We start from the raw sequence: 60,957 nt of genomic DNA, 5'->3' as shown, positions 1-60,957 counted from the left end.
CTCATGAGAGCTATGGGTAGGGGAGAAGGGGCAGACAGCCTTGGCTAAGGCTCACTTTCCTCCTGTGAAATAAAGGGAGCCTAGAGGAGTCCCTTGCAAAGTTGTTTGAAGAGTGAGAAGATGTGGTAGTTCACATGGCGGATACATAGCGAGGACTCCATGAATGGTGGCCACTGTGCCTCCTTTCCTAGCTCATTGGCAGGTGCTGCTGTATTTGCTTCAGAATTATCACTGTATAGAATGCAAACAAAACCTCCAATTAAATATATGGCCAATATACAATGGAATATTACTCAGCCATAAATAGTAATGAAATTGAGTTATTTGTAGTGAGGTGGATGGACCTAGAGACTGTCATACAGAGGGAAGTAAGCCAGAAAGAGAAAAACAAATACCATATGCTAACTCATATATATGGACTCTAAAAAAATGGTACTGATGACCCAGTGACAGAGCAAGAATAAAGATGCAGATGTAGAGAACAGATTTGAGGACATGGGGTGGGGGTGGGGGGTGAAGGGGAAGCTGGGACCAAGTGAGAGAGTAGCATTGACATATATACTCTACCAAATGTAAAATAGATGGCTAGTGGGAAGCTGCTGCATAACATGTTGACTTAAAAAAATGCACAACATGAGAGTTGTGAGTTGAGTTTATTTGGGACAAAATGAGGACTGCAGCCTGGGAGACAGCATCCCAGATAGCTCTGAGAAATTGTTCTGAAGAGGTAGTGGGGGAGATCAGTATATATCTAATCTTGGTAAAGGAGGAGTATATGCAATCGAATACATTTTTTTTTTTGTAGGGGGTTTCTGCTAGTCACAAGGAGCAGATGTCACCATGTAGGGATTTAGTGCTTTTGTAGATATGAGGAGATGCAAGAGTTGGGCTCATAAAATCAGCTCCTGAAAACATCTAACTATCTGAAGACCCTGTTCCACCCATTTTCCAAAGCACAGAGTGCTTCCTTCCTAGTCTCCACCCTGAATTCCTTTCAGGGGATGTGGGAGGTCAGCAGCTGCAGCAGCACGTGTGATTTAACCTTATAGTAGAGGTAGAAGGCAAGTGCCAATTTATAATTGACACATGAGATCATCTCAATGATGGGTGATGACTTAGAGGGCTGAGGTAGAAAGGATGGGAGTTGTGGGAGGGAGGGGATTTGAGGATATATGTATAAATACAGCTGATTCACTTTGGTGTACAGCAAAAACTGGCACAACAGTGTAAAGCAATTATATTCCAATAAAGAGCTTAAAAAAAATGTTTTGCTGAAACCCATCCCGGAGTTCGGACTATTTCAACACTTGCTGTCCCAGACTCCTTGTCTAGTGCCTTACAGTAAATTCTGCACTTTCCTTCACCACAACCTGGTGTCAGTAGATTGGTTAACTGCGCACAGGCTAGCAGACACAAGTTTGATTCCATAACATAACCACCATCAAGCTATATAACCACGTTTGGGGCAAATGAAATCTGTATCACATAAATATATGGCCAGACACTGTAAAACTCTTAGAGGAAAACATAGGCAGAACACTCTTGGACACAAATCGCAGCAATATCCTTTCAGATCCACCTCCTACAGTAATGAAAATGGAAACAAAAATAAACAAATGGGACCTTTTTAAACTTAAAAGTTTTTGCATAGCAAAGGCAACTATAAACAAAACAAAAAGACAACCCACACAACAGGAGAAAATATTTGTAAATGATGCAACCAACAAGGGGTTAATCTCCAAAATATATAAACAGCTCATGCAGCTCAATGTGAAAAAAACAAACAACCCAATGAAAAAACTGCACAGAAGATCTAAGTAAACATTTCTCCAAAGACATACAGATGGCCAAAAAGCACATGAAAGGATGCTCAACATTGCTAATTATTAGAGAAATGCAAATAAAAACTACAATGAGGTATCACCTTACACTGGTCAGAATGGCCAGTATCAAAACATATACAAACAATAAATGCTGGATAGGGTGTGGAGAAAGGGCAACCCTCCTACACTGTTGGTGGGAATGTAAATTAGTATAACCATTATGGAGAACAGTATGGCGGATCATTAAAAGACTAAATACAGAACTACCATATGATCCAGTAATCCCACTCATGGGCATATGTCTGAAGAAAACCATAATTCAAAAAGACACATGCACCCCAATGTTCATTGCAGCACTATTTACAATAGCCAAGACATGGAAACAACTTAAATATCCATCGACAGAGGAGTGGATAATTAAGATGTGGTACATATAGACAATGGAATATTACTCAGCCATAAAAAGGAATTGAAATGATGCCATTTGCAGCAACATAGATGCACCTAGAGATTATCATACTGAGTGAAGTAAGTCAGAGAGAGAAAGACAAATATATGGTATCACTTATGTGTGGAGTCTTAAAAAATGGTGCAAATGAACTTATTTATAAAACAGAAATAGAGTCACAGATGTAGAAAACAAACTTATGGTTACCAAGGGGGAAAGGGGGACAGAGGGATAAACTGGGAGATTGGGATTGACATACACACACTACTATATACAAAATAGATAACTAATAAGGACCTACTGTATAGCTGAGGGAACTCTTCTCAATACTCTGTAATGACCCATATGGGAAAAGAATCTTAAAAAGAGTGGATATATGTATCTGTATAACTGATTTACTTTGCTGTACACCTGAAACTAATACATCATTGTAAACCAACTATATTCCAATTTTTAAAAAAGCAGCATAACTGACTAAACAAAGCAACATTAGAGAACATTAATCACTCTAATAAGCTTATATTCAAAAACCTTCAACACAATGTTAGTACTGAAATGATTATATAGCATAACCAAGTGAAGTATATTCCTGAAATGCAAGGGTGGCCCATCAGGTGAAAATCAATGTAATTCACCACATGGACATGAAAAAGGGGAGAAAAGATATATGAGCATCTCTATATGTTCAGAAAAATCATCTAGTAAAATTCAACACCCATTCATGATGAATTTTCTAAAAATCCCTCTTAGCAAACTAAGAATAGAACTTCTTTAATTTGATTAGGCATATCTGTTAAATACTACAGCAAAATACCATACCTAATGTGAGTTGCTGAAAGTTTTTCCCCTAAGATCAGGAATGAAACATATATGCCCACTTACACTACAACATATTGCATAGCAAAGCATCCTTATGGGTTTGTGATAGGCAAAGCTTTCTTAAACAGGACATTAATCACGCTTTCCATAAAGGAATGTACTGATAAAGTAAACTTCGTTAAAAACTTTACCAAAAGTTTACTGAAAGACACACTTTTAAGAAAATGAAAGGCAGGCAGTTAAAAGGGAGAAGATATTTGCAATACTTAATTGTCTACAAAGACTTGAATTCATGAAATACAAAGGAGTGCTAGAAATCAATAAAAAACAGAGAAGCCAATAGAAAAATGAGTATGAAACATGAATACACAAAAAGGATACCAAAATGGAAAAAAGTAGGATATTCAAATGGCCAACAAACATAGGAAGAGATGCTCAACTTGATTAGACACAAGGAAATCATAAAATAAAACCACAATGAGGTACCAATACACACCTACCAGATCCATTAACATAATGGAGAGGCAACACCTTGTTTGCAGTGTTGAGGGAAATACAAATTGGTACAATCACAGTATAAAATTGTTTGGCAGTATTTATTAAATATTAAAGCTGACATATGTCTACTCTGCTACTCAGAAATTTTACTGCTATTTCCAGCAGATATGGATACATACACTCTCCAAAACACATGCAGAAAAGTATTTTGTAGATCTAGTCTTTTAATTTTCTAGGAGGATAGTAATTAATCCTTCGTTAACATCAGTTAATATTGGGCTTTGATAAATACTAATGCATGTGGTGCATTTCTAGACTAACCACTAGAATAAAAATAATAGAGTGAGTAACTTCTGCTTGAAAGAGAGAAAAGAGATAGAATGATAAAAATTATTAATCCAAAAGAATTCAAGGATGGAGAAAAGAGAGGGGACCCAGGACAGATGGAACAAATGGGAAGCACAAAGTAATATGGCCTATTTAATCATAAACATATCAGTACTTAGGTTCAGTGTAAGTGGACTAAATCTTCCAGTTAAATGACTTATTAGAGTGGAAAAAGTAAACAATATTTAATTACATGCATTTTTATAAGCAAAACATCTAAAACTTAAGAAATAGTGAAAGGTTGAAGTTGAAAAGATATTCGACCAAAACACTAAGAGCAACACAGAAAGCTTGTGTGTCTAAATGAATAGACTTGGAATACCAGCTCTGGAACCAGCTGCCTTTGCTGGATTCCCCAAAGCCAGCAGGAAGAGGGCAGGAACACTGGGTGTGTGCCCTGTGGCTGCAGGGGCTGCTGTGGCAGAGACCACTCTGGCCCTGACTCTGAACTTTGGACTGTGGACTTTGAAGATTTCTGCCATATGCTTTTCTTGCATTTGCCACCAGCTCTCCTAGCAGCAGCTCTTCTCTACAGAGTGGGGACCTGTGATCAGGTTGGAGCACAGGCTCTGTAGGTGATGGCTTTGATGCTGGTCGGCTGCAATTATTTGTGATTATAAAAAATAAAACATGATCAACAACAAAAATTTCCACTAAGAGAACATTGCCTGTCCTCTGGGCTATAGTATAGACCTTGAAGATGCAGAGAAGAGAAATACAGACTGTTCTCCAGGATCTCAGTGTTAAGTGCAGCAGAAATCTCAGCAATAAAGGAGGTAAAAGTGAGCAATCTACTTACTGTGTTAGGTGTCTTTCAGTTATTTCATATGTATTTATACAGCCCCGAAATATCTTCTATGTTTATGACATATTAAGTCACTTGTCCTCAGAGCAACTTAGAAGGAAGGTATTATTACTACCTTCATTTTCCAAAATAGAAAACTAAGGGCCAGTGTGTTTCCCTGACTGGAGCAGGACTCCACAGTTATAGTTTGCAGAGGAGGGACTAGATCTTGCCACTTGGCCCTGGAGTGCATGACCTTAACCACTGTGCTATGCTACCTCATTCTAATGTTAATGAGAATGTGAAGGTGCTTTGATTTTTCAGCTCAGTTTATGTCTTTTGCATCTTAGTTGTTTATATCATAGTTATTTTCAAGTCCTTATCTACTAATTCCTTTGTAAGTGTCACTTACAGGTTTGTTTCTATTGATTGATGTCCTTGTCATGAATTGGATTTCTTGCATGCCTTGTAATTTTGGCCTGGAGGCTAGATATCATTAATTTTATGTTGGTGGTTGGCAGACTGTGTGTGTGTGTGTGTGTGTGTGTGTGTGTGTGTGTGTGTGTGTGTGTGTGTGTGTGTGTGTGTGTGTTAGTCAGGGTTCTCCAGATAACATATTATATATGATATACATATATCCCATTGCTTCTGTACCAATGTTATATATAAGAGCAGACTTGTTATAGGAATTGGCTCACACAGTTATGGAAGCCAAGAAGTCTCATGATCTGCTGTCTGCAATCTGGAGAGAGAGGAAGGCTGTGGTACAGTGCAGTTCAAGGTCAAAGGCCTGGGAACCAGGAGCTCAGATGTTCAAGGGCAGGAGAAGATGGATGTCCCAGCTCAAGGAGGGAGAAAGAGAATTCACCCTTCCTCAACATTTTTGTCCTGTTTCAGCCTTGCCCACATTGATGAGGGTGGATCATTTTTGCTCAGTCTACAATATCAATGCTAATCTCTTCTGGAAGCATCCTCACAGAGACACCCGGCAATAATGTTTTACCAGCTATCTGGGCATCACTTCACCCAATCAAGCTGACACACAACATTAACCATCACAGAATTATTTTAAATATTTTTAGACTTTTTTTTATGATGCAGTTGCTTTAAAAAGTTTGGTCTTTTGAGGATACTATAAAAGCTTTGTTAGGCAGGACCAGGACAGGCTAATATGGTTTTGCTCGTGGGGTGATACATTTTAAGGACTCTATAGCATGACCCATCAGATAGGTTTTTCCATTCTGACTTCTGTGGACACAAAATGACCCACTTGAGTGACCTTTGGGATTGTTCAGCTTGCTCCCCTTTCCATGGTCCTTATCCAGACTGAGAAGTTTCCTCATGTGCTATACTCGTCAGTGCCTGGGCCAAAAGTTCAGCAAACACCCATGCAGATCTTCAGAGTTCTCTCTGTGTGCAGCAACCTTCTCTTTGATACTTTGGCCCCAGATTTCTAGCTGCCTTTCACTTCTGAAAAATTTATCCCTGTTTCCTTAACTTAATCACTCTCTGCCTGGATATCCTCCTCACTGTATCCTGGAAGCTCTTCAGGCTCTGAGCTGGGGCAGCTGTGGGTCTCCCCTCACTTGCTTCCTGCCTCTAGACCACTGTCCTCTGCTCCTCTCACCCAATGTCTGAAATATTTGCTTCACATAGTTCATCTTGCTTTTTACTCATTTGAAGTTGGAAAGAAGCCTGGATCTTGTTATTCCATCATGGGCAGAAGGGAAGGCTCTGAAAGGATTTTGAAATAAATTCTTGATTACTAACTTGGGACTAAGAATCTATACTACCTTTCTACAACATAATTCTAGCTTATTTCTTAGTGTTAAGAATGTTAGATTTTTATTTTCAATACTGTGATTCTCCATATTTTAACAGATTCACAAGCAAGGATTGTGAATTAATAAAGTGATTGCCTCATGTTAAAATATCTTCATTTTTAAAAATTAGGTGACAACTGAAATATTAAAATTTTAAGCTTGTAAAGAAAGAAAAAGAAACTCAGGGACAAGAGAAGCTTTCTGGTCACAACATTTTTCCAGCCACTTTTCTTTTTCTCTAAAGTTTCTGCTAGCCCTAAATTCTCTTCCCAGGCCCACAGGGGCATCTCTGAGTCTGACAGGCCTGTGGCTCCCTGTACCAGGAGCTCTGTCTTTGTCCACAGAATCCTGGTGAGCAGAGGGTGACCAAGGCCTCTTCTAAGGTTAGACTACATTCCTGAAACAAAGGAAGAGCCCTTTCAGGCCATGAAATTCTTAGTCAAAGCCCTTGTGTTCTGTCAGTTTTCAGATTTCATCACTCATTAGTGAACTTGAACAATATCCAGGCATACAATGCTTCCCGACAAGCCCGTGAGTACAGGGATTGGATATTACTTCTCCCAGTGATGCCTGTTCCTAACCTTCCTGTTAATGTTTTATCCTCTTCCACTGTCAGACAGAAAGGCATGTGTGAAGCTTGTTAGTGTAAAGGGAGGGTCTCTGAAAATCACTCAAATATACAGAGTGAGTCATGCCAAGGTGCAACCACATCCCTCGTCCCTTCCTGGCCAGTTCGTGGAGAGACCATGAAATTCAGAGTTTGCTACAAGAATGGGGAATCCTTTGGAAGTTTCATCAAGGAAGAAGAATCGTGTATAGTAAAGACAACTGCCCAGAGTCTCAAGTCTATGGCCATAAAGAAGAACTGGAAACAATGTCCCTAGTTTAGTTTGTAAGACTTGAATATTCATGAGGCCAACAAGTGAACACTGGCCTGTCATTATGGAGAAGCCCTACAGCAGAACCTGGACCAGACTGACAGGAACATGTCCCCTCAGGCATGTCTCTTCTGTATTCTACTTCATGGTCCTTAAGTGACGAACATGGGCTGGCCCCACCCATCACACTGTGCCCTGAGCAGACTAGAGAATTATGAGACCAGCCCATGGTCCTGTCTTCACAAGACTGGAAAGGACTTTGCACTCTGAGCTTGCCCTGCCTTTCTCTCTAGTTGCTCCTCAACAACTGCCGCCCAAAGCAATGATGCTGAGAGGATCATCTGTGGATATTGTGCAGAGTGTTCATGGCCCCTGAGGAAGTCAGGTTCAGAAACAGAGAGCCAGGGAGTAGGTCTGGGCTGCCTGACCCAGCCCTGAAGGTATTTGCTCCAGTTGGTTTTTCCCTGTGCACATGGCCACCTCCCACCTCCCTGCACCAGCTCCAGGCTTGGCCCATCCACGTTCCTGAGGGTCAGAACTCTGGATCTCCCTCACTCAAAAGTCAACTATATTGAGACATTCGAGTACTCTTTCAGATTCCGTGAACTTTGGGTCCTGTCTGGTTATCTCAACATCCATTTCCTGGTCTTCTGTTGACAGACCTCAGCCCCAGCGGCAGTGGTGGACACCATCTGATTCTGAACCAGATTCTGGTCTTAAAGACAGGACTTAAAGTCATTTAAACCTGGATCCCAATTCTGTTTGAGACACAAGGGTTGCATCTATTGAATTGTATAATATCAGAAGGTTAACACTGTGTGTGTGTGCGTGTGTATGTGTGTGCGCGCGTGTTAGAGTTCTCTAAAACAATCCAGCCAGTCATTAACAATATAAACATGCAAATAAAAGTAATGATCTACAGGGGTTGGAAATACTCCAACAAAATATATGAAACATACAAAAGAAAAAAAAAATAGGAAGGATAGTCCATACACTGGAAAACAAGCAGGCACCAGAAGCTGCTTGTGAATAGATATCAGACAAAACAGAAAAAGACTTCAAAACAGCTGAAAAGTACAACTGAAATGAAACTTTACTAGAGTGTTTCAATGGATTTGAACTAGTAGAAGAAAGAATTAGCAAACTTGAATGTACATTAATAATAAAAATTATATAATCTGAAAAAGAAAGAGAAAGAATGAAGAAAAATGAAAGGAGACTCATAAATGTGGGACATGGTTAAGTACACCTACAAATGCATAATGGAAGTATTAGAAGGATAGGAGAGAAGGGAGCAAAAAAATTATTTTGAGGAAATAATAACTGAAAATATCTGAAATTTATTTAAAAAACACACACACATTTAGGAAACTCAACAAACTCCAAGTAAAGTACATGCAAAAAAAGACACAATTAGATAATCACATTAAAAATACTGAAAGCTGAAACAAAAACATAATCTTGAAAACAGCAAGAGAGTAACCACTTGTCACTTATAAGGGAAACCTAGTAAGAATAACCACTAACTTCTTATCAGAAACAACGGAGGCTAGGAAGCAGTGGGATATTCAAAGAGCTAAAGGAAAGAAAAAAGAACATGTCAACCAAGAATCATATATTCAGCAAAGGTCTTTTAAAAAATGAGGACAAAATAAAGGCATCCCCAGATAAACAAAAACAAAAATTTATTTCTACCAGACCAACCTAGCAAGAAACATTAAAGAAAATTCTTTAGATAGTAGTTCAAATCCACATGAAAAAAACAGAGCACTGGAAAAAGTAATTATGTAATTATAAAAGAATACATACATATTTCTTATTTGTCTCAACTGATTTAAAAAGTAGTTGTATTGGGACTTCCTAGGTGGCGCAGTGGTTAAGAATCTGCCTGCCAATGCAGGGAACATGGGTTTGATCCCTGCTCCAGGTACATGCCACGGAGCAACTAAGCCCATGCACCACAACTACTGAGACTGTGCTCTAGAGCCTGTGAGCCACAACTATTGAGCCTGTGTGCCACAACTACTGAAGCCTGCATGCCTAGAGCCCATGCTCCTCAACAAGAGAAGCCATGGCAATGAGGAGCCCACGCACCACAATGAAGAGTAGCCCCCATTTGCCTCAACTAGAGAAAGCCCTTGTGCAGCAATGAAGACCTAACACAGCCAATAAATAAATAAATTTTTTTTAAAAAAGTAGTTGTATAAAACAGTAATCATGTAATGTATTGTCAAGCCTAACATTTAGAAAGGTATTACATTTGTCAATTACAGTACAGAGAAAGTGGGTGGAAGCAAAGCTGTATTGGGCTAAGAAAATAATTCCAGACGGTAATTAATCCACAGGAACAAATGATGAGAACTAGAAATGATAAATAATGAGGTTAATATAACAAAAGCTACAAACACTTACTTGTTCTCCTTTTCTCAGCTTTTTAAAAGTCATAACATTACATAAGATAATCATTATAACAATGTACTGTTGGGTTTTTTATATTTATAGATGCAATATGCATAACACTAATGCCACAAAAAGGGGAAAAAGGGAATAGAATTATATAGAAGTAATGTTTCTATATATCATTGGAATTAAGTTAAAATGAATCTGAAGCTGATTTTGATAAGTTAAGATGTGTAAGGTAAGCCCTAGAGGAAGCATGAAGGAAACAGCTTTAAAAATTATAATGAAAAAAATTACAGAAATTAAAATGCTATTTTGGAAAATATTCACTTTAATGTAAAAGAAAGCAGTGTAAGAGGAATAGAGGAACAAAAAGTACCTGAGACATATAGAAATCCAAAAGTAAAATGCAGTTGTAAATAAAATACTTTAAATATGAGTAGATTACACAAAACACAATAAAAAGGCAGAGATCATCAGTCTAGATAAAAAAAACAAGATTCAATTATATACTATCCATAGGAGACAAAGATACAAATAGATTAAAAGTAAAAGGATGAAAACATACATTTCATGCAAAGAGGAATGAAAATTGCTGGAATGGCTATACTAAAACCAGACAAGGTAGGATTGGCTGGTCTGAATAATTTCAGCAGGCATTGGGCTTTAAGGGGTTGTCCCTAGTTGCTTGTATCTGGCCCTGGGATGATTAAGTCAGAGAAATATTGCCTCCTGTGGTACACAGGCCAGAGAGAGGAGATATGACTCTGGAAACCAAAAGCACTCTCCCAGCTGCATCACTTGCTTGCCATCTCTAAGAACTGGCAAGTCATAGGAGGGGTAGTCACCCCCTCAGCCAGAAAGTTGTTTGTTTTGTTTTAGGTTATCAAAACATTATAATATACAGCTTTTATTTATCTGCAAAAGTCTTACTTTCTCCTTCATTTTTGAAGTATAATTTTGCTGAATATAACATTTGGGTTGACAGCTTTTTTCTTTTAGCACTTTGAATATATCACATCACTCCCTTCTGGCTTGCCAAGGTTTTGCTGAGAAATTTGCTGATAATCTCTCAGTCCTCCCTTATACCAAGAAGTCATGTTTCTCTTGCTTCATTCAAGATTCTTTGTCTGAGGCTTTTGAATGTTTGATTATAATGTGTCTCAACGTAGGTCTATTTGGGTTAATCCTAGTTGGAATTTGATGAGCCTTCTGAATTTGTATGTCCATTTCTTTACTCAAATTTAGAGTTTTTGACCATTATTTCATCACATAGACTCTCTGACTCTTTCCCTCTCTCCTCTTATGGGACTCATATAACACATTGGCACTCTTGATGATGACACAAGCTCCTTAGGTTCTTTTCACTTCCCGTTATTCTTTTTAATTTTTGTTCCTTAAACTTGTTGATTTTAATTGACCTGTTGTCATTTGCTGGTTCTTTCTCTACTTGATCAAGTATGCTGTTGACTTCCTCTACTAAAAAATCTCAATTCAGGGACTTCCTTGGTGGTCCAGTGGTTAAGAATCCACCTTCCAATGAAGGGGACATAGGTTCGACCCCTGGTTGGGGAACTAAGATGTCACATGCTGTGGAGCAATTAAGCCTAAGCATTCTAGAGCCTGTGTGCCACAACTAGAGAGAAGACCTCACACCGCAACAAAAAGCCCACGTGCTGCAACAAAAATCTCAAGTGCTGCAACTAAGACCTGACACAAAAACAAACAAACAAAACCCTCAATTCAGTTATTGTATTATTTATCTCCAGAATTGGGCTCTTTTTAAAATACGTATATCATTTCTCTCTCTGTTCATTTTGTTAATGTATCATTTTCCCAATATTCTTTTTTCTTTTTTTTCTCATTTTCACAGCATGTGGGATCCCAGTCTGCCAACCAAGGATCAAACCCACATCCCCTGCATTGGAAGTGCAGAGTCTCAATCACTGGACATCCAGGGAAGTCCTCGTTTTCCTAGTATTGTTTACTTGACTGTCTGTGTTCTCTTTTAGCTCATTGAGCATCTTTAAGGTTATTTTGAATTACTTTTCAGGCAATTCATGGATCTCTGTTTCTTTAGGGTTGATTTCTGGAGATTTAGTTTTTTCCTTTGACTGGGACATGTTTCCTTGTTCCTTTGTAGCCTGTAACTTTTTATCAGATTTGGTTATTTGAAAAAATAGTCCCCTCTCCCAGTCTTTAAAGAACTGACTGCATATCTTCAAGTCTTTATGAACTGGACAGGGGAACATGGTCATCAATCAGTTTAGCTAGAGATTCTGAGGAGGTCTCAGATCTTTTCTGGGGACTCATCTTCTCTGAACTAGTGGGTGTAATTTCCAAGTTAAAGGGGTTTGCTGCTTCTTCTCGGAAGACTGTAATGTCTTGCTTCACCTAGTCTCTGTCTGGTATTACAGCCTCTCTGGTGCTGTAACAAGCCATAGTGTCCCCTTTGTCCTCAGCAGTCCCAATCTCATGTCCAAACTGCCATTCCAGTCAGTGCTCTGAGCCAGGTGAGACAGAAATCAGCTCCCCAGGCAAGACCCTGAAAAGCCAGACCATAGGATGTATAGTCCATTTTTTTTTTCTCTTTCCCTCCTGAGGGAGAAACCAAGAGTTGGGAATTTTTGACTTAATATGGCTTGCTGTGCTGGGGGGAAGAGCAGTAGCTAAAGTGAGTAAAATGGCACCAATATTACTATCCAACCCAATGCATTTCTTACTGGCTTTGCACTCACCTGGCCTGCTGCAGCCTCTTAACTGCATTCTGTAATTCTCACAAAAGCAATTTGATCTATATCTTGTTTAGTCAAGTCTCTGTAGGAAAATGAAGGTCTGGAGCTTCCTAGTCCATCATCTTGCTGATGTGATTACCCTGGGTTCACAGTTCTTTTATTTCAACCCTTTGTGGTTTCCTTTCTTCCTTTCTCTTTCCTTTCTTTTCTTCCTTTCTTTCATAAATTTATTTATTTATTTACTTATTTATTTATCTATTTATTGGCTGCATTGGGTCTTTGTTGCTGCACATGGGCTTTCTCTAGTTGCGGCAATTGGGAGCTACTCTTCATTGTGGTGCATGGGCTCCTCACTGCAGTGGCTTCGCTTGTTGCAGAGCATGGGCCCTAAGTGCACGGGCCCAATAGTTGTGGCTGATGGGCTCTAGAGCACAGGCTCAATAGTTGTGGCGCCTGGGCTTAGCTGTTCCACAGCATATGGGATCTTCCTGGCAGGCAGACTCTTAACCACTGGGCCACCTAGGAATACCCCATCTGTGGTTTCTGATGAGATATTTGCTTTCATTTGTTGTTGTTGTTTTCTTTCCTTCATAATTAAGGAGTCATTTTCTCTATAACCTCTTTCAAGATTTTTTCTTTGATTTCAGTTTTCAGAAGTTTAACTATGAAGTATTTTGGTGTGGACTTCTCTGGTTTAATGCTTTTGAAGGGTTTATTCAGCTTTTTAAGTCTGTAGCTTTATGTCTCTTACTAAACTTGGGAATTTTCAGCTATTACTACTTCAGATTTTGCAGGCCTATACTCTTTATCTTCTCCCATCTGAACTGTAATGACATGAATGTTAGCTGTTTTGTTACAGTCCCACAAGTACCTGAGGCTCCGTTCTTTTTTGTTCTTTTTTCTCTTTCCTTTCCTTTCTTTTCCTTCCTTCCTCTTTCTTTCTTTCTTTCTTTCTTTCTTTCTTTCTTTCTTTCTTTCTTTCTTTCTTTCTTTCTTTCTTTCTTTCTTTTTCTTTCTTTCTTTTCTTTCTTTCCTTTCTTTCTCTCTCTCTCTCTTTCTTTTTCTTTCTTTTCTTTCTTTCCTTCTTTCTCTCTTTCTCTTTCTTTCTTCTCTCTGTTGTAAAGATTAAGTTCTGTTGTTCTATCTTTAAGTTCATAGATATTCTCTGTCCACCAGCTCTGCTCTTGAGTCCATACAGTGAATTTTTAAAGTTTAGGTTACTGCATGTTTTCAGTTCTAAAATTTCCATTTGTTTCTTCTTTATCTTTTCTACTTCCTTGCTGAGACTTAAATTTCTTTGATAAGACTCTATTTTTTGTTTCAAACATTTTTGAAATTGCTCATCAAAGTATTTTTATGATGGCTGCTATAAAAATCTTTGTTAGATTATTCTAACATCTCTGTCACCTAATTGTTGATGTTTACTAACTTCTTCATTCAAGTGATCTTCCTGGTTCTTGGTATGATGAAAGTCTTTTGTTGAATTCTGGAAAATTTGGGTATTGTGTTATGAAACTCTGGATCTTATTTGAATCTTTTGCTGCAGCTGACTTGCTTTGATGCTGCTATGGCAAGGGTAGAGGAAGTGCCACCTCATAATGGCCATGTGGGGTAGAAGTTCAGCTTTCCCATTTGGCCTCCCTAGACACCCAAGGAGTTAAGGGTCTCCTTTTTACTGCCTGATGGAGGTGGGATTTCTAGTTCCTCACTAAGCTTTCACTGATATCACTCTGGCTGAGACAAATAAGAGTGCCTTGTTTGCCCCCATTTGGCCTCCAATGGCGTTGTGGGGTGGGAATGTGGCCTCATCACTGTTGGGCAGTGGTAAAAGTTCTGACCCTGCACTAGGCCTTCTCTGACACCACCCCAGCAGGGAGAGGATGTGATGCTTTCTTACTACTGAGTGGAAGGGGGGGCTGTCCAAGTTTCCCATGTAGTGTTTGCTATTTTTGCTGAGAAGAGAGGTTGTTTATTACCACCCAATACGGATGGATGTCCTAGCTCTTCGCCTTCTCTGACACCACCAACAGAGTTTTATGGCCCTTCTTTACAGTTCTGTAACAGTGGAAGTCTAGGCTTTCCACTCAGTCTTTACTGGTGTGTGAAGTGATGGGGCCAGTTTTTTTCCACGTTGTTTGGCTGGAGTAGAGTGGCTATTATCTAAGAGTTTTCTGGTCCTTTGGCTAATGAAAGTAGGCTTTGTTGGGGTTTTGTGAATTTTTTTGTGTCTATGTCTCTTCTGTTTCTGGGTTCCTGCTTATTCAGCTCTACATTTGGGATATATTACGCAAAAAGAATTACCATATCATTTCTCTCGTCCTGAGGTTCCTAGGTGGCCTATCCTCTTCTCTCCATTTTTCAAAATCTTCTTATGATTGTTTTATACATAAGGTACATCGGTTTTAGATGTACTTAGTGGGAAAATAGCAAAAAGTATATATCTGCCTACTCCATTGTCCCAGAACAATTTGATTTTTAGATTGAAAATTTTAGTTCATAATATATAACTTGATTTTTTTATCCAACAATATATGCTAATATTGTTACTAACTAATGCTATTTCTACCCCCAAAATACATAAGATGAACATTTAAAATTTTGAGTTAATCTACATCATTAGGAACCATAAAGCAGTATATGAAAAAACATAATGGAATTTCTAGGGTTGAAAAGGACAGAGACTATGTAACTTGAAACAGAATGGGGGCAGGAAAACATACAGGTCTCTTGACTCATTGTCCAATGCTCTTATAGAAAGTTATCTCTCAAAACAAAACAAAACAAACAAAAACAAAACAACAAACAAACTTCAAAAATAGCTCTTGGAAGTTGTATAGCTTAAACAACTGTTTTTATAACCTGAAACATACTGACCTACAATAGTAACTGAAATTATATGTTCTCCTTTCAAAAGCATTACTGCACCTTAATTAAAAAAAATACAACATTGTTAGCTTTAAGAGTTTTAGCATCTGTGGTATTTGGCAAAATACCAGGACAATTGTCAGGCACCAAAAGTAGAGATTGCCTCTATTGTTGTTGGGTTTTATTTTTTTTTAACTTCTCACTACACATTTTTCACAGACTCTCCCAAACTCCTCTTCCCAAGAATCCATCCTTCAGCCAGTTTCTCAAGCCAGAAACTGTCAAATCATCTTTGAACCTTCTGCCCCATCAGACATTCTTCCTAAAACAGGTTTCAAATTCACCATTTGCTGCTCAGAAATACACATTGATTTAATATCTAAAGATCCTATCCAAACTCTTATACTCTCAGATAGCATTTAAGATTTCAGATAATGTAACTCTAGCTCTCATTTCCAATATTATTATTATTATTTTGTCCTATCAGGAATCCTCTACATCAGCAAGATTAGTTTTCCTACTGGTCTCTACAGTTGCTGTATACACTTTCCTTCTGGGCCTTTTGGTCCAGAGGTAAGCTTGTCCTTGCCATCCCCTTCCTCTCTCTAGGTATTATGATTCCATGCATCCTTCAGATTTGGATGATAACAAATTCTGCTCTGAGTTCTTAGAACACAGACTTGGTCACTTCATCAGACTTCTACTTATTAAGGAAGAAACCTGATCTTATAAACACATAAACATAAATGATGATATATCATGACCAAGTAGAATTTATTTCAGGAATGCAACATTAGTTAGCATAAAAATTCAGTCAATATAATTATCTATTAAAAGTGTGAAGAGGAAAACAATATGATTATTTCACTTAATGCAGAAAATAAATACAACAAAATACTACTCCCATTTATGATAAACACTCACAGCACACTGGGAATACAGGGGTATGTTTCTATTCTGATAACAGATATCCACAAATTAAAGGTAACATTATTAAATGGTGATAAATGAATGCTATCATTCATATTCAGTATTGTACTGGTCTGTGCTATACAGTACTATAAGAAAATTTTAAATGTATTACAACTAGAAGAGAAAAATAAAATGGCCATTATTTACAAATGATCATTGTGTTTGCAGAAAATTCCAAAGAATCTATAAACACACTATTAGAAAAAGTCCAATTTAGCAAGGTTACTGGATATAAGGTCAATATATAAAAATCAATTGTATTTCTGTGTACTAGTAACAAATACTTGGAAAAGGAAGTTTAAAAAATACTACTTGCAATAGTACAGTGAGGATATCACGCCCTCTTATGCTTCCTTGCCATTGCACAAACTTTTCCCCTATGTGAATGTTTCCACCTACCTTCACACACTTGTTGAACTCCAACAATTCTTTCCAGTCTCTGTTCAGGCTTATCACTCTTTTAAAGCATTCTTTGTTATCCTTTCTAAGTACTTTTTAAACTTTAATTTACCAGCAAATTCTTTTCTTAAAAAAAAGTAATATATATCAAACATATAGAACTAATAAAAGCGGAGCTTTCTTACTGAAACAAGAGTAGAGTGAACTCAGAGACACGACTTCCTAAAATATCTCCAAAGCAGAATGAAACTCATTAACATTTTAAAACAACCAAAGATCCAAATATTGCTACTACAGTCAACATCTTAAAAAGTGAAATCTTTCTCCAGCTTTACAGAAAATAAGGTCAGCAGATACACATTTCTTCACCTCCAAATCAAACAGAAATTTATCTGCATTCCTTTCTGTAGGCTTTTCCCTCCAGCCTAAGGTAAATTCTTCCACCCGTGCGCTAATTCTTTCACAGTATTTCAGAAAATATGTTTCACCCAATGATCTCATTAGTTCACCCTCAACATGTGTATACATCATTGCCTCAATTATGAACACAGAAATGCTAAGTCATTTTCTGCCTTCTGAATACAACCCTCTTTTCTTCCCTTCTTTTAAACTTTTTGAAGCATAGTGTAAAACAGCTCACTAGTTCTCATCTTCCATCTAACCTAGAATAATGTGGCTGTTGTTCACCCTAATTAACATAAATTGCTCTTGCCAAGGTCTCCAATGTTCTAGCTACCAATCCCAATTTACTCTCCATTATTTGATCTGTGCCACCTGACACTGCATTCAGTTCTCCTTTGGGCTCAGTAACATCACTCTTCTGGCTTGGCTTTTCTCCTACCTCTAGGGCCATTCCTTTTCATCTTTGTTAAATTCCTTTTCCTCCAACTCCTTATCTATTTATTGAGGTTTTTGTAGGGTTTATCCATGATCCCTGATTCTCATTCTAATCTGTACACTCTGCTGGCCAAATTCACATACCATGGATTTCACTACCAACTGCGTATTTTAATTACTCTGAATTCTAGTCTTCTGGCTCTGGTCTTCTAGGCTTGTTTGTTCAGCTGTCTTCAACCTCCTAAATTCAGTCTCTACATCTTATTGTCAGAACAATTTCCCTTATACAAAATCTGCCATTGGTTCTATAAATTTCAGAATCAAATTCAAGTTCTTTAGGATGGTAAGACCTTTGGCTCTGCCTTTTTTCCCAAGGTTCAACGTTTTTTCAAGGTTCATTCTCCCCACTTAACAGATATTCCACAAACGTGTCATGCTGTCACCCACCTCTACCTTTGCTTATGTGGCTCCCTCTCCTCAAAGCATGCATCTCACTCTCTGGAGAATTCCTATTATTCTTCCAAATATGGACTCAGGCATCACTGTCCCTGGTCCTTTCAGGCTCCCTTGATTAGGTCCATTCCTTCTTTCTGCATCCTGCACAAATATCTACAGCATTTGTGTTCTGTAACATAGTATCATTGTAACATCTACTTCTCTGTAAAAACTACTCTAACACATGGTAATTTGCATACTCATTTGTTATTCCCTTCAACCCCATCCTTTTGCCCCTCAACTCACAAATTCTTGAAGGGCTGTTTGCATGGGATAATACCTGGCTCATGCGTGGGGTTAAACAAACATTTACTGAGTAAACTGGTTTTTTAAAGAGTTAGAATTCTTTCCCTTTGTTTATTTCACTTTGGAGTTTGAGATTTTTAAAAACTAGAAAAACTCAAGTGGGGAAAACATGCATTTCTAAAACAGATTCCTTTTTAAGACTTTGCCACAGGTGATAGGTTTTTAGGATTTCTTCTGCAGCAAACTAAAAAAATAAATAAGTAATAGCTTTAGCTTTAAAATGATTGCCTAATCAAACTATATTTTTCTACTTAAATTAGCATGCTGTACAGAACACAGTGAGTACAGTTATATAATAAATATGATTTCAATACAACAAAGAAAAATAATTCTGAAAACAAAATTAGAAATTGTGTAAAAAACTTGGAAAATTATTAGGTATAGCTTGGAAGTAACTAGAAAAATAAAGGAAGAGGAGAACAGAGGTTTTGTGGGTTTTTTTGGCTCTTTTTTGATGAAAACCACACACAACGTTTGACAACAGCTTAGAAAAAGGCAAGTTCCAGAGACTGAGGTAGTTTGCAGTTTATTTTCATCTGTCATTTGGTCCTTTGCTCTAAAAAATGCATACATTTTAAGATTTTGTTTGCTATTAAAATGTTAGTTGTAATAAATATGCTATTAACTTATACAATTGGTATCTTTCTAATGAGAAATCCAGCACCCCTGCACCCAGATTTTTCTGTTTACATGTTGCATATAGTGTACAATGCTGTATAAAGGGACATAAAAATCTAATCTCTTATCTTACAAATGGCCAAAATCAATATCTGCAACTGTCATTTATTTGTCTCAGGATATTTTAAAGTGACTGACAGGTATGAGTGTTCCATGTATTTATTACACAGTCAAGGTTTATCCTTAGAATTTAATAACTAATGAGGACTAAATTAAAATAGAAGTTTTATTAAATTCAGCACATTTACTAAGTCATTCTCAAGTATGCATATAGTTGTCCCTCAGTATCCATGGGGGACTGATTCCAGTACTCTCCAGATACCGAAATCTGAGGATGATCAAGTCCCTTATATAAAATGGTGTAGAATTTGCATATAAGCTATGCACATCCTCTCATACACTTTAAATCACCTGTAAATTACTTGTAATACCTAATACAATGTAAATGCTATGAAAATAGTTGCTGGCATTTGGGAAATTCAAATTTTGCCTTTTGGAAATTTCTGGAATTTTTTCCTGAATATTTAAAATTTGCAGTTATTTCAATCAGTGGATGTAGAGCCCACAGATATGCAGGGCCAACTATATTCTAATGAACTTTGGTTTAAGGACTTCACACATGCAAATCTACTTTGAAGGGGTCCTCTTCAATGTGAATTTTATGATGGTTAGTAAGGGACGACCTCTGGCTGAAGAGTTTCCCACATGCATTACATTCATAGGGTTTCTCTCCAGTATGAATTCTTTGATGTGCAATAAGTGATGAGCTCTGCCTAAAAGTTTTCCCACATGTATTACACGAAAAGGGTTTTTCTCCTGTATGAATCCTTTGATGTTGAATAAGAGCTGCACTTTGGCCAAAGGATATCCCACACTCCAGACACCGATATGGTTTCTCTCCTGTGTGAATTCTCTGATGATTACTAAGGGATGAGTTACATCTGAATGTTTTCCCACACTCACTACATTTATAGGGTCTTTCTCCAGTGTGCATTCTCTGATGTTGAATCAGAGCTGAACTTTGTCTGAAGGCTTTCCCACATACTTTACATTTACATGGTTTCTCTCCAGTATGAATTCGCTCATGAATAATGAGTGTTGAGTGGGAACTTAAGGCTTTACCACATTCATTACAATTATACAATTTCTCTCCAGTATGAATTATTCGGTGTCTATTAAGTCGTGAAATAGAAGTGAAACCTTTTCCACATTCATTACATCTATAAGGCTTCTCTCCAGTGTGAATTCTTTCATGTTGAATAAGAGATGCACTCTGACTGAAGGCTCTCCCACATTCACTACATTTAAAAGGTTTCTCTCCAGTGTGAATTCTCTGGTGGTAACGAAGGGATGAACTAGACTTAAAGGTGTTGCCACATTCATTACATAAATAGGACTTCTTTCTGAGATGAATTCTCTGACATCCAGAAAGGGATGTGCTACAACTGGATGCCTTCCTCCCTGGGTTATATTTGTGGGGATTTTCTTGAGCGTGAGTTTTTTGATGTATAAAAAGGGCAGACCTTCTGCTGAAGGATTTACCGCATTCTTTACATCTATAGCATTTTTCCACAGTATGTGTTCTTAGGTGTTTACAAAGGGATGCACTATGACTGAAGGCTTTCCCACATTCTTTACATATATAGGGTTTCTCTCCAGTATGAGTTCTTTGATGTTGAATAAGAGCTGAACTTTGGCTGAACGCTTTCAAACATTCTTTACATTTAAATAGTTTCTCTCCAGTATGGTTTTTCAGATGTTTACGAAGGGATGAATTGTGAATGAAGGCTTTTTCACATGTGTTACATTTATAGCGTTTTTCTGCTGTCTTCATTTTTGGTTGGTTAAGTAAATTTGAATCCTGCCTGAAGCCATTTCTTTGTACTTCATATTTTGAGGGTGTTTTTTCTCTAGGAATCCTCTGTTGCTTAACAAACACTGATTTCAGGCTGATATTATGGCTGAAGTCATTTTCATGGCTTTTTTCTACAGTGAGGATTTTTTTATGGGTGACTGAAATTATTTGTAAACTTTCATTTTTATCCTTCTGTTTCTTTATTTTGTCTTCATATATGCAGGATTTTTCTGACATGAAGTTCCAGGGTTCATTCTTTTTGAGTCTCTTTCTTATTAGCCCCCAAAATGATGAGTCTTGAGTTTGAGTTGACTTTGTGGTTTTAGGACTGCTCTTACATCCTGAAAAAAAACAAAAAAAGGAAAGAAATTGCCAATGACTCACATGATTATCTGAGATTAAATGTGTAGAAGAAATAAATATTAATGATATCTAAATAAGGCCTTGCTTTCTGGCTAAAAGAAACTAGAAAGAGGAAAAAACAGGAAAGTAACAGTGGTACTGTATAAAACAATAATGGATGAAAGCTGATGTACTAGGATAAATGAAATAAATTATGCTCATTTAAATAAGGTGGTGTGACCAGGAGAATGGAGAGAAGGGATCAGAAGAGGAGTATGAATTGGGAAATGCAGTCTAATATCCAAAGCCTATGACAAGCTCATAAATTATCTCCATGACATCATTCCCATTTCTGTAATTATTTCTAATCTTGAATGTCTTCTCTACTTTTCCTACATGTCAAACTTCTCTGTAGCCTTCAGATTCAGTTCCAGTGTCAGCCTCTCTGTGCACCATTTCCTGACTCTGAGCTCAAACAATCTATTTCCCTTATTATACCATTAAACTATAGTATGTTATAATATGTACCTAAGAGAAAAAATTATGAGTATATCTAGAGACAATGAGAAAGCCTTTAAAAAAATTAAGCACCATTGATAATAAAAACATTCAAGAAAACAGGAATTGAGGGATACTTCCTCAACAAGATACATACGTATACTTTAGTCCTAACGCCAGTATATTATTTAATGAAGAAACTCTAGAGACATTTCCACTATGATCAAGAACAAGGCAAGGATGCCCATTACTTTCACTTCCATTCAACACTATACTAGATGTACAAATCAATACAAGTACACAAACAAAATCAATTAGAGGCATAAGGATGAGTAAAGAGTAAATAAAACTACCTCTATTTGCTGATGATATAATACTATATCTAAAATTAAACTTCAGAGAATCAATAAAACTTGATCAGTGACATAGCAGGATATAAAATTAATACATTAAAATCAATAATCTTCATTTATACAAAGATTTAGGGAAATGAATTCACAGGAAATATGAAAAACCGATATGAGGAAAAATTTTAAACTAAGTCTAGAATGACATTAAAGTACACCTGAACAAATGGAAAATTCCTATTCTTGAATAAAAAAATATTTAAAGGACTTCCTAGGTGGCGCAGTGGTAAAGAATCTGCCTGCCAATGCAGGGGACACGGGTTCGAGCCCTGCCCTGGGAAGATTCCACATGCCATGGAGCAACTAAGCCCGTGCGCCTAAAAAAAAAAAAAAAAAAAAAAAAAAAAAAAAAAAAAAAATATTTAAATTTTATAAAATATAGAGATATTAACATATATATAAAAATATTTTAAATCCTGCATGATTTCTCAACCTCAACTGACATTTTGTGCTGGATAATTCTTTGTTGTTTGGGGCTGCCCTGTGCATTAGCACCTACTCTTTCTACCACTCCTACCCTCCCTCAAGTTGTGACAATCAAAAATGTTTCAAGAGGGGCTTCCCTGGTGGAACAGTGGTTAAGAATCCACCTGCCAATGCAGGGGACATGGGCTCAAGCCTTAGTCCGGGAAGATCCCACATGCTGCAAAGCAATTAAGCTCGTGTGCCACAACTACTGAGCCTGCACTCGAGCCTGTGAGCCACAAATACTGAAGCCTGTGTGCCTAGAGCCCATGCTCCACAACAAGAGAAGCCACCACACTGAGAAGTCTGCACACTGCAATGAAGAGTAGCTCTCACTCTTCTCAACTACAGAAAGTCCGCGCACAGCAATGAAGACCCAATGCAGCCAGTAAGTAATAAACAAATAAATAAATAAATGTTTCAAGATATTGAAACATTGAAATGACAAAATCACCCCTGGTAGAGAACCAGTGGTATGGATGAAATAAAAATGACAGTAAGTTAATAACTGTTGAAACTGGGTGATGTGGATACACAGGAATTGATTACACTATTATCTCTACTTTTATATATGTTTAAACCTTTCCATAATAAAACTAAAAACTAAATTTTCTTCTGCTTTCTGTAATTTCTTGCAACAGGAGTGAGTAGGTTAATCTTTTTCCTCTTTATATTATGTCTAATCAAGGAGAAATTAGAAAATACTTATAGATGAATGAAAATGAACACACAACTTTATCAAAACTTATGGGGTGCAGTGAAAACAGTGCTAGGAGGAAAATTTAAATATGTAATTAACAACATAACTTAATAACTTAAGGAACTAGAAAAAGAACAAACTAAACCCAAAGCTAGAGGAAGGAAGAAATAATAAAGACAAGAGCCTAGATACATAAAATAGAAAATAGAAAAACAATGGAGAGGGCTTCCCTGGCAGCACAGTGGTTAAGAATCCACCTGCCAATGCAGGGGACATGGGTTCGAGTCCTGGTCTGGGAAGATCCCACATGCCATGGAGCAACTAAGCCCGTGTGCCACAGCGACTCAGCCTGTGCTCTAGAGCCCATGAGCCACAAGTACTGAGCCCATGCACCAAAACTACTGAAGCCCGTGCACCGAGAGCTGTTGCTCCACAACAAGAGAAGCCACCAAAATGAGGAGCCTGTCCACCACAACGAAGAGTAGCCCCTGCTCACAACTAGAGAAAGCCCGCACACAGCAACGAAGACCCAATGCAGCCAAAAATAAATAAAATAATAAATATATCTAAAAAAAAAAAATTGGAGAAAAATCAACAAATTCAAAATCAGTTATTTGAAAAGATCTATAAAATTGACAAACCTTCAGTGAGACTAACTAAAAAAAAAGGGAGAAGACACATTACTAAAATCAGAAATGCAAGTTGGCAACACTACCACAGATTCAAAAGAAATAAAAAGGATTATAAGGAAAAACTATGGATAACTGTACGACAAAAACTGGATAGCCTAGATGATATGGACAAATTCCCAGAAACACAAAACTTACCCAAACCGAATTATGAAGAAGTAGAAAATCTGAACAGACATATAACTAGTAAAGCAATTGAATCAGTAATCAAAGCTGCCCAACAGTAAAAAAGGTCTGTACTAGATGGTTTTACTGTCTATCAAATATTAAAGAACTCACACCAGTACTTCTGAAACTCTTCCAATAAACTAAAGAGGAGGCAATACTTCCTAACTTATTCTATGAGGCCAGCATCGTCCTGATAATAAAGCCAGACAAAATCCCTATAAGAAAAGAAAACTAAAGACCAATATTCTCTATGAATATTGATTTAAAAATCCTCAATAAAGTACTAGCAAAGAGAATTCAGCATATTTTTTTAAAGCTCTTTATTGGAATATAATTGCTTTACACTGTTGTGCCAGTTTTTGAGAATGCAGCATATTAAAATGATTATATACCATGAGCAAATGAGATTTTTCCCTGGAATGCAAGAATGGTTCAACATATGAAAACCAACTCAAGCAACACATCACATTAACAGAATGATGACAGAAAATCACATGATCATCTCAAGCGATGCAGAAAAAAGCATATGACAAAATGCAAAATCTAAAACCTTTTCATGATAAAAACCAAAACCAAAAAACACTCAATAAATTGGGACTAGAGGGAAATTACCCCAACACAATAAACACCACCCTTAAAGAACCCATAGTTAACATCATACTCAAGGATAAAAGACTGTAATCTTTTCCTCTGAAATCAGGAACAAGATAAGGATGCCCACTTTTACCACTTAAACCCAACACAGTATTGGAATTTCTAGCCAGAGAAATCGGGCAAGAAAAGTAAATACAAGGTATCTAAACTATAAAGGAAGAAGTAAAACAATCTCAGTTACAGATGGCATAATCTTTTTTATTTAATTGAAGTATAATTGATTTACAATGTTGTGTTAATTTCTGCTGTACAGGTAAGTGACTCAGTTATACATATATATACAGTTTTTCATATTCTTTTCCATTTTTTATGGTTTATCACAGGATACTGAATATATAGCTCCCTGTGCTATATATAGTAGGACTTTGTTGTTTATCCATTCTACATACAATAGTTTGCAACAGATGATCTTATATGTAGAAAATCTAAAGTTTCCACAAAAAAAAAAACTGTTAGAATACACAAATTCAGCAAAGTAGCAGGATAAAAAATCAACACAAAATCAGTTGTGTTTTTATACTCTAACAATGAACAAGCCAAAACAGAAATAGAGAAAAGGATTTCATTTATGATAGCATCAAAAAGAATAAAATACTTAGGAATTAACTCAAAAGAGGTAAAAGACTTGTACACTGAAAACTACAAACACTGCAGAAAGTAAAGATGACACAGATAAATGGAAAAACATCAGGTATTTGTAGACTATAAGATTTAATATTGATAAGATGGCTATACTACCTAAAGTGATCTAGAGATTAAATGCAAGCCCTATCAAAATTCCAATGCCGTCTTTTTTGTTTTTTGTTTTTTTTTCAGAAATAGAAAAACCCATCCTAAAATTTATATGGAATCTCAAGGGACCCTGAAAAGTCAAAATAATATTGAAAAAGATGAAGAAAGCTGGAGTACTCATACTTTCCGATTTCAAAACTTACACAAAGTTAGAGTAATTGAAGCACTGTGGTACTAGCATAAAGATGGACATATAGACCAATAGAATAGAATAGGAAGTCTAGAAATAAACCTTGACATACATGGGTAAATGATTTTTGACAAGGTGCCAAGACCAATCAATGGGAAAAAGACAGTCTTTTCAACAAACAGTGCTGGGAAAACTGGATATCCACATGCAAAAAAAATGATGCTGGGGGCTTCCCTGGTGGCGCAGTGGTTAAAAATCCCCCTGCCAATGCAGGGGACATGGGTTCGATTCCTGGGGCGGGAAGATCCCACATGCCATGGAGCAACTAAGCCCATGCGCCACAACTACTAAGCCTGCACTCTACAGCCCGCGAGCCACAGCTACTGAGCCCAGGTGCCACAACTACTGAAGCCCGCGTGCCTATAGCCCACGCTCTGAAACAAGAGAAGCCACCGCAATGTGAAACCCACATACTGCAATGAAGAGTAGCCCTCGCTCGCCACAACTAGAGAAAGCCTGTGCACAGAAACAACAACCCAATGCTGCCATCAATCAATCAATCTTAAAAAAAAAAAAAAAAAAAAAAAAAGCTGGACCCTTCACCTAAATTAACTCAAAATGAATACATGCCTTAAATGTAAGATCTAAAACTATAAAATTCTTAGAAGAAAACATAGGTGCAAAAGCTTCATGACTTAGGATTTAGCAATGATTTCTGGGATAGGATACCAAAAGCACAGGAAACAAAAGGAAAAAATAGACAAATAATTAGACTTCATTAAAATTAAAAGCTTTGGGGGGAATTTCCTCGCAGTCCAGTGGTTAGACTTGGCACTCTCACTGCTGGAGCCTGGGTTTGATCCCTGGTCAGAGGTCTAAGATCCCACAAGCCAGGCAGCGTGGCCAAAAAAAAAAAAAGAAAAGTTTTGAATACTATCAGCAGAATAAAAAGGCAACCTACAGAATAGGAAAAAATATTTTCTAATTATATATCTGATAAAGGGTTAATATCCAGAATATATAAAGAATTCCTATAACTCAACAATAAGAAAACAAACAATCCAATTCAAAAATGAGCAAAGGACTTCACATTTCTCTACAGAAGATACATCAATGGCCAATAAGCACATGAAAAGATGCTCAACATGTCAGGAAATAAATATCCAAACCACAATATTCCACTTCGCATCTGTTAATATGGCTAACATATGTGTGTGTGTATATTTTATATATGTGTGTGTGTGTATACAGAAAATAACAAATGGTGGCAAGGATGTGGAGAAACTGGAACCCTTGTGCATTGCTGTTGGGAATGCAAAATAATATAGCCACAGTGGACAACAGTAGGGCAGTTCTTCAAAAAGTTAAGCAGAGAATTACTATGTGATTCAGTAATTCCATTCCTACGGATATACCCCAAAGAACTGAAAGCAAAGACTCAAATAGATATTTGTATACCCATGCTCATAATAGCATTATTCACAATAGTCAAAAGGTGGAAACAAGCCAAATGTCCACTGACAGATGAATGGATAAACAAAAAGTAGTATATGCATATAATGGAATATTATTCAGTTTTACAGAGAAATGAAATTCTGATAGATGTTACAACATGGATGAACCTTGAAGACATCATGCAGTGTGAAATAAGCTAGACACAAAATGACAAGTGTTATGATTCCAATTCTAAGGATTCTAGAACAGTCAAATGCAGAGGCAGAAAGCAGAATAGTGATTACCAGAGGTTGGGGAGAGAAGCAAATGGAGAATTATTATTTAATGGATACAGAGTTTCAGTAAGGGATTACGAAAAACTTCTGCAGCTGGATAGTGGTAATGGTTACACTGTGAATGTACTTAATGCCACCAAAGTGTATACTTATAAATGGTTAAAATGGTAAATTTTACATTATTTTATTTTACCACAATAAAAAATTAATTAGGGGACACCAAAATGTTTTGTCAAGAATTTGGATAAATTGGAACCTAACATACATAGCTGGTGGGAATATAAAATAGTACTATCCAACTGTTCTGGGAAACAGTTTGGTAGTTCCTCAAAAAGTTTAACATAGCCTAAACATATGACTCAGCAATTTCATCTTAAGATGAAATACACCCAAGAGAAATGAAACATATGTCAACATAAAAAAAAAACTTTTACACAAATGCTCACAGCAGCATTATTCATAATAGTCAAAAGTGGAAACTCAAATGTCCATCAACAGATGAATGGATAAATAAAAGGTGATATATCCATACAGTGGAATATTAGTCATCCATAGAAAGGAATGAGGTAGTTTACAACATGAATGAATCTTGAAAATATGCTAAGTAAAAGAAGCCATATGGAAAGAGCTGTATATTGTAGGATTCCACTTACATGAAACGTCCAGAATAGTCAAATTCATAGAGACAGAAAATAGATTACTAGTTTCCAGGGGTTAGGAGGATGGAGGAATGTGGAGCGATTGCTAATTGGTACAGGATCTCTTTCTGGGGTGATGAAAATGTTCTAAAATTAGTGGTGATGGTTGAAGATCCTTGTGAACATACTTAAAACCACTAAACTGTACACGTTAAAAGCATGAATTTTATAGTATGTGAATTATACCTCAACACAGTTGCTTAAGAAAGAGAGAGAGAGGGACTTCCTTGGTGGTGCAGTGGATAAGACTCTGCGCTCCCAACAAAGGGGGCCTGCATTCAATCCCTGTCAGGGAACTAGATTGCACATGCATGCTGCAACTAATTCACATGCCACAACTAAGGAGCCTGCCTTCCGCAACTAAGACCCGGCGCAACCAGATAAATAAATAAATAAATATTTTAAGGAAAAAGGCACACCTCAACTAACTTTGAACTTTAAAAAGAGAGTGCAAGAGACAGAGGGAAAGCAACAATTTCCAGCATCACAGCCCTGTATGATCCTGCCCCTCTCTTTCCTAGGTAAAAGGTTCTGTGATGAGCAATGGTAGACTGAAGAAAAATGCTAGAGACAAATGAAGGATTCTAGCAAAGAGCCTGAAGAAGAGCTGAAGTGACTACCAGAAAGATTAATCCCACTTTAAATTGAAAAATATGAAAAAACAAACAAACAAACAAAAAACCAAGAAGATCAGAACAGGAGCACAGGAAACATAAAATAGAGCTTAATTTAAATTCCCAGTTCACAATACTAGAAAAACTAAGTAAATGGAAAGGAAGCCATAGAAGAAAAAAGTAAGGACAAAAGCAGGAATTAATAGTGATATCTATTAATACCACTATTAGTATCTATTACTCAAATAAATATGAAAACCTATATGAAACAGATAATTCCCTAGAGAAATGCAGGTTACCAAAACTGACCCCATTACAATTAGAAAGCAATCCTATAAAAAAGCACTGGAGAATTCTACCAAATCTTGAAGGACCAGATAATCCCAAGGCTCTATAAATTATTCCAGTGCATTGAAATGAAAGGAAAAGTTCCTAGTTCCTTTTATGAAGGAAACATAATATTGAAACAAACCAGATAATGATAATATAAAGAAAGAAAACTATATAACAGTATCAGTTACAAATATTAATACAAACATTCTAAGAAAATTATTTTTAGCAAACAGATTCCAACACTGCATTATTTCAGGAATGCAAGCAAAATTGGTTTAATAGTAAATCCATTAATATCATATAGTTTCCTCTTCTACCCTGTGGGTTATGACCAGAAATCATCTCCTACTCACTATAAATCCTCAATACGGCACCCAATTACAAACACAATTTTTGTTTTACTAATCTTCCTTAAATATAGTTTTTTCATCTTTTTTGAACAATGTCAAATACTCTAAGTTAATATACACACATCTTTTAAACTCTCATATTAGAAGTTGCATTACAGAACAGCTGGGTTGTGGGGAGGTTTCAGGACCAATCCAAGCAGGGAAACAGGTAGGCATTATTGAGTCAGTCTATGGAAGTATCAAAATATAAGATGAAGCCAAAAATTGTGTGCTAGGAAAAGCCAGTTTGTGCCTCAAGCAAGAGGCAATAATGAACTGCATGCAATACTGAAAAGAAGTCAAGGATCAGTAATAAGGACAGCCAAGGACAGAAGGAGGTAAAAGAGGGCTAATATGATAATAGTAAAAAACTGAATTCAATTAAAACTTTATTAAGGCCATAATTCAATGATTTTGGTTAGAATGGTATTTATATGGTTCACTGAACTACAAAAGAAAGCACAGTTTTACTTTACAAAAAGTTACATTGAAAGAAGTATGTTTTGAAGTAATGTTGGAACTAAAATGGAAAATAAAATGTCCTGTAAATAAATCTCTGGCTCTGTTTTCTAAAGTAGCTCTAAACAATATCACCCTACTGGTACATGTATGTTATAATCTTCAAGATTTTGATATCTAACACTAAAACGAGTGAGGACTCCTTAGAAACATGGCTATTTCCTTTATGGCCTATGGGAGGTACAAAGCATGTGTGAGATTTCTTTGTATGGGCTCTGGAAGGTGGTACACGGTGAGTGTGGGACATACTGATATTAGTAGAAAGCAAGGATGCTAACAAAATTAATAAAGTTGATACACATTAAAGGCAATAGCATGTTTGTCTATTGTGGTATGGGGTGAGATAGGGAATAGAGAAGAGAATGAAGTAGATAGAAACACATGAATGAAAAAATGGGGCTTGCAGACATCAGTGGAGAAAATGTGCTATAAAACAGAGTATGGTTAACTCAATCCTCTGCCCCTGAGGTTTAAAAATATATAATATATATACAAACATATACATGTACGTGTGTGTGTGTAGGGCTGTGTCAAGGGACATAGGAACCTGCATTAAAAGAGTTCCTGATGGCTAAGTCAACAATTTGTACCCAAAATAATTAACTACATCATTAAAAGTCATGAGTTCATAATGATAATAGAAAGAAAAAAAAATGTAATTCTTAATTTAAAAGAAAGGAACTATAACTAGATTGATATTTATGAGAAAATTATTATTCAGTTTTATGTATGTTATCAAGATTGACAGACGACTAACCACACATAAAGACTTGTATAGTTACCATTAATAAAAAGTTCGAAGGAAAAAAAAACAGCTTCAAAAATCTTAAAGGCATAGTGTCAAGGACACTCACTTTATGTGCCAAGTTATAAAGGTGTAGACTATTACAAAGCATTAAAAAAGCATATCAAGACATTCCATTCAGATAAAAGACCCTATCAATCAGCCTGGATGAAAAAGGTCATGATCTGCAGGCTAGGATGACAATCTTGTAAGCCTAGCTACAAGGGGCCATTATCAGTTCTACTCATCCCAACTACACCACAAAGTGCCAACACCTTAGTCCTAAATTCATGCTGCCCCCTGAAGCAAAGAGCCTTGAACCATGGCCCTCCTTATGACCAGCTCAGGGTTTTCTTTCTTTTATTTGGCTTTAGCAAGGCCTACAAATCTATCTTCTGAAGTGCAGATCAAACACTGGTCTATCTTACTCCAACTGAGCCTGGACCTGAGCTACCTCATGAACAAGTCAGAAGTTTATAGAGACCAAAATGCTCTTGCTTCTCTCTCCTTTGCCAAGGGCAGAAGGTCTAACAAATGACAAACAGTCGTCATCTGTGTACAGTCACCACCCTGACTAGTTTCTGTCATTAGGTCTAGATTCTCCCTCCTTGGCTCTTAAGACTCTGAAGATTCTACCTTCAATCTTCTTCTTTCCCTAGGTGATTTTATCCACTACAACACCTGCTACATAAATGACTGTCCCAACTTCTCTCAAAATACTTTAAGTGGTATTTCTAACTGCCTACTAGCATTTCCATTTTAGTATTTTTCTTACACTTCAAATTCAGTCTGTCCAAATCTGAACCTGACACATGCTTTTTCAAACATTTTTACTATTCTCCCTAGTTCAGAATGACATCATAACCTTAGCTGCTCTACCATAAATTCTTAATCTCATCTCAAAACTTTCTCTACCCTGCATACCAAGACTGGTTAGTCACCAAATGCTTGTAATTAAATTCCATCACTGAAATGTCTCAAACAGCCGTTGATAAAATATGCCTAGGCTGAGTGTTTCATAACTCTACAATAACTGCTACTGACTCTATGTTCCTTTGATCCCAGTTTCCTACCCATCCAGTATTATTTTCCACTGATTTTATTCTTAGAGAACTCATCTTGTGTATTAGTTTCCTATGGCTACTGTAACAGAGTATCAAACTTGGTGGCTTAAAACAACCCATTTTTTTTATTCCCTTACTGTCTAGAGGCCAAAAGTCTGAGATCAGTTTCATTGGGTTGAAACTGAGGCATTAGTAGGGCTCAAGTGAAGAATCCACTCCCTTTCTTTTTCCAACTTCTCAGAGCTGCATTCTTTGGCTCATGGCCTCTTCCTCCACCTTGAAGGCCAATAGCATAGCATCTTCATATTTCTCTTTGCTTGTCATTACACTACCTCTGCTTTCTGTGTCAAATTTCCTTCTGCCTCTCTCATAAAAAGTCAACTTTGATTATATTTGGGCCTCCCTGGATAATCCAGGATAATTTCACCATTTCAAAAACCTTAATTCAATCATATTAAGGTACCTTAAGGTGATATTAAGGTAACATCACAGGTTCCCAGATAGCTTTAGGAGCCATTATTCAGTCTATCACATTGTGTTACTTAAAAACCCTGATTACTCTTTATTTTATTTATTCAACAAATATCTACTGTGTTGCTACAATGTGCCAGGCTCTATCCTAGGCCCTGGTGCTCTATAAGACACTAGGGATCCAGTAATGAAAAGAAATAATTCATTTCCTCCAGAAGCCTAGTTTAACATTAGAAACAAATGCTTCAACCTGCAATTACAACACAATGTGATCATTTCTACAATAAAAACAAAACATAGAAACAGAAGCAAATGTGAGCTTTAAATGCTATCCAAACTATCCCTGGATAGTGGAGGATACAGGGAGGAAAGAGGTACAGGCTGTGATTACAGTTTTCTAGGATTGTTGGGGATTAGCAGTTTGTTAGTGAAAATTTGAAAATTGAATCTTCCCTTTTGTCAAAAGGGAAAGATATGTGCCCGCCGCCCCACCCTTTATCTTTGAGAAAATTTGTATTTGCAAATCCTTCCTTTATGCCTTTGATACGTATGTAAACATGTAAAGCCTCGGTGAGCATTACAAACCAGGAATGTTCTCCTAGAGAGCCTGGGAGCCATCTCTTGGAAATGTAAGCATCGAGAGAGTGATCCTATCCCCTTGTCACTGTGGAAGTTTAGCCTGGTGCCTAGCTCCAAACTGTCATCATACGATACTAGTTTCCTTTTCACTAGCACAAAGAGTCCAAACTGCCAGGTGAATGTAGGATAAATATGAAAAAATGTATAGCTAGTGGTGTGGTCAGTCCCCTTAAATGAGGACAAATTATAATTAACCTTGAGAACATGTATATAATTGCTCAGCTACATTAAAAGAGGGTGGGGTTTCTTTCTGTTTTTGTAATCTCATCAGCAGGTTACCTATGATGCATGTGGCAATCTGGTTTAATACTTATTCAATAGTAACAAGGTTTTCTGTCTTTTGGAGAAGTTTTCCTGGGTTGCAGTGTTGCAATGCAAATAGAAGTGAGAGTTCTTTTTTCTCTTGAGAGCAAGGAAAACAAAGAGAACAGCCAACAGGCTAGAGGAGAAACATAACCTGGTCTGAAAGAGTTAATCACTCCTGTTTTACTTTAACTATCACTCATCTGTAGTAACCATATTTGTACTTCACAAAGCTAACCTCACTCCCTAATACTACGTAAATTACGTTGGGCACCTCTCACCCTTAACTCTGTGTGAGTTACATCCTGCCTCTCATTCTCTAACCTAATTACATCCCAGCACTTGCATTCTACAGGCCCCTTGTAACAAATCACCCTTGTAGTTTTTCTGCATTTCAGAAAAAAAGTCTCCAGCTGATAAACCAGAGGCAAATGGACCCAATTAACAGACTGTCGGACCCCAATCACTGGACAGCCTGACGACAGCCATGACTTTTGTGAAACAATGTGAAGGAAAAAGAAGGCAAGACCTTCACCATCTTGATCCTTATTTACCCTAGACTGCGAGCACCACATATAAAATCTTCCCCAACTCCCGAAGAGGAAGGGGGCACAGTTGTTGAGGCCCGAGTCTGCTGTGTCTTCCTTTCTGTCAGGCAGAAAAATAAAGCCATCCCTCTCTCCCTCCAAAATCTCTGTCTCCGTATTTTTGTTCAGCCTCAGTACACAGAGTAGCCGTTCTCGCAGCAAAAGCAGGAGATTTAAAAAAACTTTCCTCAATACTATGTGAAGGGATAAGGGTCAGGGGTTGAAGGCAGAATCAATATTTTTTCACCCCAAAAGCTTTTTGGCCTTATTTCCTAAAGTATTCCCCCTGATTTATCCAATAATCAGTCAGATTAAAAGTCATACCTCAATAAAAATGTGACCTTAACTGGCACTCTCACAGGGCTTTCTTGAGAACCAGAGGATGGAGAGAACTAAGACTGGTATGCTGGGAATTATACGTAACAGTATAATTACACATGCAGGTGGTGCTGCACATCTGTGAACATTCTTTGTCTTAATAAAAAAAGGAATGCTGGTCTAGACAATTTGTTTTTGGTAACTCCAATTTTTAGAACTTTTAACATAGAAAAATTTCAATATATACAAAAGTAGAGAGAATTGTACAATGCTTCAACAACCATCAACACTTCATATATAAGCTTCACTCCTCCTCCATCAGACTGGCTAAAGCAAATCCCAAACATCATTTCATCTAAAAATATTTCCAAATGCATTTCTCAAAGATAAGGGCTTAAAAAAGCAACAAAAAGCAAAACATCTCACAGCCAATGAAATTAACACTATTCACTAGTGGCATCTTATATACAGGCAATGTTTGAATTTCCCTAATTGCCTCATAAATTTTTTCAGTTAGGAAACAATCAAGAGTCACCCACTGCATTTAGTTGATATGATTCTTAAATCTCTTTTAATCACTAAGTTATAAATGTAATCTGTAATCTGTTGAAGTGAAGGTCATTTAGCCTTCCAGAAAAATATCTTAACCTGATAAAGAGCATCTGCAACACCTGGAGCTAACATTATACTTAATGGTGAAAGGCTGAATGCTTTACACCTAAGATTGGGAACAAGGCAAGAATGTCTATTCTCACCACTCTTAGTACAGTACTCAAAGTCTACTTAATACAATATGATAAGAAAAGGAAATAAAAGCCATATAAATCAGAAAGGAAGAAATAAAACTATCCCTACTTGTAGATGATAGTACATAGAAAATCCCTAGAAATCTACAAAACATTTCCTAGAACAATAAAGAGTTTAGGAAGGTCACAGGATACAAAATAAACATACAAAAATCAACATTATTTCCATATACTATGGACATGTGGACACTGAAATTATATTTACAATACCATTTATAATTACTCAAAAAATACGTAGGTATAAATGTAACAAAATATATACGGGACTTATATTCTGAAAACTATAAAACACTAATGCAAGAAATTAAATAAGAGCTAAATAGGGAATTCCCTGGTGGTCCAGTGGTGAGGACTTGGCATTTTCACTGATGAGGATCTGGGTTCAATACCTGGTCAGAGAACTAAGATCCCATAAGCTGCATGGTGCAGACAAAAACAAAAACAAAAAAGAGCTAAACATATGGTAAGATATACTATATTCATGGATTGGAAGATTCAGCATAGTAAAGACCTAAATTGTCTCCAAGTTTACTCGGTTTACTGCAATATCTCAGCAAAATTTTTTTGTAGATATAAATAAGATTATTCTAAAATTTACATGGAAAAGCAAAGAAACTAGAATAGTTAAAGCAACTTCAAAAAAGGAGAATAAACTAGGAATAACTGACCTACCCAATATTAAAGCCTATATATAACTACAGTAATCAACACTGCGTGATGTGGGTGGAGGGACAGACAGAGATCAGCGGACAGAATACAACACCTAGAAACAGACTCTCAAATGTGCTCAACTGCTTTTTGACAAAGGTATAAAAATTGAATGAAAGAAGATAGCTTATTCAACAAATAATGCTGGGAAAACTGACTATCCACATGCAAAAAAATGAATCTTGACCAAATCCTACGTCAAATACAAAAATTAACTCAAAAGAGTCATGGAAATAAATGCATAATGCAAAACTATTCCAATTTTAGAAAAAACAAAGAAGAAAATCCACAAGGACAGGCAAAGAGTTCTTAGACTCAACAACAAAAGGAGAATCCATAGAAGGAAACACTGATGAAACCAGACCTCATCAAAATGAAAACTTCTGTTCTTCAAGAGACACAGTTAAGAGGATAAAAGACTAGGAGAAAACATTTGCAAACCACATATCCATCAAATGACTATGATCTAGAATATATAAAAACCACTCAAATCTTAGCAGCAAAAAACCAAACAATACAATTAGAAAATGGACAAAAGACACGAACAGACATTTCACCAAAAAAGATATACAGATGGCAAGAAAGCACATGCAAATATGTCCAATATCATTAGAACTTAGGAAGATGCAAACTAAAATCACACTGTATATCTCCATATGCCTATCGGAATGGCTAAAATAAAAGTAGTGACAACACAAAATGTTGGCAAGGATGCACAGAAACTGAGTCACTCATACGCTGCTGTGTTGCTGGTGGAATGTAAATTGGTACAGTGACTCTGGAAAACAATTTGGCTGTGTCTTCAAAAACTAAACATGCAACTACAACACAACCTAGTAACTGCACTCCTGGGCATTTATCACAGAGAAATGAAAACTTACTTTTACACAAAAACCTGTACACAAATGTTTATAACAATGTTACTTGTAATTGTCAGAAACTGGAGACAATCCAGATGTCCTTCAACAAGTGAATGGTTATATACCTATGGTACATGCATTTTACGAAAAACTACAGAGCAATCAAAAGGACTGAAATATTGATACAAGAAAATACTTGAATAAATTTCCAGAGAATTATGCTGAGTGGGGGGGGGGGGGGGTGGGGTGGACGGGGACGGACAATCCTAAAAGGTTACATGCTATATGACTCCATTTAAATAACATTCCTGAAATAACAAAATTATAGAAATGGTCTAGTGGTTACAAAGGGTTAAGAACAAGGGGAGATGAGGAACAGGGACAAGGAACAAGAGTAAAGTGGGAGTGCCTAAAAATGGGTAACAGGAAGGATCCTTACGGTGACAGAAGGAATTCTTCCATATCTTCACTGTATCAACATCAATATCTTGCCTGCAATCTTGTACTACAGCTTTGAAACTGGGTAAAGGACTAATTGGATCTCTCTGTACTACTTCTTATGTGAATCTACAATTATCTCAAAATGAAAACTTTTTTTAAAAAAAGAAAAGTTCCCTCTAAAGTAAAAAGTCAAATTGGTATCATTACCCCAAACCTGATCTCCTAGTACCACTATCTCAGTGAATGATATCATTGTCCATCCCTGAACGAGTCACAAATCAAACAGGCATCCTTGACAACTCATCTCCTTTATCTTCCATATCTAATCCATCTTTAAGTCCTGTTGCATTTATTTCCTAAATATCTCTGAAACTGGTTCTCTTCTTTCTGTCTCCATCACCACTAACCTAGCCAAGTCATTCACACATTCATTAACTGGAAGCCGACTCTGACCAGGCACTATTTTAGGTATTAGGGAAATGGGTGTAAATGAAACAGACAACCCTGCAAGGGAGTTTATAATTCAGAGGAAGAGCAGATTATAAATAAATATGTACTATTTTGCAGTGATAAGTACTCTGAGAGCAAATAACACATGGTGAGGGGATAAAGAATGTAGAAGAATGCTAGAGAGGGTGTGGAGAAAAGGGAAACCTCCTACACTGTTGGTGGGAATGTAAACTGGTGCAGCCAAAATGGAAAACAGTATGGAGGTTCCCCCACAAAAAATAAAAACAGAGTTGCCATATGATCCAGCAACTCGACTCCTGGGCATATATCCAGGAAAAAAAACTATAATTCAATATGATACAGGCACTGCTAGTGCCCACTCTCACCACCACTATTCAAAATAGTTTTGGAACTCCTACCCATGGCAATTAGAGAAGAAAAAGAAACAAAAGGAATCCAAATTGAAAAAGAAGAAGTAAAACTGTCACTGTTTGCAGATGACATGATACTATACACAGAAAATCCCAAAAGGTTCCACCAGAAAACTACTAGAGCTAATCAATGCAAAATTACAGGATACAAAATTAATACAGAGAAATCTCTTGTATTCCTATACACTAATGATGAAAGATCAGAAAGGGAAATTAAGGAAACAATTCCATTTGCCATTGCGACAAAAAGAATGAAATATCTAGGAATAAACCTAGCTAACGAGGCAGAAGACCTATATGCAGCAAACTATAAGATACTGATGAAAGAAATCAAAGATGATACAAACAGATGGAGAGATACACCATGTTCTTGGACTGGAAGAATCAATACTGTCAAAACGACTATACTACTCAAGGCAATCCACAGATTCAATGCAATACCTATCAAGTTACCAATGGCATTTTTCACAGAACTAGAACAAGAAATTTTACAATTTGTATGGAAACACAAAAGACTCCAAACAGCCAAAGCAGTCTTGAGAAAGAAAAATGAAGCTGGAACAATCAGGCTCCCTGACTTCAGACTATACTACAAAGCTACAGTAATCAAGATAGTATGGTACTGGCACAAAAACAGAAATGTAGATTAATGGAACAGGATAGAAAGTCCAGAGATAAACCCATGTACCTATGGTCACCTAATCTATGACATAGGATGCAAGAATATACAATGGAGAAAAGCAGCCTCTTCAATAAGTGGTGCTAGGAAAACTGGACAGCTACATGTAAAAGAATGAAATCAGAACACTTCTTAACACCATACACAAAAATAAACTCAAAATGGATTAAAGACCTAAATGTAAGGCCAGACACAGTAAAACTCTTATAGGAAAACATAGGCAGAACACTCTCTGACATAAATTGCAGCAGGATCTTTTTTGACCCATCACCTAGAGTAATGAAAATGAAAACAAAAATAAGCAAATGGGACCTAATTAAACTTAAAAGATTTGCACAGCAAAGGAAAAGACAACCTTAAGAATGGGAGAAAATATTTGCAAACAAAGCAGTGGACAAAGGATTAATCTCCCAAATATACAAACAGCTCATGCAGCTCAATATCAAAAAAACAACAACCCAATCAAAAAATGGGCAGAAGACCTAAATAGACATTTCTCCAAAGATGATATACAGATGGCAAAGAGGCACATGAAAAGATGCTCACATGACTAATTATTAGAGAAATGCAAATCAAAACTGCAGTGAGGTATCACCTCACAGTGGTCAGAATGGCCATCATCAAAAAATCTAGAACCAATAAATGCTGGAGAGGATATGGAGAAAAGGGAACCCTCCTGCACTGTTGGTGGGAATGTAAATTGATACAGCCACTGTGGAGAACAGTATGCAGGTTCCTTAAAAAACTAAAAGTAGAACTACCATATGACCCAGCAATCCCACTACTGGGCATAAGCCATAATTCAAAAAGTCACATGGATCCCAAAGTACACTGCAGCACTATTTACAATAGCCAGGACGAGAAAACAATCTAAATGTCCACTGACAGATGAATGGATAAAGATGATGTGGGGGAGGTGGTGTGTGTGTGTGTATATACATAATGGTATATTACTCAGCCTTAAAAAGGAATGAAATTGGGTCATTTGCAGAGATGTGGATGAACCTAGAGTCTGTCATACAGAGTGAAGTCAGAAAAAACAAATATCATATATTAATGCATATATGTGGAATCTAGAAAAATGGTACAGACTAACCTATTTGCAGGGCAGGAATAGAGACAGACATAGAAAACAGACGTGTAGACACGACAGGGAAGGGGAGGAAGGGATGACTTGGAAGATTAGGTTTGACATAAATACACTACCATGTGTAAAACAGACAGCTAGTGGGAACCTGCTATATAGCACAGGGAGCTCAGGTAGGTGTTCTGTGATGACCTAGATCGGTGTGATGGGGAGGGAGGTCCAAGAGGAAGAGAATGTATGTATACATATAGCTGAGTCATGTCACTGTACAGCAGAAACTAACACAACACTGTAAAGCAATTATACTCCAATAAAACAAACAAACAAAAAAAGAATGTGGAGGACAGAGTGCCATGTTCAGATGAGCTGTGTCTAATTGACAAAGTGCCATCTGAGCAGAAACCTGTGCAACTCAAGGAAATCAGTCATGTGGGCTCGTGGCTCAGGAAGAAGAATGGTCCAGGAGAGCAAAAAACAAGCGCAGAGGCACTGAGGTGGGAGTCAGTTTGGCCTGTCTGATGAACTACATAGAGGCAGGGTGATTAGAGCTGTTGAATGAAGGGCAGAGAGGAAGGAGGTGAAGGTGAAGTGGTAGCTGGGGCCAGATCACAAAGGCCTCTGAGGGCCACATGGGGGGGCTCTGTTGGATTGTGTTCTATGTGATAAATGCCACTAGAGGTTTTGAGTATGGAAGTGAGGTCTTTTTTTTTTTTTTATAAATTTATTTATTGGCTACGTTGGGTCTTTGTTGCTGCACACAGGCTTTCTCTAGTTGCAGCGAGTGGGGACTACTCTTCATTGTGGTGTGCAGGCTCCTCATTGTAGTGGCTTCTCTTGTTGAGGAGCATGGGCTCCAGGCACACGGGCTCAATAGTTGTGGCTCATGGGCTCTAGAGTGCAGGCTCAGTAGTTACGGCACACGGGCTTAGTTGTTCCATGGCATGTGGACTCTTCCCAGAGCAAGGCTCAAATCCATGTCCCCTGCATTGGCAAGCAGATTCTTAACCACTGCACCACCTAGGAAGTCCTGATCTACCTTTTAAATAGACCATTCTGGCAGCTACAAGGACAGTAGATGTTGGTGGCAGGAGAGGAGGGCAGGGGATGAGAACAAGGCTAACTCAAACATATTGCAGAGGACTATGGAGCATTTGGGCTCCACTTTCACCTTGTAAGAAATTCACTCTTCAAAATCACTGCATGCTATTCATTAGGGTGCTGCTATAACCCCTATAGCACCTTGCCGCAAATTAGAAAAATTTGCAGATGCAGCCTGAGCAAATCTCAATGAATGCAAGACAGCCCACAAGGGACCCCTCAGCGGACCATCCTGTCAGGTTCGGTCTACCCTGAATTCTTGCATTAATATAACAAAGGAAGAGAAAAAGACAAAGAAAGAAAAACACTTTCCCATTGGAGGTAATTGTTTACCTAGATCATCCCTGAATTTTTAAATTTTTGATTTCAAGAATATTTCACACTGGGTGTAAACCAAACTTATGAGATGTTCATGAGTTGATTTAATCACATTATTCATATTTTATGTATATGTATGTATATAAAGTACATAATAGGTACACACACACATATATTTCAGAAAAGTGATTAGACTTTGGACTCATTTCTTAAGCAAGAGACTCAGATGAATCTCTTTGAGCCATTTCCTCCCTTCTCTCAATATAAAACATACAGACGCAGGGATGGCACAGTTTGTTTTTCTTTTTTGTTTTGTTTTTCCTAGCTGTGAACAGTTTTGAAGTGAAAATAATATTTTAAAAGCACATTTGGGGGCTTCTCTGGTGGCACAGTGGTTAAGAATCCGCCTGCCACTGCAGGGGACATGGCTTTGAACCCTGGTCCTGGAAGATGCCACATGCCCATGTGCCACAACTACCGAAGCCTGTGCGCCTAGAGCCCGTGCTCTGCAACAAGAGAAGCCACCGCAATGAGAAGCCCACACACCACAACAAAGAGTAGCCCCCACTCCCTGCAACTAGAGAAAGCCTGTGCACAGCAACAAAGACCCAACACAGCCAATAAATAAATAAATTTATTAAAAAAAAAAAAAGCAAGCACATTTGGAGGCGATTAGAGGTTCTACAAGTCCTACCCTGGAAGCAGAAGCTTTTCCATCACTGGCTGTTCAAAGGGTTGGTTTCTGGTTCTGGTCTAGAGTTAAAAATTGAGGTACTTCCAAAAACATCCAGGTCCTTCACCTGAGCTCACAGGGAAGTGAGCTCCCCTTGGAAGGTAAACTGTTCTGAGGACACTTTAGTCCAGGCAGATGGGAGACTTGCCAAGGGTGCAGGAGGGACACAACCACATGCCAGCACTCCCAGGACACCTATTTGACTGTCACCGTTGACCAGAGAGGAGCTTCATCCCATCAAGAGAAATGCACATGCTTGTTGGCTCTGACGCCCTTACTTCCTCCAGACACCACTCAGGGACAGCTTCCCAAACCTGAGGACTCAGCATCACCGCTAGGTGGCCTTGGGGGTCTCTCTGGACAGCTTTGGACTCCAGTCACACTTTCTATTCAGTTTAACCCAACAACACTTCACTCAGGGAGGGGGACTCCTCATGGATCAGAGGCTGCCAAGGCGAAGGGAAAGGGAACAATTCTTCCTTCTCTTCCTCTGATCTTTCACGCCAGACTCATCCCACACCTGACAGTGGGACTGATGCCCCTCCTAACGCTCCACTGGTTCCCTGCTGCCTGTGTTCTTTGTTTACTTTGTGGTGGTCTCCAGCAGTTTCCACAAAATTAGAATATTTCTCCTAAATGACAGTTAAAAGATACAGAGAGGCAAGTGTGGTTCTCACTTCAAAAATACAGGCAAGAAAGCGCTCTCCCGAAGGTGTGGGGGCTTTAGGGATCGAGACAGCCTGTCCCACAGCCCTTCTGCTGGGCCCACATCATGAGGGGTCATCACTGACTCATCTGGGCCCAACAGCAACCTCATACAAGTCCTACTACATCTATGCCAAGCAGCTCCACACTGGTTGCAGGCTGATCCTTGCAGAATATAAGCCTGAGCCTGTGGCCAGGGTGCTTCAACTCCTCAGAGGCTGTGCCTGGCTCTAAGGCATAAACCAGGTCCTGTGACAGGGCTCCTGGCTCAGCTGGATCTGCTCCCTGCCCCTCTCTCCCTGTTCCCATCTCCACATGCCGGCTTCCTTTCTCTGAACTCTCACACATGGCCTTCCTGTGCCTGAATGCTTCTCACATCCCGGGATCCTGCCCTTCCTCTGGGAAGCCCTGCCCACACCACCCGTCCTGTTCCACGTTCTCACAGCACCTGCGGCTCTTCCCTTGAGGTCCTCACCAGAGTCTGTCATTCCACACCCCTGTGTGTGCTTAGTCCTGCCCTTCACTGACCTCCGTCAGGGAAGGACCTGCATCCCTTTGTCCAAGGTTGCACCGCTGTTCATCACGGGACAGGAAAAGTAGTGGGTGAGGATTTGAACCCACTCCCCTAGAGCCCGGGCCTTCCCAATTCAACAGCTCTCAGTCCCCAACTTCCATGACAGCTGCCTCTGCCATTTCTCTCCTCTGGTGACTTCTTCTTAGGCTCAGCCACAGATTCTTCCTTCTTAACCCGCCTCATAAACACTGAGGTTTCCTGGGACTCTGTCCTCTCCTCCATTCCCTCGCCTGCTCAGCTCAAGGTTTCAAATGCCACCTTTCCACTGACGGCTCCCTGACCTCCCTGTTGAGTTCCAACCCTGTATACCTTCTACGGCTGTCCACTGGCAACCTCTACGCATATTTCACTCACATCTCAAATGAGACCCAACCCACACTGAACCTGTCCTACATCCTTAACAAAGAGGCCTCTCCTCTTCCCTCCTGAACCCACTGCACAAGTCTTCCTCTAGGTAACGTCTTGCCTACATCATGCAATAATCTCTAGAAGGTTCCCACCTCTAGTTTTTCCTCACTTCAAATCTAAGCCCCACAATGGTTCCAAAGTGACCACCCTTATTTATTAAATTCAAATTACACAGTAAGGACTTGATGAATATATTCTCTGTGAAAAATTTTAATAACGTTACAGTAAATAAAGCCCCCTTTCATCAATGCCCATTCTTGATCCAATCCAAATGTAACTAGTTACCAGCTTAGGTGTCCCCTGACCTCTCTCGGCACTTAAGCGCATATTATGCATATAGACAAACATGCACGTAATTTTCTTTACACACAAATGGTGACATGTCATAATCATGCTCCGTAACTTGCTTCATGTGCCTTGGAGCTCGGCCCACACCAGTGCTCCTTCTCTCTGACTGTGGTGCTGTGTGCTAGCATAGAGATCCACCTCAGCTTCTTTAGCTATAACTTTACTGAAGGACATTTAAAGTGTTTCAGATTCAGACCAATTTTTCTAAAATATCAAGGACCATATAATTCTTCTGCTTAAAATCCTTGCATAATTTCAATCATCCATGGACAGTTCCCATCTCTAAGAACTGTATCAATGTACTTCACAGTATGACCCCACCTAGCTTTCTAATCTATTTCCTTCCTCATCTCTTTCTTTTCCCATAATGGCGGGCTTCAGTTAGAATGAATCAGCTGCAGTTTCTTAAATACACTGTTTGCCGAATGAATACATGAAAATGTAGCCCTCCTCTGAAAGAACAGGAAAGAATAAGAAAAAGACCCTGAGAGATTCACCTAAGGAGTGATTATCAGAGAAGAAGAGGAAGCTTGTTATTTAGTCCCTTCTTCACCACTTCTTGAGGACTGAGAACCTGGAGAAACTTCCCTGACCAACATCTCCAAGTTGCACATTCACTTACTTACTAGACTGTTGCCTACAGAGATTCCCCACCCACTCACCTAGAGAGGAGCCACCAGGGCTTTCTTTCTCTATCTTCCAGGGATCTTTCCCTTGCTGCAACAGGGAGATCACTTTGGGTTTGGAAAATGGGAGTCCTGCTCATAGGAAAGAAAGCAAAAAGCAAAAAAATAAAAACAACAACAAACTTGGTTTTGACACAGAGAGGTATCTGAGATCCCAGTGGAAACTTAGAGGATGATACAAAGAGCTTCTCGGAGTGCTCAAGTTGTGCCCCCATGATGTGAGGGGGTGTGTTAGGGAAAAAGCAAGGGACTTGTAGAACATAACAATGTAATAATTAGTTGCATGTTAGGGAAATACAATAAACATGCAGCCTTGAAGTAGGGTACCACTAGCTTTCTATAGAAGAGGAAATATGTGAGATGTACAGGCTAAATATTTATAGGGACTTCCCTTGTGGTCCAGTGGTTAAGACTTCACCTTCCAATGCAGGGGGTGCAGGTTTGATCCTTGGTTGGGGAGCTAAGATCCCACATGCCTCACAGCCAAAAAACCAAAAAACAGAGCAATACTGTAACAAATTCAATAAAGACTTTAAAAATGGTCCACATCAAAAATATCTTTATATATATATACATATACATATACACACATATATATAAAAAAACAGGTATCTATGGAGAGGATTATATACCACGTAGCTTGTTTAAAATGAGAAAACAGTATCTGGCTCCTTTTCTTTTTTATAAATTTATTTATTTAATTTATTTATTGGCTGTGTTGGGTCTTCATTGCTGCACACGGGCTTTCTCTAGTTGCGGCGAGCGCGGGCTCCTCACTGTGGTGATTTCTCTTGTTGCGGAGCACAGGCTCTAGGCTTGTGGGCTTCAACAGTTGTGGCACATGGGCTCAATAGTTGTGGCTCACAGGCTCTAGAGTACAGGCTCAATAGTAGTGGCGCACAGGTTTAGTTGCTCTGCGGCATGTGGGATCTTCCCGGAGCAGGGCTTGAACCTGTGTCCCCTGCATTGGCAGGCGGATTCTTAACCACTGCACCACCAGGGAAATCCCTCTGGTTCCATTTCAAATATGGATAATACAGTGTTCATCTGGATGGAAAAGAGACTTGGGAAAGGCAAGTGGTGGGTCAAAGAAGAGGGCTGAAGGATGCTCTCTGCTTAGAGATGAGCAAACACATCACAGAACAATCTCAGTGGGAAATGCCTGAGTTATGAGGGAATTTCTAATGTACGGCTCTGTAGAGTGTCCCATCCATGGGGCAATTCCATGCCTATGAGGGGGAAAAAGTTTTCACATTCATTTGTGGGGATCCAATTTGTACACTGCTAAGGCAAAACTCAGCTAAAGTTTTGATGATCTATAGCTTTTATCCAGGGAATCAGGTGCTGAGTTATCCCAACTTCTGAACAGGGGAAATTTCCTTACCCAATGAGACTAAGTTGCTATAGTTCTCCAGCATCACATCTTGGTACAAGTTTCTCTGAGAAGGAGCCAGCTTTCTCCACTCATCCCGCGTAAAGAGCACAGCCACATCTTCGAACGTCACTGACACCTGCAGAGAAAAGCCATCCCAGCTCACCCAGGACCACCCATCACACAGGGTGAAGAAGGCAGCAGTGGGAAGTAGACAGGCTACCATGAAATGCTTCTATATTATTCTAGGTTCTGAAGGTTTCAAGTCACTTGTTTAATGAACAATTGACCTGTGACAAATATATATTGAGTAGCATGAAAAATGAACCAGGCCCTGTGTTAACCACACAGACGTGTGGAGGTATTAAGCCCATTAGTGGGAATGTTAATTTGAATAATCTTTCTAACGGCAATTTGATAATACATATTAAAAGCTTTAAAATGTGCATACCCTTTAACTCTCCAATTACTACATTTGTTTGATAATGAACAGTGCAAAACAATGCACACACAGGACATTTATTACGGTGTTAGTAACAGCACAGAAAGGAAACAACTTAAATAATCACTGACAGAGCCTAGGTTAAGTAATTTAAGGCACTATCTGTGTGCTCTCTGAAAGCCTGAGGACAGTAATAATGGAAATTAAAATACCTATCATTTATTGAATGCTTTCTTCAGGCCAAGTACTATTCTTAGAACTTTACACTAATCTTTAGTGTCAATCTTTATTTTATCTTCACAACAACCCTGGGAAGAAGGTACTATTATTGTCCTCATTTTACACAAGAGAAGTCACAGAGAGGAAAAGAAATTTATCTAAAATGATATAGCTGGTCAGTGGTAGTGCTGGGATTCCAATCCCAGGTGGATGTCTAAGGCTCCATTCTTAACCACTCTGCAAAACTACCTCTCAAAACCTACCAAATAGTTAATAAATGAAATAATCCATACAATGTACTTAAAACCATACCTGGCTCATGTTAATGATATCTATTATCATATCAATACAAAGTACTATGCAATCAAAAAAATTTTTTAATGCTTTACAAAAAATTGCTTTACACTGTTGTGCCAGTTTCTGCTGTACAACAAAGTGAATCAGCTGTATTTATACATATATCCCCATATCCCCTCCCTCTTGAGCCTCCATCTCACCCTCCCTAACCCCCCTAAGTCATCACCAAGCATCAAGTTGATCTCCCTGTGCTATGCCATAGCTTCCCACTAGCTATCAATTTTACATTTGGTAGTGTATATACATCAGTGCAACTCTCTCACTTCATCCCAGCTTCCCCTTTCCTCTGTGTCCTCAAGTCCATTCTCTACGTCTGCATCTTTATTCTTGCCCTGCCACTAGGTTCACCGGTACTGTTTTTTTAGATTCTATATACATGCGTTAGCATACGGTATTTGTTTTTCTCTTTCTGGCTTACTTCACTCTGTAGGACAGTCTCTAGGTCCATCCACCTCACCACAAATAACCCAATTTCATTCCTTTTTATGGCTGAGTAATATTCCATTGTATATATGTGCCACATCTTCTTTATCCATTCATCTACTGAGGGACATTTAGGCTGCTTTCATGTCCTGACTACTGTAAATACTGCTGCAATGAACACTGCTGTACATGTTTCTTTTTGGATTATGGTTTTCTCTGGATATATGCCCAGGAGTGGGATTGCTCGGTTATACAGTAGTTCTATTTTTAGCTTTTTAAGGAACCTCCATACTGTTTTCCATAGTGGCTGTACTAACTTACATTCCCACCAACAGTGCAGGAGGGTTCCCTTTTCTCCACACCCTCTCCAACATTTATTGTTTCTAGATTTTTTGATGATGGCTATTCTGACCAGTGTGAGGCGATACCTCATTGTGGCTTTGACTTGCATGTCTCTAAGGATGAGTGATGTTGAGCATCTTTTCATGTGTTTGTCGGCCACCTGCATGTCTTCTTTGGGGAAATGTCTATTTAGGTCTTCCGGCCATTTCTGGGTTGGGTTATTTGCTTTTTTGATATTAAGCTTCATGAGCTGCTTATATATCTTGGAGATTAATCCTTTGTCAGTTGCCTTCTTGGCAAATATTTTCTCCCATTCTGATGGTTGTCTTTTTGTCTTTTTTATGGTTTCTTTTGCTGTGCAAAAGCTTTTAAGTTTCATTAGGTCTCATTTGTTTATTTTTGTTTTTATTTCCATTACTCTAGAAGGTGGGTCAAAAAGGCAATCATTAAAATTGATGGTGTATGCCAATATTGTCGACTTAAAAAGATGCATTCATGATAATGTTAAGTACAAAAAGCAAGGTATATATCAGTATGTATACTCTGTTCCCATTTGTGAAAAAAAATTATGTATGTACATAGAAAATGATGCTGAGAGATGCATAACAAATGGCTGACAGCGATTATCTCCAGATGGTGGGGTTAAGGGTCGCTTTACTTTTTTTTTGCACACATGGAAAAAATATATACACAAATATACATACATATACACATCCATGCACATATGTACATATATAAGCACATATAGCTATACACATACATACGTGTGTGTACATTTTATTCTCTATAAAGTTTTTTGCCATGATCATGCAGTATTTTTATGGTAAGAAAAAGCATTAAATTATTAGCAAATTGGGAGGAATACAAGAAATGATCTCTGCTCTCAAAGAATTTGCAATCTAACTAGCAGACAAGAAAAGTACATGAATCTGAACAATAAAAGGAAATGTATAGGTGGATAGGACCATACACCATCTCTGTTATTCCTCATTTTAGAGTCGAGGAACACAAGATCCAGGGCAGTCAAGATTCCAGGTCACATACTTAAATCAATAGCAGAGACAGGGCAATAACTAAAGCTTTCTTTTAACACAGCACTTGGTATATAATCTCTCTGATCTTAAACATCCTGTCACTGAATTTTATACATAAGTCCATGCAGCAGGTGAGGTTAGGGAGAAATGTCACATAGGACTCACATGCAGGGACAGAGAAGATTCTGGGCAAGAGAGCAGCTTGGCTCTGTTGGAATGGAATGGGAAAGCCTTAGAAAAAAGCAGCCCAGATATGCCAAGGCAGGTCCTTGACATAGCCTCAGAAGATCAACCACCACCACATTTCGTGGGTCCAAATGATATACAACATCACACTGCAGAGAGCTCTGGTAACACAGGGGCTGGGCCTGCCCTGTGTTCTTAGAGATGTACCAGAGGAATGGCTGGACAATAACCAGCATGAACTTACAGGCCAGACATACCTGGGTTTGATTTCAGGTCACTTGACTTCTTTGAGCCTCAGTTTCCTCATGTGTAAAATGGGGGTAATAACTGCTGCGCTGTTATGAGAGTGAGAACAAAGGTAAAGCCCTCGGGATATTTCCCTGCCAACATTAACTACTATTGTTAGAGGAGGATGAGTAAAGAAATGAACAGTATTTTCTGGGTCCTAAAAACACTGTACAGTAATTTCTGTCTATCACAGAAACAGTGTCATGTACTAGAATAATATTGTTCAGCTACCAAAACCACCACATGCTGAACATCTACAGTGTGCCCTGCCCTGACTGAAACTTTCCATGTTGTAATCCACGGACTCCTCTCATCTACCCTATGAGGTAGGCATGGTTGTTATTCCCATTCTACGGGTGAGGAAACTGAGGCACAGAGAGATGCAGTTGCCTAAGGTTCATAAATGGCAACAGAGGATATGGGTTCAAACTTGGCTGTCTGGCTTGAGAGCCCCACGTCTAACTGTACACCCTGTACACCTTGCTTCTCCACTACTGATATCCCACAAAACCCTCCCTGCCACTTCCTAAGGAGTCTTCTCTCTGCTCTTGAGGGAAAGAGACCTCTTCATCTGTGTCCCCTCTAACATGGCTGTCCTTTGTTCACACACTGGCTCACCTGGAAGGGGTCCCACCCTCAATCCCCACAGAACAAAGATAAAAATGGCAGGTCAAGATCAGTTTTTAAGAGCGTGATAGAAGCAAGGCACATGATTCAGAAAGAGAGAGAAAAAACTAAAAACTACAGACTGGGAAACCCCTGGGAAAGGTATCATGAAGATTCTCAGGGGTGGAAAGAAAAACAAAAGCATTTTGGCCAAGGGTAGGGAGGGGGACATGAGTGAGCAAAGGAGGCAGGCCAGACAGGAACCCTGCCAAGTGTGCATGTTTGTTTGTTCTGACCCCAAGTGGTATAAGACATGTGGCATCTTACCTGTCAAATCAGTAATCACATAGTTAGTTGAGATTAATGAATAAAAGAATGTCTATTAGGGAAAGAAAAGAGAAATACTAGACATGGACTGGGGGGTTGGAGACAAGCATTCCCTATGCAATCCACCATCCACCAGAGTGGACCACCTCCTCAAAGGGAAAAGGACTTCTGCTCCAAATCCTGGCGAGGACTGTACTGGGGACAGAACTTCAGTTTGAGAGTAAGAAAACAAACCGATTTGTCCATAAGACTTGAGATGGCAATGAACTCACCTGAGACCCTGCTTCTCTCTGTTCAGCAGCCATGTCCTCCTTCTGGGCAGTTCCCCCTGAGGACGGGTGAAGTCTCCAGAAGCCAGATCTGAGAGAAGAAAAAGGGAGCCAGGAGGAAGCCCCTTCTGCTTTCCAGCCTCCAGAATCAGCAGCTCTGAAACCTTTACACCACCTGAGAATGATGCCACATGCCCTCAGGAAGGAAGTCAGGAAGAGCAAGAGGTAGACAGGACCACAAAGAAAGGCTAGGTCATCCTGTCCAGGGCCAGCTCTTTCCCTGGCTCAGAGGAAAAGGTCCTAGGACTCTATCAGCAATAGCAGCAACTGCCTGAGCCTCACCGCGTGCCAGGCACGACCTATCAATACATCATTAAGTCCCACAGCACAGCTGGCGCTGTCAGCACCCCATTTTATAGATCAGGAAACTGAGAGCAGAGCGGGGGCAACATGCCCCAGTCCACACAGCCAGGGAGGGCGGCACCAGGATTCCAAACACGGAGGGCTCCAAGAGCACCTGCTCTAACCTCCCTGCGTGCAAGTGACAACTTTTCTCCACCTCAAGCCTTCCCACCCAATTCCTCCCTCTCCAGTCAATGAAACAATTTCCAGACTGTTAGAGATAGCTACTTCGGAAAGGGAAAATATCGGCTCTCTTACGGCGGGGAGGGGGCTCCCATCTTGAGGAACGGGGCACAGACAACCAAAGCCCTGGGTTCCAGTCCTGGCTGTACCACTGGGGGAAGCCAGCGACTCACTTCTCACGCAAAACAAGCCTGTCACTCGGGAAGGCAGTGACGTTGGTAAGAGGAGAAAATATTTTCCTCACGGTGCCACCGGCCCGGAGCACATTCAAATGCCGGCAGGGGCTGGGCAGGTAAAGCGCGGGGAATGGGTCGGGAGGGAGCAGGAGGGTGGCTGGGTCCGGCCAGTGGGGACGAAGTGCCCGACCTGCCGCGTTCAGAGGCACGTCTGTGGAGCGGCTGGTGGCGGTGGGCAGCCGGTGTCGGCCCTCGGCCCGCCGGCGCCCACAAAGGCCATGCTCGCGCCTCTTGGGCCTGTGCCCCGTGCCCCGCCGCCGAATCCTCCAGGCCCGGTCCTCCCTCCCGCATCCTGCCGACCCTCCGCCGCTCACCTCGCCCAGGCCTCGGGGGTTGCGCGTGCCGCAGGCGGGACGCTCCCGAACTGCCACGGCCGGACAGTAGCTTCGCGTCGGGACTCGCCAGGGGTGCTGCTTGGGCAGACCTCAGACCGGGAGACGGCTCCCACCAGCGGCAACACTTCCGGCGCCCCAAGCGGGTCCGGGAGGGGCGGGCAGGGACGGTCGCTAACCCCTCTGGGAAATGTAGTCCACGCGAGAACCCAAGGATTCTGGGAAGTGTAGTTCTCCGCGCTTGTCTGCGACTAGAGGCCCGGCTGACTCATTCTGGGCGTTCGTGGTCGCGCTGCGTGAGTTGCCGGCTCCTGGGTTCCCTGTTCTCCCAGGAGGAAACGGAGGTTCGTCGAGGGCAGTGCCTTGTAGCTCTGCATCTGCGTAAATGATAGTAAGGCGAGTAGACAACCGCCAAAAGCAAACCTGGTGATTAAAAGAAAGAAAATATAAAAGAAGCAAAAGTTTTGCAAAAGAAGCAAAACTGTCATTCACATGTTACAGGATGTTACATAGAAAATCCCAGTCTTTTCCCCTTCAGTCTTTCAGCAAGTATATTGAGCACCTGCTATGCGCCAAGCCCTATTATAAAGGATTTGAAATACCTCAGGGAGCAAAACAGATCATTTCTCTGAAGAAATTTTTTTTTGGTGGGGGGAGGGGAGGAGGAAGCTAGCAGACAATGAGCCATGAACGTAATTATATAGAATTTTAGAAAATAACGTTATGGGAAAAAGCGAGAGGAAAGCAGGGTGGAAAGTATCTGGGGTAGGTGCGGAGGCAGGTTGCAGCACGGAATAGGGTCACGAATACCACTCTTTGTTAATAGAGCAGAAAACAATCTCGAGAAGGTAGAATGAGTATCCGTCCATAAGTTCTTGTTCAACTGCCTTGGCTATAATCAACTCGTATGAATAATCATCATCATGTCAACTTGTAAAAAATGCTGAGACTTTGACTGGATTCTTTGAATCTATAAATCATCTTGGGGAAAATTAATATCTAACAATATCGATTTTAACAATCCATTACCATGGTATAGCTCTCCTTTTATTTAGGTCTTATTTAGGACTCCATATATTTCCCCCATAGCAGTATTACATATTTTTGTGAGTTTTATTTGAGGATGTTTCATAGTCTTTGAAGGTATTGTAACTGGTATCTCTTTTTAAATTTCATTTGTAAAGTACTGGTTTTGTGTATAGCTTACTGCATAAAGTCTTATAAATTCCAACAATGAATTTATTGTGTTTTGGATTTTCTATGTAGCATCATACAACATGTGAAAGACAGTTTTGCTTCTTTTGCAAAACTTTTGCTTCTTTTATATTTTCTTTCTTTTAATCGCCATATTGAGTGATTTCTGGCACAATGTTAATATACTAGAGAAACGTCAGAGTAGAGGAATGTCAGCAAAATGCCTTAGCAGGGAACTCCAAGCCCACAGTCCCCCTGGGAAACACTGAAAAAACAACTAGAAACTGGCTAAAATAACCATTTGAAAGCTCCGGAAAACAGTAAAAGATCTACAGCAAAAAACCTCGAAAACTCATTCAGGGAAAAGAACCACATTCGAAATCATGGGAAATTTTGTGATGTTTTTACTTGCCCTTGGCCCATCCCTTCCTCTGTGTAGCAAAATCTTGGTCTGGAGTGGCCAAAGCTAAGTTCCCAATTCCCTTGCTTGAACAGAGGAGTTTTTATTTGTGAAGTTCTACCTTGTCTGAAGGGCCAGAAGTACTGGGCTCTATCTTGTCTGTCTCAGGGGGAGAAGCAGCAGGCACTGCTCATGAAAGTTGTGGGTGGACTACAGTCCCACAGATATCTGGGGCAAGATATTAAGGGTAGAAACAAAAGATAAACCATCTAAAGTCCTGAGGAGAGGCTGCGGTTTGAGAGATCAAGACATTTAATAGCAGCTGAAAAATCAACATAAGGCCGAACCAGGATGGATGTCCACAAAAGACTTAAGGAGATCTTTAGTTTTCACCTCTATCTGATCCCCAGGCTGAGAGCGAGCCACCTAATTAGTAAAGGACTGCTCTAGCACAGAACCAATCTGCAAAAACTGGGAGAGGTGACAAGTTTCTTGTTTTGTTCTGTTTTTTTTTTTAAATGACAAAAAAATATTGAAGAGCAGTTTTAGGTTCACAGCAAAATTGAGAGGAAGATATAGCGATTCTCTTTTATTCTGTACCCCAACACATAATAGCCTCCCCCATTATCAACATCACTCACCACCGTGGTACATTTGTTGCAGTTGATGAACCTACACTGACATATCCCAATTACCCAAAGTCCATAGTTCACTTTAGGGTTCTCTCTTGATGTTGTACATTCTACAGGTTTGAACAAAGGTGTAATGAATGACATGTCTACCATTTCAGGGTAGTTTCACTGCCTTAAATCCTCTGCACTCTGCCTATTCATCCCTCCCTACCCCCTAACTGGCAACCACTGATATTTGTACTGTCTCCATAGTTTTGCCTTTTCCAGAATGTCATATATTTGGTATTATACACTATGCAGCCTTTTCAGATTAGTTTCTTTCACTTTGTAATATGCATTAACGTTTCCTCTGTGTCTTTTCATGGCTTGGTAGCTCATTTCTTTTTAGAGCTGAATAATATTCCATTGTCTGAGTGTACCACATTTTATTTATCTATTTACATACTGAAGGACATCTAGGTTGCTTCCAAGTTTTGGCATTTATCAATAAAGCTGCTATAGACAGCCATATGCAAGTTTTCCTGTGGACATAGCTTTCAACTCTTTTGTGCATGACTGCTGGATCGTATGGTAAGAGTATGTTTAGTTTTGTAAGAAACTGCCAAACTGTTTTCCAAAGTGAATGTACCATTTTGCATTCCCTTCAGCAAAGTATGAGACTTCCTGTTACTCCACATTCTCAACAGCATTTGGTGTTGTCAGCGTTCTGGATTTTGGCCATTCCAATAGGTGTGTAGAAGTATCTCGTTGTTTTAATTTGCATTTCCCTAATGACATATGATGTAGGTAATGATGATCTTTTCATATGCTTATTTGCCATATATCTTCTTTAGTGAGGTGTCCATAAGGGTCTTTGGCCCATTTATTAATCTGGTTGTTTATTTTCTTACCACTGAGTTTTAAGTGTTCTTTGTATATTTTGGATAACATCTGAAAAGTCCTTTATCAGATACATTCTTTTGTAGATATTTTCTCCCAGTCTATGGCTTGGTTTCTCATTATGTTGACAGTGCCTTTCACAGAGCAGACATTTTTAATTTCAATGAAGTCCAGCTTAACAATTATTTCTTTCATCGATCATGTTTTTGGTGTTGTATCTAAAGTCATTACCATACCCAAGGTCATCTAGGTTTTCTTCCATGTTATCTTTTAAGGTTTTACGTTTTTTGCTTTACATTTAGGTCTGTGGTGATTTTGAGTTGATTTTTGTGGAGGGTATAAGGTCTGTGTCTAGCTTCATTTTTTTAGCATGTGGATGTCCAGTTGTTCCAGCACCATTTGCCAAAGAGACTATCATTGCTCCATTGTATTGCCCTTGCTTTTTGTCAAAGATCAATTGGCTGGGACTTCCCTGATGGCTCAGTGGTTGAGAATCTGCCTGCCAATGCAGGGGACATGGGTTCGATTCCTGGTCTGGGAAGATCCCATAGGCCACGGAGCATGTGCGGCCCATGTGCCACAACTACTGAGCCTGCGTTCTAGAGCCTACGAGCCACAACTACTGAGCCCACATGCTGCAACCACTGAAGCCCGCGTGCCTAGAGCCCATACTCTGCAATGAGAGAAGCCATCACAATGAGAAGCCAACGCACTGCAACTGGAGAAAGCCGTCGCGCAGCAACAAAGACCCAATGCAGCCAAATAATAATAATTAAATTGAATTAAATTTAAAAAAGATCAATTGGCTACATTTATGTGGGATTTCTGTTGTGTTCCATTGATCTATTCTTTCACCAAGATCATGCTGTCTTGATTACTATAGCTTTATACAGGCATATCTCATTTTATTCTGCTTCACTTTATTGCACTTTGCAGGTATTACGTTTTTTACAAGTTGAAGTTTTGTGGCATTGTGACTGGAGCAAGTCTATCAGCAGCATTTTTCCAACAGCATTTTCTGACTTTGTGTCCCTGTGTCACACTTTGGTAATTCTCACAATATTTCAGTTCATTATGAATTCATGACCATATTCATTATGATTCTATTTGTTATGGAGATCTCTGATCAGTGATATTTCATGTTACTATTGCAAAAATATTATGACTTATTGGAGGTCCAGTTAGCATTTTTTAGCCATAAGGTATTTTTTAGTTAAGGTATGTACATTGTTTTTTTTTAGACATAATGCTATTGCACACTTAAGAGACTACAGTATAATGTAAACTATAACTTTTATATGCACAGGAAACAGAGACATTCATGTGACTCGCTTTATTGTGATATTCAGTTTATTGTTGTGGTCTGAAATCAAATCTGCAATATCTCTGAGATATGCCTGTAGTAAGTCTTGAAGTCAGGTAGCATCAATCTTACAACTTTGTTCTTCTCCTTCAATATTCTGCTAGCTATTCTGGATCTTAAGCCTTTCCATATAAACTTCAGAGTCAGCTTGTCAACATGCACAAAATAATTTGCAGGCATTTTGATTGGGATTGTATTGAATCTATAGATTAATTTGGGAAGAGCTGACATCTTGACAGTATTGAGTCTTCCTATTCATGAACAAGGAATATTTCTCCATTTATTTAGTTCTTCCCTTAGTTCATCAGAGTTTTATAGTTTTCTTCACATAGATCTCACGTATTTTGTTAGATTTATACCTTAGTATTTCATTTTGGGGGGTGTTAATATAAATGGTATTATGTTTTTAATCTCAAATTCCACATGTTCATTGCTGGTATAGAGAAAAGCAATTGACTTTTGTATATTAACCATGCATCCTGCAACCTTGCTATAGTTGCTTATTCTAGGAGTTTCTGTCAGTTCTTTTGAATTTTCTACATAGATGATCATGTCACTGTTGGATCAGGTTATCAAGAGGATATGACTGCTAGTTGACCCACAAGTTGGACGCAGGCGATCAGAGGCTCCTTAACTTCTCCCCTGTTCTTGGAATTTATGTTCCACTTACTATTTCCATACCAGCAGCCGTTTCAAGGATGCAGCCTTGAAAGAGTAATGTGTTGTTGAGACCATCTGAACTAGATGGTGACTGAACTTCGTTAAAATCTCTTTAAAACTTTTAAAATTCTGGTAGGAGGATGCAAAGATCTACTTGCCACTGGTGAAGATAAGCCTCATACGTAAGTTCCCTTGTTTATTAAAACTGCCGCCTACTAGTCTGGAGTGGTCTGCCTCTTTCTTCGGTCTCTCCTTGCCCTCTGTGTATGGGAGCCAGTTTAAATTTTACCCAGGGAACTCCTGCCTTTGCAAATGAACAGGCATCTGTGAACAAATATAGTTTTTTTTTCCCTTCCTAATCTGCATGCCTTTTATTTCCTTTTCATGTCTTATTGTATTAAATAGAATTTCCAGTATGATGTTGAAAAGCACTGGTGAGAGGAGACATCCTTGTCTTGTTTCTGATCTTAATGGAAAGCTCTGAGTTTCTGGCCATGAAGTGAGTTAGCTATAGGGTTTTTATGATAGTTTTTGTCATGAATGGGTATTGATTTTTGTCAAAGGCTTTTTCTGAATCTATTGATATGCTCATGTGATTTTCTTCTTTAGCTTGTTAATGTGATGGATTACATTAATTGATTTTCAAGTGTTGAGCCAACCAACCTTGTAAACCTGGGATAAATCCCACTGTACCCACTTGGTAGTGGTATACAATTCTTTTCCTACATTGTTGGATTTGATTGGCTAATATGTTGTTGAGGATTTTGCATTTATCTTCTTGAGAGACATTGGTGTTGTTTTCTTTTATCCTGTGTTTTCTTTGTCAAGTTTTGGTATTGGGGTAATGGTAGCCTCATAAAATGAGTTAGGAAGTAATCCCTTCTAATTCTATATTGTGAAAGATATTGTAGAGAATTGGTGTAGTTTCTCCTTAAATGTGGTAGAACCTATCTGGGCCTGGTGCTTTTCATTCTAGATGGTTATTAATTATTGATTCTATTTCTTTAATATAAGCACATTCAGATTGTCTATTTCTTCTTGCGTGAGTTTTGGCAGATTGTGACTTTCAAAAGGAGTTAGTCCATTTTATCTAGATTATCAAATTAGTTGGCATGTAGCGGTTCATAATATTCCTTTGTGTTCTGTAGTGGTGTCCCCTACTTCATATTTCATATTAGTAATTCAGGTCCCATCTCTTTTTTCCTTAGTTGGCATGGCAGGAGGCTTTTTGATATTGATCTTTTCAAAGAGCTAGCTATTGGTTTCATTAATTTTTACTATTGATTTCCTGTTTTCAACTTCATCCTGCTTTTTTTGATCTCTTTTCTTTTACTTACTTTGGATTTAATTTGCTCTTCTTTTTCTAGTTTCCTAAGGCAGAAGCTTGGATTATTAATTTTAGATCTTTCTTCCCCTCTTATATACGTATTTCAGTGCTATAAATTTCCCTCTAAACTGCTTTCCCTACGCCCCACAGATTTTGATAAGTTCTGTTTTCATTTTCATTTTGTTCAAAATATTTAAGAATTTCTCTTGAGAGTTCTTCTTTGACCCATGTGATATTTAGAAGTGCTTAATCTCCAAGAATTTGGGGTTTTTTTTCAGCTATCTTTCTGTTACTCATTTCTAGTTTAATTCCATTGTGATCTGAGAGCAGACATTGAACAATTGGTATTATTTTATATTTATTAAGGTATGTTTTATCACCTAGAACGTGGTCTCTCTTGGTGAATGCTCCACATGAGTTTGAGAAAAATGTACATTCTGCTGTTGTTGGATGAAGTGTTCTGTGGATGTCCATTATATCCAGTTAATTGATGGTATTATTGAGTTCAACTATATCCTTACTGATTTTCTGCCTGCTGGATCTGTCAATTTCTGATAGAGGAATGTGGAAGTCTCTGATTATGATAGTTGATTTATCGACTTCTCCTTGAAGTTTGATCAGTTTTTGCCTCATTTAGTTTGATGATACATTGTCAGGTGCATTTATGTTAAGGACTGTTTTGTCTTCTTGGAGAATTGACCCCTTTATCATTATGTAATCCCCTTTCTTTATCTCTGATAATGTTCCTCACTTTGACATTTCCTCTGTCTGAAAGTCCATTTATTTACATTTACTCTCTGTGTCTTTATATTTAAAATGAAGACAACGTATATTATAGACAACATATAGTTGAATCATGTTTTTGATCATGTTTGATCCATCTAACAATCTCTGTCTTGGTGCATTTAGACCACTGACATTCAAATTGATATAGTTGGATTAATATTATCATATTTGTTACTGTTTTCTATTTGTTGCTCATGTTCTTTGTTCCTGTATTTGCCTTCCACTCTCTTTCTGCCTTTGAGGTTTCAATTGAGCATTTTATTTATTTAAAATTCTTTTTTAATTTTACATACTGTTTACTGTTTTCTTAAAAAGTTTTAATTTTTTAAATTGAAGTATAGTGGATTTACAATGCTGTGTTAGTTTCTGGTGTGCAGCAAAGTGATTCAGCTATTTATATATATATTTTCTTTTTTTTTAAGATTCATTTTATTATTTATTTGTTTGTTTATTTTTGGCTGTGTAGGGTCTTCATTGCTGTGCACGGGCTTTCTCTAGTTGTGGCAAGCAGGGGCAACACTTTATTGCATTGTGTGGGCTTCTTATTGCAGTGGCTTCTCTTGTTGTGGAACATGGGCTGTAGGTGCATAGGCTTCAGTAGTTGTGGTGCATAGGCTCAGTAGTTCTGGTGTGTAGGCTCAGTAGTTGTGGCACACAGGCACTTAGTTGCTCTGCAGTATGTGGGATTTTCCAAGCCTAGAGATCAAACCTATGTCCCCTGCATTGGCAGATGGATTCTTAACCATTGCGCCACCAGGGAAGTCCCATTCACTTTTCATATTCTTTTCTATTGTAGTTTATTATTGGATATTGAATATGGTTCTCTGTGCTATACAGTAGGACCTTGTTGTTTATCTTTTTTATATATAGTAATTTATCTCTGCTAATCCAAAACTCCTAATTTATCCCTCCCCCATCCCATTTCCCCTTTGGTAACCATAAGTTTGTTTTCTAAGTCTGTGAGTCTGCTTTTGTTTCATAAATAAGTTCATTTGTGTCATATTTTAGGTTCCACATGTAGGCGATATCATATGGTATTTGTCTTTCTCTTTTTCACTTACCTTATTTAGTATGATAATCTCTAGGTCCATCCATGTTGTGATAAATGGCATTATTTCATTCTTTTTTATGGTTAAGTAGTATTCCATTGTGTTTATATACCACATCTTCTTTATCCTTTCATTGTTGATGGACATTTAAGTTGTTTCCATGTCTTGGCTATTGTAAATAGTGCTGCTATGAACATTGGGGTGCATGTATCTTTTTGAATTATATTTTTCTCCAGATATATGCCCAGGAGTGGGATTGCTAAATCATACAGCAACTCTATTTTTAGTTTTTTGAGGAATCTCCAAACTGTTTTCCATAGTGGCTGCACCAATTTACATTCCTACCAACAATGTAGGAGGACTCCCTTTTTTCCACACCCTCTCCAGCATTTATTTGCAGACTTTTTAATGATGGCCATTCTGACTAGTGTTAGGTGATACTTCATTGTAGTTTTGTTTTGCATTTCTCTAATAATTAGTGATGCTGAGCATCTTTTCACGTGCCTCTTGGCCATCTGTATGTCTTCTTTGGAGAAATGTCTATCTAGGTCTTCTGCCCATTTTTTAATTGGTTTTTTTTTTTTTTTTTGTTATTGAGTTGTATGAGCTGTTTGCATATTTTGGAAATTAAGTCCTTGCTGGTTGCAAATATTTTCTCCCAGTCCATATGTTGTCTTTTTGTTTTGTTTATGATTTCCTTTGCTGTGCAAAAGCTTGTAAGTTTGATCAGGTCCCCCCATTTGTTTATTTTTTATTTAATTCTATTGCCTTGGGAGACTGACCCAAGAAAATATTTGTACTATTTATGTCAGAGAATGTTTTGCCTATGTTCTCATCTAGGAGTTTCATGGTGTCATGTCTTATATTTAAGTCTTTAAGCAATTTTGAATTTATTTTTGTGTATGGTGTTAAGAAGTGTTCTACTTTCATTGATTTACATGTGGCTGTCCAGCTTTCCCAACACCACTTGCTGAAGAGACTTTTCTCCTTGTATATTCTTGCCTTCCTTGTTGAAGATTGT

General features: G+C 38.6%; 1 protein-coding gene across 7 annotated transcripts; it reads right to left on the bottom strand.

The window, feature by feature from the left end:
* Nucleotides 1-10,283: 10,283 nt before the first annotated feature.
* On the bottom strand, nt 10,284-51,787 carry LOC130836653 (zinc finger protein 354B). 7 transcript variants are annotated; one of them, XM_057709031.1, is made up of 6 exons: nt 51,629-51,787; nt 50,497-50,668; nt 49,261-49,338; nt 46,013-46,139; nt 44,605-44,700; nt 10,285-21,343 (listed from the first exon to the last, which is right to left on the bottom strand). In XM_057709031.1, exons 4-6 carry the CDS (start codon nt 46,044-46,046, stop codon nt 19,761-19,763), a joined length of 1,713 nt encoding a protein of 570 aa, XP_057565014.1. In that variant the 5' UTR covers nt 46,047-46,139; nt 49,261-49,338; nt 50,497-50,668; nt 51,629-51,787; the 3' UTR covers nt 10,285-19,760. The 7 variants fall into 7 exon arrangements, with proteins under 7 accessions (XP_057565018.1, XP_057565016.1, XP_057565017.1 ...); XM_057709032.1 differs by having other exon boundaries at nt 50,497-50,584; XM_057709030.1 differs by lacking the exon at nt 49,261-49,338.
* Between the last annotated feature and the right edge of the window lie 9,170 nt (nt 51,788-60,957).

Source organism: Hippopotamus amphibius, chromosome 15 (assembly GCF_030028045.1).
Source record: "Hippopotamus amphibius kiboko isolate mHipAmp2 chromosome 15, mHipAmp2.hap2, whole genome shotgun sequence".
Lineage (NCBI taxonomy): Eukaryota > Metazoa > Chordata > Mammalia > Artiodactyla > Hippopotamidae > Hippopotamus > Hippopotamus amphibius.
This window is presented reverse-complemented; position numbering and strand designations above follow the sequence as displayed.

Excerpts from the sequence above, each read along its gene's own strand:
- LOC130836653 (XM_057709030.1), bottom strand. The coding sequence starts at position 50,529 with ATGGCTGCTGAACAGAGAGAAGCAGGGTCTCAG. Across the intron at positions 44,701-46,012 it reads TAGCAACTTAGTCTCATTGG|GACTCCCATTTTCCAAACCC; the intron begins GTAAGGAAATTT and ends TCCTATGAGCAG. Across the intron at positions 21,344-44,604 it reads CCCTGGTGGCTCCTCTCTAG|GATGTAAGAGCAGTCCTAAA; the intron begins GTGAGTGGGTGG and ends GTTTTTTTTCAG.